General features: G+C 45.0%; 3 protein-coding genes across 3 annotated transcripts; 2 read left to right on the top strand and 1 right to left on the bottom strand.

Annotated features, from left to right (window-relative positions):
• Positions 1 to 17,965: 17,965 nt before the first annotated feature.
• On the top strand, positions 17,966 to 18,346 carry KCNE1 (potassium voltage-gated channel subfamily E regulatory subunit 1; the record flags this gene model as incomplete). The annotated part of the gene is made up of 1 exon (XM_084625043.1): positions 17,966 to 18,346. One exon carries the CDS (start codon positions 17,966 to 17,968, stop codon positions 18,344 to 18,346), a length of 381 nt encoding a protein of 126 aa, XP_084481169.1.
• A 1,740-nt stretch (positions 18,347 to 20,086) lies between these two features.
• LOC311519021 (uncharacterized protein) lies at positions 20,087 to 25,890 on the bottom strand (the record flags this gene model as incomplete). The annotated part of the gene is made up of 3 exons (XM_084625160.1): positions 20,087 to 20,360; positions 24,198 to 24,720; positions 25,308 to 25,890. 3 exons carry the CDS (start codon positions 25,888 to 25,890, stop codon positions 20,087 to 20,089), a joined length of 1,380 nt encoding a protein of 459 aa, XP_084481286.1.
• A 33,313-nt stretch (positions 25,891 to 59,203) lies between these two features.
• Positions 59,204 to 61,238, top strand: SMIM34 (small integral membrane protein 34). The gene is made up of 2 exons (XM_084617695.1): positions 59,204 to 59,404; positions 60,400 to 61,238. The coding sequence occupies exons 1-2, from the start codon at positions 59,389 to 59,391 to the stop codon at positions 60,837 to 60,839; spliced, it is 456 nt and encodes a 151-aa protein (XP_084473821.1). The 5' UTR covers positions 59,204 to 59,388; the 3' UTR covers positions 60,840 to 61,238.
• The last annotated feature ends 10,851 nt before the right edge of the window (positions 61,239 to 72,089 follow it).

Raw genomic sequence — 72,089 nt, forward strand, 5'->3', positions numbered from 1 at the left:
GAGAACCTGCTGATTCCATTATGAATGTAATAAATTATTTTTGCCCTTCTGTTGTGTAGTGGGTGATATCTGATCATCGCTTGTTCACTATGGAAACTGGAGTTCATTGCCCTTCCCACTCTGGGGTAGCATACTTGAGTTACAAATGGGATGTTAGATATAACCAAGGCGAGGTCTTTGTTTCACTATCATAACTTCTCTGGGGTTTAATGAGCCAAGACGTTGTATGACGATAGACCAAATACTCTAATTCTATATCTGTTATGTTTTGCAGCTTGCATCTGATGGCTCTACTGACTTTATTTAAATCAATGAACTGAGGGTTTTTTAAAAAATATTTCCATAATGAGCTCAAGTTTTTTGTTTTTTGCAAAGCTGTTTTTTCCATTTGTGTTAGCTAATGTTACTGGAAGCGCAGTTTTAAAATATGGAGCTCTACCCCACAAACCTAAAGTAGCTGTCAGTGTGTCAACTTTGATTTAAAAGGTCTTGTCTTTTAAGATCAGCTGGTTTATGATAGATCCACAGGGAGTGACTTTAAATCCTCCCAAGTAAATATATGAGGTATTGTTTTAGCCATGCTGAATTTAAGATACCTATACATATTTTTCTGCAAGTTTTCAAAGTTAGGCACTTAAATCTCTACTTAAGCACTTTTTAATTTTTTTCCTCCAGATGCCTGAGGGATTTAGAAGCTTGTCCCATTGCCTTTCAATGTTACTTCAGCTCCTGAGCCACATAAACACTTTTGAAAATGTTACCCTTAATAAGTTGCCCAAGTTTCAGAATTGAAGAGCACCCACAGTGCCTCCTGAAGTGGAAGATCAGCACTTCTGAAACTCAAATCACAAGTTAAAGTATCTATGTAGGTATTTAGATACCTTACTTCAAGCACCAAACTGAAAAATGTGGCTGTACTCTCAATATATTAAGATTGTAACAGGTGTGAGCAAACTATTTTGTTTTTCGGTATTAGTAGGGGAGGAGCTGTGTTAAAATCTATTTGTCAGTCTAGTTTCTTATATGGCTCCCATTGCTGTAGTACCTGAGCGACTGATATATATGAAAGTGTTTAACTTTCAAGAACCTCTGTGATCTGTGGAAATGTAATCTCCATTTTACAGATGGGAACTGAGGCAGAGTGATTCAGTGACATGAATAAGATCACTCAGGAAGTCTGTGTAAGAGCTAAGAACTAAACCCGCTTCTTCTCAGTCCCTGTTTGGAACCTAACCTCAAGACCACCAAGAAGGAGATTGTGTTGAATGGTTTCTTGGGAGGAATTACACACCTAAAATCTTCTGGATAGGTGTAAGGGGGAACAAATTAGTCTACACACATGTGAGTATTGTGCACATTTCAACAGAATGAATGTTGTTGAGGTGGTTGGATGCATGTGCCATTATGTGTCAGCTAGCACAAGGTCTGAGATAATTGTAGGCTTGAGGCATCTTCTGTGTGAGTGTAGGAAGTTGGATGGGATCTCTGTGGTGTATTATTAAGAGTACAGCTCTGGTCATCTCCTTAGAATAACAATGAGAATGTATGTGAGGTGATCTGAGAAGCAATCGTTTTTTCCCTAGATATTTTTTAATTTGTTTTTCTAATGCTCAGAAAGGCAAGGAGTTGATTGAACAAACAAATGCAAAGCACAGTGCAGCCTAGCCTGACCTTATATGCCATTGTACTGACACCCTGACCTGCAGCACTGAGAAATTTCTGCCTTGAGGACTCTACTGTGTATTAGATTTGTTAACATAAGCAAATATATATTCATGTTTCATTGGAAATGAACACCGTCATGCCAAAACAGAATGGGACAGGTTTCACATTCCACTCCGTACAATTTAAGCAGCTTCAGTGGCATAAAGCACCTGTCTAGTTGTGGGAATCGGCATCTGAGGAATACCCTGAGTGACATGGAGTGGCCTATAGGCTCCCAAGGTCACCAGCATAGGTGTTGGAGGTGCGTCAGGAGAAGAAGGGGGCTATATTTAGCAGTGGAATGTCCCTTTAGGGGCATTTGCAGTATACGCTGGAGCAGCACTGAGGCTGCTATTACTTAAGCTGAGGTCTGGGCTTAGAATATGGGAGGTGAGGTGGTATAAAACTGCATTTGCCTTCCCCATTCCGTTTTTGCACTGAGTGGAGTTTGGGACGAGTAGAGAAATTGGTCTAATTTTGGAAAGTGAAATTCTACAGTGTTTCACCGCCCACCCTTCAGGCAGTGTAACAAACGTATGTCCTTAGTCTGTTTCCATAGTCCTCTAATTCCTTAGTCTACTCTTTGAATTCTCCCATTCCCAGGAGACAGGGGCACTGCTGCAGAGAAAAGTGAGTTCCTCCTGGGATGAGAGGGAAGAAACAATATTTGCTCTAGGATGAAATTCTACATCCAAAACAGCATACTTGGAGGTGAGGACTCCCTCCTGCACGCTGCCTCAGGCAAAAATCCAAGCAGCTTTATCGGGATTTTACCTTGGTCAGGAGACAGGACTGGCTCTGTTACCATTACCAATTTAACCAAACGTCCTCTACATGTGTTGGTATGTGTTGTGTTTTAAAAAGGGCTCTCTTTAAGGAGCCAGTCTGTACTCCTTTGAGGGGGGGGGAAAGCATCATTTAAAATTTTAATTTTGTACGAGTAATTAGCCCCATTCAGTCCTTTCACCTCTGCTGAGCTGACCAGTTGCAGTTGTGGCTGCCAGTCACAACAGTAGTTATTGTGATATGGACACCTGTCTACTCAGAATGGAGCAAAGACCATTCAACTTGATTGCTATGCTCTTGTCCCAGTTGCAAAAAGACGAATTCCGAGGTCAGAATCAGGCAATCTACTGCTGCAAAAAGACTCAGCTCCTGTGTAGGAATGTGTCTGAGAACTTTATGGTGGTCTCAGAGTTCCACCGCAGTGTGATTTTTAGTTCAGTTATATTTATTCTTATTCCTTTATTAACTGGATTTTCAGTAGCACCGAAGGAAATGAATCAAGGATCCTCAGGTTCCAGGCCTTCACTCTACAAGCAGAGTAAAAAGACAGCCCAGGCCCCAAAGAGCTCGTATTGTAGAGCTGCTTGAAACTGTATTTCAAAGGTTCAGTATGGGGTTCTCCAGCGCATGCTCTGCAATACCCGATAACTGGAGTTTGCTTTCAAGAGATCTGCTGAATGAATTTTAATTTCTAGTTAGTAGCACAGTCTTCCCACCAGTTAAAGGATGAGTTGTCAGCAGTATAAACTGTAACATCAGTCACCTCTAAACCAAATTCTCTCTGTACCATCATTAAATGAATGATCACTGATTTGGATGACACATCTGGCTCTTCATAAAAATTGAACGCTCTATCATGCATGTCTCTATTGGCATCTAAAACGCACACTTATCTAGGGGAGAGGGAATTACAGTAACCCACATAATGGACAGTGGAAGCTACTACAAACAGATTGTACAATTTGTTCAGGTTTAAGCACATTTTAAATTAAACAGTCCATTCTAAGATGGAGATTCAATCTGTGAATCATTACAAAGGTTGAGGCAGATTCTCAGCTGGTGTAAATCAGCATGGTTTTCAATATAGTTACACCAATTTACACCAGCTGAGGATCTGGCCTGTGATAGTTAACTTGTTTCTGTAGTGAAGCAAGCTGTCCCTCCCCCCTGGCCTCCCCCTGTCCCCATCCCCTCCCTTCCTGCCCCTGCCCATAGTGTGGTAGAGGAGGATGTGGCTCAAGGACCTAGGATTATGGGGAAGGAATTTGATTGATGGGTGTCCTTGTTGTTATGAATCTGATGAGCATACATTAATGTTGGAATATTGGCAGGTCAATAAGTGTATTAATATCTCAGCAGTTATTTTCAGGATTCTGAGTGATTCTATTTTTGGTTCTATAATTTGAGACAAATTAAAGGATCTTGATTTTCAGAGGGCTGGTGTTAGGGTCCTTCAAAAAATCAGGCCTCTTTAAACTTCTATAGGCTGATCACTCAGAATCACCAGGCACTTCTGTATGTTTGCAGTGAAGTTGAATCTTATGACCCTGAGATTTTGCCAAGAAGAGGTTGTTGGAAACCTTAGTGAGAGCAGTTTCAACAGAGTGAAATGGGCAGAAGCCAGATTGGAGAGGAGCCAGGATGAAGTTGGAGAGAAGCTTGAGGCAATGTTGGTAAAACAGGTGTTACAATAAGTGTTAGGGTTGAAGGGAAGAAGAGAAAGGAACAAGCAATTCAAATGACTAGATAGGGATGGGCCCAAACCAATATTTGATCTCTCTCTAGCGGGGAGAATCAAAGACTGGGAATGTGAAATTTAGTGGTAGGGGGAGGATTAAAATTCTAATCCAAATTGTTCTAAATTTCAGTGTGATCAGATTTGATATGCATATTCATTAGAGAGAGAGAGAGAGAGAGTGTCCTCGTGCAAACACTATCCTTACCTGGGACTTTTGTTCTGGCCCATCTCTGATACGAGTGTATGTTCGGTGTTACTGAGTTGATGTTTCTGTGGGGATCTTAGCTTTTAAATGGCTTGAGATATATGTTTAAGTTATTAGCATTAATGTTTCATTAACACTAAGTTTTTGCATATGATTTACTTTTACTTTTAAATACATGAAAAGGGAATGAAATAACTTAGTTCAGTTTTCTTGTGCAAGTGCCTCAAGCAAAATACCAATGCGCCTGTTGCAGTGTGTGTGAGTGGTCAAATCCCACATCCTAAGAAATTTAATTCACACCAGTGATGTGGTTATTACAAGCCCTTCATTGGTGTGAACTACACTATGTTCCTTAGTGTGCAATGTAATCCTTTTAAATTCTAAGAATTCATTAAACCACCAAGATGGGAATGCCTGCATGTATCCTCCAACCTGTCTGGTGTTTGGATTCCCTCCGAGACCACCAATCTACCAGGCCTGCCCCAGGTAGATTGGAATAGTGATTTGTAGATTGTCACTGGCATGGGATCACGGTAAGATCTAATAGCTTGGGGTATCGTAGGATTTGACAGCTGTTGGAGTTACTGGATTTATATTTGTGGAGAAGGTGATAATCTAGGTCAATTTGGCAAGTAGGAGGGGGATTCAAGCTATGGTCACTGAGGTTGGCATTTAATATGAACCAGCAATTGACCACACTTTACAAAAGTACTCTTGATGTACGAATGCAGGACTGAGAAGGAGAGAAGTATATCTGGACTGTGTCCAGACAAGAAGGTTCAGGATCAAGCAGTCCACTTTCTCTGAGTGTGAGCTGAGGGACTAGCTTGGTAGAGATCGGTCCAGGAGCAAGGGAGTACAAAGGTGCCTTAGAACTACTTTTGTCTCACCCTCTTCCCCTTCCCTCCCCCCCACCCCACCCCGCCCCGCCCCGGCTTCCAGAGCCAAACTGAGAAATCCTGGGCTACAACTCAGGTTCTTGGCCACTGGGCCCTGCATTACATATGCATTATAAATAGAGGCAAGAGGTGTATCACTTCCAGCTGATTTTCCTAGGATTTTATAGTGATGATAATGGTTTAATATAGTATGATGCATGGGAGTTATTCCAAAGATAGCAATCTCATGAACTACATGATTCATTATTTCATTGCTAACAAAAGCCACTGGAGCAAGTCCTTCACTAACCTTTCTGATAAACACTGAAAATGCCCCAAACAATAAGTTGTTATTCCATACACCAGCTCAGTGCTGCTTGTAGGAGGGTGACAGCGAGGGCCAGTTTGACCTTGTTTGCAAGAAACCAGCAAGCAATTTTGAAAGAGGTGCAAAGCCTTGATTTTTGTGCAATGTTACTGACCAATCTCCTAAAACAGGCAGCATCTGACTGACCTGTTGGATCCCATTGCTCAGCATGTCACTACTGCAGGGTGTACTGAAGAAAATGAAAACACTGCTTGTTTACAGACCCAGTAGGGTATAGAGATTTTGAGCTAGATCCACAAAGGGAGTTAAGTGCCTAACTGCCAGGTCAGGTGCCTAAATCCAAAATGTAGAACCTCCCACTCAGTTGTTGCCTAACCTTGTAGGTGCCTTAAGTCCCTAGGTGCTTAAATTTCCACTGATAAAGTCCCCTGAGAACCTGCCAGTGAGTATGTACACAGCCACCTTAGCCTAGGTGCCCAGGCAGCGAGCTGATGCCTGAACCACAATGGAATTCTTCACACTAGGCATTCCCCTGCCTAACTCGCCTGGGGGAGCCTGGTCTGGTAGGCACACTCAGAAGCTCCCTATCAGATCAGACCCCGCAAAGGACAAAGGGGGAGGAGGAGGTGCGGGTGCTGCTGCACAGTACCCCTGCTGCAACAATTTTTAATTATTTATACACAGAGAAACCACTTCAGTCGGTGAGACTGCGAGAGGCATAGCCCGGAACAGTACATAAGCTAGGGCACAGGCCTCAGAACCAAGTTCAAATCCTTTCCCCACATCAGACAGAGCAGGAAATTGAACCAGGGTCTCCCACATCCTAGGTGAGTACCTTAACCACTGAGTTAAAGATTATAAGGGGTGCGGGGGGAGGGCTCCTCCTCTTCAGAGTTTAGCGACAAAGGGCTTAGGTGCAAAATTCCAGGAGAGGGTTCACAGCTGTGAATCCTGAGTGGAGACAGTTACCTCCCTCCGGCTCAGACTTAGGCCCCTATCTCTCTTTGAAAGGCTTATGCCTCGTCCTTCTCTTCAGTATTTCCTGTTGGCTAGCTTAGCCAACTCTCCACTCAGCATGTTTGAAACAGCATTTTCTTTAAACGGCACTAGGGAACGTTTAATACACACCAACAGGGTCTACACGGACAAATTCATGTGCACCATGCTTTAGAAATCACATCCCTGTTGTAGTGCTCATGGGCCCACCTGTAGACAAGGCTCAAGGTGTCTCACTCATCTCAATAATATTATTGCAAATATCAGAACACATTGGTCTTTCTACTGGAGAGGGCATGAGAAAAACAAGCCTTGACGATTTAGTGATTCCAACAGAGATACTGAGAAATACCTTCCTTTTAGCGCCCTTTTAGTACATTTAGGGCATACTTTGTGCTGTCTTTAATAGTTGTGTGGCATTTACCTAGTAAAGTGACAGGCACTTGATAAAAACCAAGGCCAGAAAGTCTGCCAGACAGTACAAGTGACAGGATTTAACTGGATGAAGTGGATTAACTGGAAAAATGCATCTTTCTATCACCAAAGATTGGCATGTGGTTTGTGAGTCCTGTCTCCAATACGTCACTTAGGAAAATGAGTTCCTCCACATCAACTGACACCTCAGAACTGACTAGTCATTTTTAAAGAATGGGTCTAGTCAGCTTAGGCAGCTGAAGACAGATCTCTAGCCATGAGATGCAAACAGTGATCACAAACTGTTTTCGTTCTTTTCTCTTTGTATCACAAATATTTTATCCAACAAGAAAGATACATAAATAGAATCCTATACTGCACTCAGATATTCAAGCTGTTCTACTTCTGGGTAACTCCACTACATTGGTTCCCAACCTTTCTTCTGGTGGCATCTACCTTATGACAGATGACTGCCTCCCACCATCTCAACTCCCACATGCCATGCCTTAGCACAATGCCTGGCCCTTTGCTCTCTCCTGTCACTATCTGCCTGGGTACACTCTTCTTTAATCCTTGTCATCTTTGTTCTTGAATCTTTTGTATTCTCTTTTGATCTCTTTTCTTGCAACTCTCCCTTTGGCATACAGTGGTTCTCAACCTTTCCAGACTACTGTACCCCTTTCAGGAGTTGGAAGCCCGATCCCCGCCTCCTGGAGCTGAAGCATGTAACTTAGCTTCTTGGAGCCCCCATTGGCACGGGGCCCCAGGCAATTGCTCTGCTTGCCATGCCGTAATGCCGGTCTGTACTTGCGACCCCCGCACAAAACCTGTCCCGCAACCCCCTGGAGGTCACAACACTCAGGTTGAGAAACACTGATCTATATGAGTTGATGTACCCCCCCACCCCCGGAAGACTTCTGCGTACCCCAGGGGTACATGTACCCCAGCTGAGAACCATTGCTCTAGCAGACTAATAATATAGAGTCAGATGCAGCTGATTACTAATCTAGGCTGTCACCTTCTGTACATGTTTACATAGCCCTTTGATTTTTTTTTGATGTCTGTGTACTGTTGTGAGTGAAGATTTACTGACTTGGTTACCAAATACCATACTTCTTCCTTAAGGAGCCAGTGTTCACCTTAACAGTCTTCAATGAGTTCTTCTGGATTCACTTAAACTTAGTTGATAGGATTCTGACTTTGAGGGGGTGGAACTAGAGCTGGGCGAATAACTGACTTTTTGGTTTGCTGGAAGTTCCAAAACAATTTTAAAAAATTGTTTTGAGTCAAATGAAATGTTTGTTTCCATTTCAAACTTTTAAAAGGTTTATTATTTATTTATTTATTTATTAAAATAAAAGTTAAGGAAATTTCAAAACAAGAGTAGTTTCTAATCGAAAAACCAAAACATTTTGAAAATGTTGAAACAAAACTTTTTTTTTCAGATTTTTTTTGGGGGGTTGGGTTTTTTGACTGAAACAATTAAGTGAAGTTGACATAAATATGCAAAATGTTTGGGTTGCCTTGAATCGTCATTTTTCACCCCAAAAAGGTTTGGTCAAAACATTTTACTCAGCTCTAGCTGTAAGGAACTCACCTTCACCCAGAAGAGAACTCAACACATGAGGGACATGATTCATTACCACATACTTCTGTAGCATTTTTAGTAGTCTTGCTTTGACTAAAGGCAGTGTTTTCTTGTAGTTACAGTAGGGAAGTGTGTGACCAATTCTCTTATATTTCGAGCTCTACCATTGACTCACTCTTTGCACTTGGCCAAGTCATTTACCCACTTCAGTCTCCATTCACATATTTGTATAATGGAGGTAATAATACATCCCATCCCTATCTTTCACATGGATGCTGCAAGATTTAACTAACTAGTGTTTGTAAAGTGCTTTACAGACCCTGAATGGGGAGCATTATATGAATGCTAAGTGGTGCATTAAAGCAATTATTGTTCTTTTCATTTTAACAACCTGCTTCATCTTCAGGCTACAACAGTCCGACAGGAGGTATATTTTAGTGTCTACTCCCACCCCATGGGGGAAAAATGTTCTCCACTCTTCTGGCAAGGATGTGTGAGAAGTATTTCAAGATGCTTACTTGTTAGTCTTCATTCCTTCGTTTTAAGTACTGGTCACGTTCCAGACTCTTCGGTAGTCCAATCGTGCTACAAGGACCACTCAGTTTTGAAGGAATATGTACAATGAATACAAACACAACTACATAAAGGAAGTAGAAGCTGGTAATTTTGTTCTTAATGCAATATTTTCTGTTTTGGAACCTATGCTACCTTTAGTCAGAATTCTTGGGGACAGGAAGTTATTATCAGCTGGCACATGCTGGGAGACTTACCAGATGTATCTGTTACGGGCATTTAGGGAGTATGAAGGGCACATTATGCCACATTTAATCATATTTTAAAAGTGAATTTAGGGCTCATGGAAGCTATCCAGTTGAGCTCGTCCCTTCATTTCACATAGGCACTGAAGCCTTTCAGGCATTAATGACTGCCAGCCAAAAGATCCCTCTGCTTATCCAGTGGAAATGGACACGCCTTAGTCCTGGATAGCAAACCTTTTTCACATAATGAACAGAAGTAAATAGTGTGTTCCACACCACAGTCTGCATGTGTCTGTTTGATTTAAGGAGCAATTGCTGGAAGTGGCTCCCTCTCCCTTTAACACTGAGAAGGATAATGCCAACGTCTACTCTAGGGGTCTCACAGGACTGAGATGTCTGTAAAAGTCATAGCATTTATGTAAGCCATTTTGCAGATGATTTTTATTTCCCAAAATGTTTCATTCAGTGTATCAATGCAGAGCTAAGCAATGACCTGTGACAGACTTTATAATGCAACTGAAGAATGAGCCATTTTCAGAGAGCGTCAGAATGATTGTTCTGAGCTTCTGTCCTCTCTCCCTACTTCAAACTCCAAAGAGGTGTGGGGCAGGAGGAATGGAGCAGGCTGTGAGGATTGCAGGATGAAGTATGTTGAAAGGAATTTTGATAGATGCACTAGTGTGTGCAGGACCTGTGGAGACAGTTGTGTGGTGTGTCTTCGGGGGTGGGTTGATGCCAGGAGAGCAGGCGTGTGGGTGACTGGGGGGGGATGTGCTGAAAATAGGATGAAAGGAAGGAGGCTGGGTCATTGTGTGGCTGCCCTAGGGGTGATTACCCAGGAGCAGGGGAACACTGGGTGCAGGCAAGGGAGCCAAGTGCTGAGTGTCCTTAGGGCCAGGTGCTGGGCGTTGTACCAGGTGCAAGTCACACTCCCCTTTCTTATTTTGTGAGAGAAGACAACTCACTTGCTGAAGATCTGCTGTCCCCTGGGATGCTATGTCTCTGAGCCACCTGCCCTCCGTGCCCAGCCAGCCCCCAGCTCTTGCACAGAGCTGCCCCCAGCCCCCCTGTCCCCCGTGCTCACAGTTTGAGGTTGGTTCCTGGTGCCCATATCGCAGGTTCCCGCCCACATACATACATAATCTGAGGCTGGTTCCCAACACCCAGACTTCAGGTTGCCTCCCACTCATGCTCATAGTGCGAGGATCTATCTTACAGCACCCAGATCACTGGCTCCCTGCCTCTTCCAGCTGCACAGCCAGGTGAGTTTGCATGTTTTCCTGTTTGCCTCTCAGCCTTTGTACAGATCAAGGGAAGAGCAAGCAGCTGGGCAGATGTGCTTGCTCAGGACTTTTTTTTGCAGGGCACCCATAGGAACTAGGAGCAAATTTTCCCCTGCTCTGACCCCAGTGAAGCTGGGGGCGAATCTGGCCCTAGATTTCTCCAGAACTCACTCGTTTCTGCTTCTCTTTTTCTCAGCAGTAGCTGGAATCCTGAGTCTTGACTGTATTTTGCTAAGACAGGCTGGCACTGCAAAATAAAGTTCAGTGCAAAGGGGCTGGAGTGAGAATGGGGGAAATAATGCTCACAGGAGCCACAGTTCACATAAGCCTCCCGCAAAGGAATTTGTGGAGATAAATAAAAAGGGAGAAGGTCTTTAACTTGATGTTGTTATTGTTTATTTGTATGGAGCCAAGGGTCAGCCTGGCACTTTGCAGTCCATGTGTTGAGCATCAGCCCAGCGTAGCTAGATCTGAAGCGACAAACACTGTGCACATGATTTTAGGCTGTCATATCATATGTGTGACGTGGGAGTTGAATTTCTATCTTGTAATCATATGAACATAACATTTTGTAAAGGAACAAGCCAACTAGCCCAGCCCTGCTGTATCTGTGTAGCTGAAGAAAACAATCTGATTCCACAGGAGTGGAAGCATAAAGCTACCTAAAGCTACATCTACACTACACACCACTTCTGGTGGTGTGTAGTTTACAGGTAGCTATGTAGTTTACATGAAAGGCACACCATGGTGTGCAGCGACATGAGTCAGTGGCAGGCTCTGGCAGAGGGAGGCAGTGGGGCAAGACGTCAACTGCTCCCCATTCTCAGAACCTTTCACTGCAGCTAGGAAAGGCTCTGGCAGGGGGAGGAAGGCAGCAAGGAAAGGCTCAGCCTTTTCCCCGCTGCCTATCCCCCTGTCAGAGCTTTTCCCCCCTGCTGGAGTCGTTCCCTGCAGCAGGAAGGGGATTCAGCAGTGGGGAGATGGCAGCCTTTCCCTGTGGTCCTCCCACAGCTAGAGCCTTTCCCTGTAAAGGGAAGAGGGTCCATCAATGGGCGGCAGAGCAGCTCTACATTGTTAAAAATAGCAGTGTAGACGGGAGGTGAGTAGAGAACATGTAGGGTATGTACCCCAGCTACATGCTCACACCCTTCCTGATGTCTTTACTCCACTGGCTTAATCCGTGTTTTACCGTCTACACTGCTGTTTATACCTCTGCTGAGGGCTGAATGTGTGTGTACACCGCACACTGCTGAAGGAACCCTGTCGTGTAGATGCGCCCTGTCTATCTTGGGTGTTTTTCTTGTGCCCATCACCATGATTTGTAAACACATATCTAACTACGCCCAGCATTTGTTCATAGTAAACTTTACCTGTTTCTGTTCTGTCCCTGGTGGGATCCTGACACTCAGATTCTTGCATACATTTCTAAAAGCCATACGAAAAAAATGGGGGCTCAGTTGTGGAACACTCCACTCTCTAGAAACCTGCTCACCCTAGCAATCTCTCTGAGTGAACGGCCGGGGAAGAGAACCACTTTCACTTTGATGTAATGGGTTACAATTATGTATAATGGATGAGGACAGTACTGTGGCAAGACATTTTATGGGAGTGATTATGGGCAAAGGGCTGTGCTAACATCTATGTGTTGGATTGGCACACAGGTTTTCAGCCCCCCGTGAAAAGATTACAACAGTGCTATATTTTCAGAAGACAAATACTTCTGTAGAGAGTTCAAGGGTAGGCTTCTATGGCTGACAGTCCTACGGCAGGAAAGATATTAGGGGCAGATCCTCAACTGGTGTAAATCATCCTCGCTCCATTGACTTGAAGGGAGTCACACCAATTTCCACCCAGTGGAGGATCGGGCATTTAACAGTCATCTGTGTCTACATTACACACACTATGAAAATCTGTCCCTTTCTAACCTCAGCATGCACGGGAAAGCAGAAGGAGCCTAAAAAAAGTGTTGGGCCCAATCCTGCCCACTTTATGGCCAATTTCAATAGCCCCCGGGACATCACAGGTGCAAGGTCATGTCCTTTTATGACCATTGTAATAGGCTCACTCTCCCTGAGTGACAACCGTAAAAGGGAGATGGGGCCACACAGAATTTTTCAGCATTTGTTCCTTGGAATGCATGCTTTCTGATCCGGCATGAGCCTGCCAGAATCACCAACCCAGATGAGACATTTAGACTATAAACTGCAAAGGAATACTGAGATGTTGAAATTAACCATTCAAGTTGTGTGGTATACGTTGTACTTGTGTGTATCTCACATCGCTGTAACTATGCTTTTAGGGATGAATTAGGGTTCGACTGTCTTTCATTTCTCAGCACAGCCACTTCATAGTCACACATGCTTATATTTGGTAATGAACTGACGGATAGAAATCAGAGACAATTTATTATGGTACTATTGTACTTGAACTTTCATTTGAAAGGCCTGGAACCAGGTGTGTTCATGGGCAGTCTTCAAGCCAGCGTTCAGCAGCCTCGTGTCATGGAGGTGGGAAACCTGAGACACACACAGACAATTCATCTGGCTCTCCATCAAGTTGCAGAGTGTGCTGAGCTTCGTGTGTTTGTGGGTAATGGCTTTTCATCCGGCTCGTCTAATGCCCACATTCTGCGATTGCACGGCTACAGGAGATTGTTCATGATCACTCCACTGAAAAGCAATATGCTTTTAAACAAAGGGATCCTGGTGGTTTGAAAGCTTTATTTACCAACTTTCTGGACTGCTACATGAACTGTTTAAGCACTAGTTTGAAAGGCAGAGAACCCCCTCTGATATTTTCCTTCCCATATATCTGTAATTTGCCACTTCCGGCTAATTTCTCTTTGGCAATAGGCCCCCATAGGATGAAGATACAAATCAAGAACAAAGTGGCCATTGGATGCTTATTTAGCAATTTTAGTTTTCTGGAGAATTTTTCTCCACCATTAATGTACCTCTCCCATCTCCTCCCATTCTTGCTTCACAGGTGACAGGGCTCTTGTCTAGGCCAGAGAGAATTAATTGGGTGATAATTGGGTAGCACATGCACATAAAGAGATTGTTGGAGGGCAGTAGGGAGGACTGAGCAGTGTGAATATAGTTCAGTGTACATTTGAATAAGGGAAAGGGGATACTGACTGTCTAAAGCCTTGTCCACAAGGGTGTTTTGTAGCAGTGTAAGTCACAGTGTGCACCAGTGCAGCACACTTACGCTAGGGGTTTGCACTGGTGCAGCTACATTGGTGTAAAACTCCTAGTGTAGAAAAGCCTTCAATTTAAATCATCCCCAACAATATCCGCAGACAAATAGAGAAAGAAAACACTGGGCCAAACCCTCAGCTGATGTAAGTCAGATGGAGCTACGCTGATTTATAGAAGCTGAGGCTCTGGTTCCTTCTGTTTTAAATAGTGCTACATTTACAAATAAATATTTTAAAACACACTGAAACTGATGGAACTCTGCCCTCAAACTCTCCTGCTTTTCTCACCGACAGAAGTGCTGTATGAGCTTCCTGCAGGCCTTCTCTATGACCCTTCCTGTCAGAATGACAGGTAGCAGGTGCTTGGGTGCTAATTTAGTTGTGTTTAAAGCAAATTGAAGTGAGGCTGAAATATCTGAAAGGCACTGGAGATGTAGTTGATTGCACACATGAGGAAATCAAGTCAACAAAGTGGCAGCTAGGGATATTTTTGTACCTACATCAAGCAGCAACTGAGGGAATGAAACTTAGCTCTTGGTTCAAAGAGAGAGTTCAGAGAGAATCCCTCATTTCCTTACACAGTAAGGGCAGGATTTGGAGAAAAAGTGGACAAGACGCCCATATTGGGAATAAACAGAGCATGAAAAAATAGAAGTTCAATTTCAGCCTTGGTGCAACTCCATTGTAGTCACTAGAGTTATTGCCACATACAAGGGTTGATTCTTGTGTGAGGACCACCAAGGAATTGAAACTATAGGTCTAATTCATCACTGCATGACTCCAGTTTTACACTGGTGCAACTTGACTGGTTTCAGTGGAGTTACACAAGTGCTAAACAGGAGTAATGCAGTCATGAATTAGGCCTTGTATTCTTATGTCTCAATGTAATATCACCCTCTGACCCTTCTGAAGGGTCTTTCTATCTGAATCCAAAATCCCACTGGCACTTTAGAAGCAATAATAAATTACTTAAACACCAATAATAAATGACTTAAAGGTTTCCTAAAGTCCTCATTTATCTCTTACCCACCCAGAATGGAAGTAGTCCATCGAATTTATCTTTGACAATTATACTTGCACAGCTATCTTTGAACCACCCATTATGCCCATCCATTGTAGATCAGTGGAGGAGTAGGTGTACACAATGTCCAAATGTAATGTGCAGTAGTTCACACACACCTCCATTTGCAATTTTTAAAAATTCACACACATGTTCTACATATCTATCACTGTGTTTACTTTGAAAGTTCAGTTATCTTGGAAGCATTTTCATGTGTAGGAGGATAGTTACCTGGGGGCTCCCAACCCATTTAAGTTAACGGATCAGTCCTTAAAGGTTGCTCATGTATGTTAATATTTTACATTAGCAAATAGATAAATAGCTCTCCAGAGTGAATGGTCAGCTGGGAGATTCAAAGAAATTATTTCTTGTTTTGTTTTTTAATTATGTTGATTGTGTGGCACTTTCCATTTTACAGTATTCATAATGCTGATGCACTTCCCACCCAGTTTGTAGAAATAATTATCTCCAAGAAAGGCTTCAATTTCCTTTTTTCTTTTCTTTTTTGCTTTTAAAGAATCTGTCCACAGCTATGAAATGTGAATGTATTTTAGCCTGCTGAGCTCAAGTTACCAAGACATAATTTTCTGTAAGTAAATTTGACCTGTCAGAATCCTTTGTCTAAAGCAATAATTTGGATCTGGGTATTATTTTGTAAGGGAGATTTTTCCATCTTGTGGGCAGATAATTTGGACCCTCGTCAAACAAATGTTAAACTCAGCTTCTATGTGTTGTAAAAGATAATCCAAGGGCCCCTATGCTGTAGAAAGATACTGTTGCTACATGAAATTTGATGGTAAGCGTTTAGTGTTTCAGTTCACATCTCGACTGAGCCATACTTTCAAATTTCAGGAGCAACCTGAACCACCCAGCAACCCAAACGGCCAATTTTTGTCTGATTTTACTTTGAAATCATCACATTTCTTGTGGTTTGTTCGAAACCATTAATCTTTCCTAGAAAATGTGAGGTGCAGGAGTCCCTGGGGCTGCTTTCTCCAAAATGTTTACAAATTTGAGCTGAGTGTCAAGTTCCCAATGAATCCAAACCCAGGGGAAATGTTGCATAGTTTGGGGTTTCAGAGCAAAAGGTTCACACAATTCTAGTGCTGAAACCAACCTACTGTTCTTGTATTAGTGTTTCGTTTCATTCACTTTCATAGCATTATATTTCAGGTAAATAAATGCTGTTTTTTTAAAGGTCAAAGAATCATAGGATCCATTTCTTTTTTTCATTTCCAGGGCATCATAGCATCTCTGTTTACAGATGTCATATAGAGAGCTGGGTAAATTATAGCTTTTTCTGTTTGCTGGCAATTAAAAAAATGGTTTTGGTCAATTTGAAAAGAAATGTTTTGAAATTTTTCATGAATCAAAAAGTTGAAATAATCATTTTGAATCAAACAACCTGTTTTCATTTGGTTTCAAATGTTTCATTTCAGTGTTGACCATTTTTTGTTTTGGATTGTTTCCTTTTTAAGTTAAAGTAAAATGCGGGGGCGGAGGGTAGAAGTCATTTCAAATAAAAACATCATAACTTTTGTTGGGGTTTTTTTGGATCAAAAAATAAAAAAATGGGTTTTCTTTTCAGGCAAAAGAATTTGACAAAATTGACATGAATTTGCAAAGGTTTTGATGTCACTGAATCTGCAGTTTTCACCAAAAAAAAACCCCAACCTTTCACGCAACAACTATGCCCAGCATTAGTCATACACTATCTAGAAACAGAAAATTTAAACCAGTCTCACAAGATAGCACATATTTGAGTGCCATTACTCCTAAACTGAGTGTTTGGAGTGAAAATCACTGCTGTACAAAGGGCCAGCACAAGATCTATGCATCACTCAAGTTCTACTTAAGCCCTCAAAATAAAGCTCAAGTAGCATGTAAGACCTGCATAAACCTTGTGCTGGCCTTCTGCCCAGGAGCAAATTTACCCTTGATGTAAGTGAATAAAATACAGTACATGGCTAAAAAAAATCTCATTTAAATCAGAAGAGCCTGTGTAAATGAACCACTCTGTTTTCACATAATTAAAACTGTATAAAGAACTGACAGCTCCTATCTTGTTACAAGATTACTGTCAGTGAAGTCACCTTGAACTACAATACCTACTATTCAAAAAGTCTAAGGGCATAATACGATCGGGAATGTTAGTTTTAATTTATTACAAAAGCTAAACTATGCATTGTACTAAGATTAAAGTGACATGTCAGTTACATTGTCTGGTTAGGGAGACTTGGGTATTGCAATCCTGGTACATTGTTCTTATCCACTGAAAGGATTTACTGCACAGGATGTCTGGTGTTGAAACTCTAAAGGGGGAAATGATCATTAAGCTTCTTGTGTAAAACTCTCAATCAAAATAGAATTGATTACCAAAAATCTTTGATTCCGGGTGCCAAAGTGATTTGATTGCACTTTATATGGCAGTATACCTGATTTGCAGGGATGTCACCAGAGGTCAGCTTAACCATCCAGCAAAATTCACAGCTGCATGGTGACTTTCTTTGAGAAGGGCTCTGTGAATCAGTTACAGGAGGGTGGTTGGTTTTTGTTTTATTGGAGGTAGGGTGGGTGAAGGGAAGCACTTTTCATCACCAAACCCTAGGAGCTCCTGCTCTGGAGGCTGCTGCCTTTTTCTTCCATCACCTGCTGTTTCCACAGTGGGGGAACAGACAGAGAGCACAGTATGAATTTATTTGGGGTGTTTGTACTTACATAATAAACATTACTATAAATTTACACATGAAGGGACAGGTCCTCAGCTGATGGAAATTGAAATTAAATGCATCTTCACTGAATTTAATAGATTTATGCCAATTTACACCAGCCGATGATATGGTCCGAAATATTTTGTTTCTAAGTTCAGCATTCTCCCATGAAATAGTTTTCTTCTCTAAGAAAGAAAGGCAGACAGGATATTTATCAGTTGTACAGAATTATTGCCACATTGGGTTTTAAAAGTGTACCTGGTTTTTATGCTTTTCTAGAAATCACCACTTCAGAAAGGAAAGAGTGACGGAAGAAGATGGCAACGGTGTCTAATGATACGGCACTGAATTCACTCCTCTCCAAATTATTACAAGAATATGTAGACCAGACAAATAACTCTGCATCTTCTCAGGCTGGAAAACCCAGTGACAATCTGGAAATCATCTATGTGCTTTTGTTGCTTGGTTTCTTTGGCTTTTTCACATTTGGAACAATGCTTAGCAACATCCGCTCCAAAAAGCTTGAGCACTCAAACGACCCATTCAATGTGTACATTGAAACAGATATTTGGCATAAGTTGGATGAGGCAAATTTTCACGCAAGAATTGTGGGAAATTATAAATCGTACTGTGTGTTTGAGAACCAGCTTGCTGTGGAGCAACCTATTAATGAGATTCCTCAGGTGAAGTCTTCATAGAGAAATGGGAGAAAAGGTGGTCTGTTAACTTTACAGGTATAGAGCCAGTTCTTCACCTGGTATAAATGGAAGTTGCTGGTGGCCCATCCGGTGCAAAATAATTTTGCAAGTAGAACACAAAATCTCTTTTTGCATAGCATCTACCATGATGTGGGAGCACTGCATTTCATACACTCCTTGTTCCATGAAATTGGACAATTGTGCTGCAAAGCTTTCAACCTTGAATATCAGGTTGCAGTAATCTCTAAGATCAAGAACAGTAGGAGCCAGATCCTCAGCTCGTGTAAATCAGCATAACTGCATAGTCCTCACCAATGAGGCTAGCTTAAAAAGTGTTTTATACTTAGAGACTGCATCCCATATTCTTACAATGATCAAAATTTAGAACCTGCTGGTAGCATTTGTAGTAATCTGCGTGACTAAAACAGGAATTCATCTAGCACACACTAGAAATGTTAACAATCAAGTAGCATCTAGGCAATTCACTCTTTCAAAATATGGAAAAAGCTGATCAATAGAGCTGGTTGAAATTTGTCATTCAAAAAATGTTTGAAGGAAAAACAATCTTGTTACTAAATGAGAAATTTTGTGGAAGATTTTTGTTGCTTTCCATGTTTTTGATGAAAATCTGAGAAAAAAATTGGTTTCCAGTTTTGCATGTAAAAAACCCAGAAAACTGTTCAGTGAAAAATGTAAATACAATTTTCTGACTGACTCTACAGATCAGCCCCGCTCTGTATTTTCTCCCTCCTCATGAAGAAAGATTATGCACTAGGGATGAAATTCACCCAACTGCACAAGGTGAACACAATGTCTGTGCATCACTTATGTTCTGCTTACATGCTATTTGGATGGGATTTAAGTGGTGCTTAGATCTTGTGCTGCCAGTGCACAGGGTGAATTTCATGCTATGTGATGAGTTTGTTTAGCAAACCTCTGATATTTAGCCCCGATTCAGCAATGCACTTACAAACGTGCTTAACTTCAAGCTTGTGAGTTAGAATGCTCCAAAATGACAGTTTCACATTCAGTAAATGTCTTTTATTACACAGTGGCCAAAGCGCAGCCCAGGTGATGGCAAGACAATTTTTCTACCTATCTGGTGCCATTTGTTTGGTTCTGAGTCAAGCGGAAAGCATCAGCTGAACTCAGCAACTTGGGGAAGGAGAAAACCTAAAATAAACAGCAGCATTACTTGTCTCTGCAAAAACAGGGGCACATGCCTTCCTCAGGCAACACATGCTCAAAAACAGGGATCTCGGCACCTCACCTCTGTGCCTGGTCTCAAAGGAGCATGGCCTGAGCAAAAATGCCCTTTCAGCTGCACATCACATGTACAGTTTCTGGTTCAAAATTTCTTATAATTAACGTGAGGTGGGAAGACGCTCCTCTCTGAGTCGGGGTAACTCATGTGAAGAGCCACTTCAGCTGCAGAGACAAGTAGGCAGAGGGCTGGAAAGATAAGTGCAGCACCACAGGATGTGCCAGGCCACATATTTGCAAGACATAGTGCTGTAATTCACTGATTGTTCTCTTTCTAAGCTTAGGTGCTCCTGAAAGCACGACACTGTCATGAGAAATCATCATGCTATTAAAAGTATGGCTTGTGCTATTAATGTTTGTGTTTATTGTGCTACCAACAATAGCTGAAAATAATTGGTGGAGACTGTCAAAGCAGTTTAGGGGATTTAGACAAGTACCTTCCATTAATCTGAGTGGAAGGTCTATGTTTTATGTGCCCTAGGCTGCTTTGAGAATCTCAGTCATTGTTATTATCTGATTCACTTTTTCTAGAACAAAGCAACGTATCCAAACACCCTCCGACTCTGGGGAGAAGAGCCTTCCTGGCCTGGAACTTTTCTTCTCAGTGCTATTTATGCTGTTTGTTTGTTTTTTTACATTTCCCTCAACTTGAACAAATGAAAACACGCTAAACAGTTTTGCTTTCTCGTTCTCCTGCAGTAGGCCTGTGCTGTACAGTTTAGAGTGAAGCGTTGCCGGGAAATGGTTAAACCTGAACAAAAACGAGTTTGATTCAACTAAAACAGTTTAACAAACACTATCAATGTTCGCTTTTTTTTGAAAGTCTGGTAAACAAACAACTCCCCCCACCTAAGTTTTGGCCCTAAACTACATGACAGTGTCCTTGTTAAAAAGAATGTACGTTACTTGCAGTATAATTATTAGTGGTGAAGGTGACTGACTTTTTTAGTTATTAAATAACTTCTATGTTGTTTTAAACCTATAATTTTTTTTATTTATAAAAGGGGGGAATACAATTTTATAGTCATTATTTCCTCTATAGAGGAGCTATTAATTGGCTTTTCAATGGTGGTGTAAAAGTGTACCATAGACTTTGAATGTTAACTTTTAGTCTTATAATTTTTTTCCAGTTTGTTTTGTGAAAATCATTTTCCTTTTTACAAAATCAATAAAACATATAATTACAAAAATGTGGTGTAGCCTCAGATGTCATTCCTCATAAGGTCATAGGACTGGAAGGGACCTCGAGAGGTCATCTAGTCCACTCCCCTGCACTCATGGCAGCACTAAGTATTATCTAGACCATCCCTAACAGGTGTTTGTCCAACCTGCTCTTAAAAATCCCCAGTGATGGAGATTCCACCAGCTCCCTGGGCAATTTATTCCAGGGCTTAACCATCCTGACAGATAGGAAGTTTTTCCTAATGTCCAACCTAAACCGCCCTTGCTGCAATTTAAGCCCATTGCTTCTTGTCCTATCCTCAGAGGTTAAGGAGAATAATTGTTCTCCCTCCTCCTTGTAACAACCTTTTATGTACTTGAAAACGGTTATCATGTGTCCCCCCCCCCCCCGTCTGCTCTTCTCCAGACTAAACAAACCCAATTTTTTTCAATCTTCCCTCATAGGTCATGTTTTCTAGACCTTTAATCATTTTTGTTGCTCTCCTCTGGACTCTCTCCAATTTTTCCACATCTTTCCTGACACGTGGCACCCAGAACTGGACACAATACTCCAGTTCAGGCCTAATCAGTGTGCATTAGAGCAGAAGAATTACTTCTCGTGTCCTGCTTACAACACTCCTGCTAATACATCCCAGATGTTTGCTTAAGAGTTACATAAAAGTCTATGTTTCTGTTTGAATAACTATTTACCGACCTTTTGCTTTCAGTTTTCAAGCATACTCAGCAGTGTCACAGCTAAGCACCTTTATGTCTTCATTATAAGTATAATTATAGGCTGTATAATGTAGAGGAGAAATAATGATGTTATAGGCCAGATCGCTGGCTGGTGTAAATTGGCACCCATTGAATTACCCCAGGGTGAGGATCTGGCCCAACATTATATGGAGGAAAATACCCAATTGGTTCATCTTTTAGATGCACATCAAACACAGTTTTAACCATGTTTGTAAAAAACATCCAATTAATTAAGGATTCACCCCAAGGCAGAGCCCTCCATACCATAGGAACTCTGTTACCAAAATAGTGCTCAGGCATGCAGGAGTGAAATCAGGAAGGCCAAATCACACTTGGTGTATGTCTACACTACGAAATTAGGTCGAATTTATAGAAGTCGGTTTTTTTGAAATCGGTTTTATATATTCGAGTGTGTGTGTCCCCACAGAAAATGCTCTAAGTGCATTAAGTGCATTAACTCGGCGGAGCGCTTCCACAGTACCGAGGCAAGCGTCGACTTCTGGAGCGTTGCACTGTGGGTAGCTATCCCACAGTTCCCGCAGTCTCCGCTGCCCATTGGAATTCTGGGTTGATATCCCAATGCCTGATGGGGCTAAAACATTGTCGCGGGTGGTTCTGGGTACATATCGTCAGGACCCCGTTCCCACCCTCCCTCCCCCCGTGAAAGCAAGGGCAGACAATCATTTCGCGCCTTTTTTGTCTGCTGCCAGCCAAAGATGTAAAGGATCGATGGAGTGGGTCAGAACAAGACATAGACCAGATTTGTTTTGGACTCATTTTCCTCCTCCCCTGTCTAGATCACACTGCAGTCAGTCACAGAGAAGGCGCAGCGAGGTTAATCTAGCCATGTATCAATCAGAGGCCAGGCTAACCTCCTTGTTCCAATAACAACGATAACTTTGGTGCACCATTTCTTATTGGAACCCTCCGTGCAGTCCTGCCTGAAATACTCCTTGATGTACAGGCACACCCTTTGTTGATTTTAGCTCCCTGAAGCCAACCCTGTAAGCCGTGTCGTCAGTCGCCCCTCCCTCCGTCAGAGCAACGGCAGACAATCGTTCCGCGCCTTCTTTCTGTGCGGACGCCATACCAAGGCAAGCATGGAGGCCGCTGAGCTCATTTTGGCAATTAGGAGCACATCAACCACCACACGCATTATCCAGCAGTATATGCAGCACCAGAACATGGCAACGCGATACCGGGCGAGGAGGCGACGTCAGCGCGGTCCCGTGAGTGATCAGGACATGGACACAGATTTCTCTGAAAGCATGGGCCCTGCCAATGCATGCATCATGGTGCTAATGGGGCAGGTTCATGCTGTGGAACGCCGATTCTGGGCTCGGGAAACAAGCACAGACTGGTGGGACCGCATAGTGTTGCAGGTCTGGGACGATTCCCAGTGGCTGCGAAACTTTCGCATGCGTAAGGGCACTTTCATGGAACTTTGTGACTTGCTTTCCCCTGCCCTGAAGCGCATGAATATGAGGATGAGAGCAGCCCTCACAGTTGAGAAGCGAGTGGCGATAGCCCTGTGGAAGCTTGCAACGCCAGACAGCTACCGGTCAGTTGGGAATCAATTTGGAGTGGGCAAATCTACTGTGGGGGCTGCTGTGATGCAAGTAGCTCACGCAATCAAAGATCTGCTGATATCAAGGGTAGTGACCCTGGGAAATGTGCAGGTCATAGTGGATGGCTTTGCTGCAATGGGATTCCCTAACTGTGGTGGGGCTATAGACGGAACCCATATCCCTATCTTGGCACCAGAGCACCAAGCCGGCGAGTACATAAACCACAAGGGGTACTTTTCGATAGTGCTGCAAGCTCTGGTGGATCACAAGGGACGTTTCACCAACATCAACGTGGGATGGCCGGGAAAGGTGCATGACGCTCGCATCTTCAGGAACTCTGGTCTGTTTCAAAAGCTGCAGGAAGGGACTTTCTTCCCAGACCAGAAAATAACTGTTGGGGATGTTGAAATGCCTATATGTATCCTTGGGGACCCAGCCTACCCCTTAATGCCATGGCTCATGAAGCCGTACACAGGCAGCCTGGACAGTGGTCAGGAGCTGTTCAACTACAGGCTAAGCAAGTGCAGAATGGTGGTAGAATGTGCATTTGGACGTTTAAAGGCGCGCTGGCGCAGTTTACTGACTCGCTTAGACCTCAGCGAAACCAATATTCTCACTGTTATTACTGCTTGCTGTGTGCTCCACAATATCTGTGAGAGTAAGGGGGAGACGTTTATGGCGGGGTGGGAGATTGAGGCAAATCGCCTGGCTGCTGGTTACGCGCAGCCAGACACCAGGGCGGTTAGAAGAGCTCAGGAGGGCGCGGTACGCATCAGAGAAGCTTTGAAAACCAGTTTCATGACTGGCCAGGCTACAGTGTGAAAGTTCTGTTTGTTTCTCCTTGATGAAACCCCCCGCCCCTTGGTTCACTCTACTTCCCTGTAAGCTAACCACCCTCCCCTCCTCCCTTTAATCACCGCTTGCAGAGGCAATAAAGTCATTGCTGCTTCACAGTCATGCATTCGTTATTCATTCATCACACAAATAGGGAGATGACTACCAAGGTATCCCAGGAGGGGTGGTGGAGGAGGGAAGGAAAATGCCACACAGCACTTTAAGCACAGCACTTTAAAAGTTTACAACTTTAAAATTTATTGAATGACAGCCTTCTTTTTTTTGGGCAATCCTCTGTTGTGGAGTGGCTGGTTGGCCGGAGGCCCCCCCACCGCGTTCTTGGGCGTCTGGGTGTGGAGGCTATGGAACTTGGGGAGGAGGGCGGTTGGTTACAGAGGGGCAGCAGTGGCAGTCTGTGCTCCAGCTGCCTTTGCTGCAGCTCAACCATACACTGGAGCATTCTGGTTTGGTCCTGCAGCAGCCTCAGCATTGAATCCTGCCTCCTCTCATCACGCTGCCGCCACATTTGAGCTTCAGCCCTGTCTTCAGCCCGCCACTTACTCTCTTCAGCCCGCCACTTACTCTCTTCAGCCCTCCACCTCTCCTCCCGGTCATTTTGTGCTTTCCTGCACTCTGACATTATTTGCCTCCACGCATTCGTCTGTGCTCTGTCAGTGTGGGAGGACAGCATTAGCTCGGAGAACATTTCATCTCGAGTGCGTTTTTTTTTCTTTCTAAGCTTCACTAGCCTCTGGGAAGGAGAAGATCCTGTGATCATTGAAACACATGCAGCTGGTGGAGAAAAAAAAGGGACAGCGGTATTTAAAAAGACACATTTTATAAAACAGTCGCTACACTCTTTCAGGGTAAACCTTGCTGTTAACATTACATACATAGCACATGTGCTTTCGTTACAAGGTCGCATTTTGCCTCCTACCACCGCGTGACTACCCCCTCAACCTTCCCCCCTCCCTGTGGCTAACAGCGGGGAACATTTCTGTTCAGCCACAGGCAAACAGCCCAGCAGGAATGGGCTATACTGAGTGTCCCTGAAGAAAAGCACCCTATTTCAACCAGGTGACCATGAATTATATCTCACTCTCCTGAGGATAACACAGAGAGAGAAAGAACGGATTTTGGTTGAATGCCAGCAAACATACACTGCAATGCTTTGTTCTACAGTGATTCCCGAGTATGTGTTACTGGCCTGGAGTGATAAAAGTGTCCTACCATGAAGGACGAAATAAGGCTGCCCTCCCCAGAAACCTTTTGCAAAGGCTTTAGGACTACATCTAGGAGAACCGCAAATGCCAGGGCAAAGTAATCCTTTCACATGCTTGCTTTTAAACCATGTATAGCATTTTAAAAGGTACACTCACCAGAGGTCCCTTCTCCGCCTGCTGGGTCCAGGAGGCAGCCTTGGGTGGGTTCGGGGGGTACTGGCTCCAGGTCTAGGGTGAGAAACAGTTCCTGGCTGTCGGGAAAACCGGTTTCTCCGCTTGCTTGCTGTGAGCTATCTACAACCTCCTCCTCCTCCTCATCTTCTTCGTCCCCAAAACCTGCTTCCGTATTGCCTCCATCTCCATTGAAGGAGTCAAACAACACGGCTGGGGTAGTGGTGGCTGAACCCCCTAAAATGGCATGCAGCTCATCATAGAAGCGGCATGTTTGGGGCTCTGACCCAGAGCGGCTGTTCGCCTCTCTGGTTTTCTGGTAGGCTTGCCTCAGCTCCTTCAGTTTCACGCGGCACTGCTTCGGGTCCCTGTTATGGCCTCTGTCCTTCATGCCCTGGGAGATTTTCACAAAGGTTTTGGCATTTCGAAAACTGGAACGGAGTTCTGATAGCACGGATTCCTCTCCCCAAACAGCGATCAGATCCCGTACCTCCCGTTCGGTCCATGCTGGAGCTCTTTTGCGATTCTGGGACTCCATCATGGTCACCTCTGCTGATGAGCTCTGCATGGCCACCTGCAGCTTGCCACGCTGGCCAAACAGGAAATGAGATTCAAAAGTTCACGGTTCTTTTCCTGTCTACCTGGCCAGTGCATCTGAGTTGAGAGTGCTGTCCAGAGCGGTCAGAATGGAGCACTCTGGGATAGCTCCCGGAGGCCAATACCATCGAATTGTGTCCACAGTACCCCAAATTCGAGCTGGGAACGTCGATTTAAGCGCTAATCCACTTGTCAGGGGTGGAGTAAGGAAATCGATTTTAAGAGCCCTTTAAGTCGAAATAAAGGGCTTCACTGTGTGGACGGGTGCAGGTTTAAATCGATTTAACGTTGCTAAATTCGACCTAAAGTCCTAGTGTAGACCAGGGCTTGGAGTTGCAGCTAGCAAGGGATGTTAAGAGTAACAAGAAGGGCTTCTTCAGGTATGTTAGCAACAAGAAGAAGGTCAAGGAAAGTACGGGCCCCTTACTGAATGAGGGAGGCAACAGTGACAGAGGATGTGGAAAAAGCTAATGTACTCAATGCTTTTTTTGCCTCTGTCTCCATGCACAAGGTCAGCTCCCAGACTACTGCACTGGGCAGCACAGCATGGGGAGCAGGTAACCAGCCCTCTGTGGAGAAAGAAGTGGTTCGGGACTATTTAGAAAATCTGGACGAGCACAAGTCCATGGGGACTAATCTAATTGCCTTCTTTGACGAGATAACTGGCTCTGTGGATGAGGGGAAAGCAGTGGATGTGTTATTCCTTGACTTTAGCAAAGCTTTTGATATGGTCTCCCACAGTATTCTTGCCCGCAAGTTAAAGAAGCATGGGCTGGATGAATGGACTATAAGGTGGATAGAAACCTGGCTAGATCATCGGGCTCAACGGGTAGTAATCAATGGCTCCATGTCTAGTTGGCACCCAGTATCAAGCAGAGTGCCTCAAGTGTCGGTCCTGGGACCGGTTTTGTTCAATATCTTCATTAACAATCTGGAAGATTGCACCCTCAGCAAGTTTGCAGATGAAGCTAAACTGGGAGGAGTGGTAGATACGCTGGAGGGTAGGGACAGGATACAGAGGGAGCTAGACAAATTAGAGGACTGAACCAAAAGAAATCTGATGAGGTTCAACAAGGACAAGTGCAGAGTCCTGCACTTAGGACGGAAGAATCCCATGCACCGCTACAGACTAGGGACCGAATGGCTAGGCAGCAGTTCTGCAGAAAAGAACCTACGGGTGACAGTAGACGAGAAGCTGGATATGAGTCAACAGTGTGCCCTTGTTGCCAAGAAGGCCAATGGCATTTTGGGATGTATAAGTAGGGGCATAGCGAGCAGATCGAGGGACGTGATCGTTCCCCTCTATTTGACACGGGTGAGGCCTCATCTGGAGTACTGTGTCCAGTTTTGGGCCCCACACTTCAAGAAGGATGTAGAAAAATTGGAAAGAGTCCAGCAAAGGGCAACAAAAATGATTAGGGGACTGGAGACCATGACTTATGAGGAGAGGCTGAGGGAACTGGGATTGTTTAGTCTGCAGAAGAGAAGAATGAGGGGGGATTTGACAGCTGCTTTCAACTACCTGGAAGGGGTTCCAAAGAGGATGGATCTAGACTATTCTCAGTGGTAGAAGAGGACAGGACAAGGAGTAATGGTCTCAAGTTGCAGTGGGGGAGGTCTAGGTTGGATATTAGGAAACATTTTTTCACTAGGCGGGTGGTGAAGCACTGGAATGCGTTACCTAGGGAGGTGGTGGAATCTCCTTCCTTAGAGATTTTTAAGGTCAGGCTTGACAAAGCCCTGGCTGGGATGATTTAGTTGGGGATTGGTCCTGCTTTGAGCAGGGGGTTGGACTAGATGACCTCCTGAGGTCCCTTCCAACCCTGAGATTCTATGAGTCTAGTACGATGGGTTTGTCTACACTTACAGCGCTGCAGCGGTGCAACTACACCTCCGTAGTGATCTGTGATGTCGCTACCTATGCAGACAGGAGAGCTTTTCCCATTGACATAGGTGCCTCACCTCCCTGAGAGGCGGTATCTATGTCGATGGGAGAAGCCCTCCCGTCTACACAGCGCTGTCTACACGGGGGCTATGTTGGTATAACTATGTCGCTCGGGATTTTCCAGACCTTGAGCGACAAGGTCACAGCGACACACATTCCCAGTGTAGCCCAAGCCTATGGGGGGAGATGCAGGCAGAGTGAGCATGGGGGCGGGCGTGGAGGTGGATGGAGCAGGCTTGCCTCTGCATTCCCTGTAATCTCTGGAAGGGGGTTCCAAATGTGATGGTATGGAGAAGCAGCAAGGGAGATCAGGCTAGATACCACCAGATCATAATTTAGCTTAAAAACTGGGGTGAACTCTTTGTGAGTACATGAAACATAACACATATTGAGAGCTAACACCTATGAGTGCATTTCAAAGCATCGTGTAGGTCTTGTAAACTTAACTCCAACTTCCTCTATCGTTAATCACTGACTAATTCAGGGTGCATGATGCTAGAGTCTTAATTGCTCATAAATATTTAACAGAAGCAAGAGTGTTAATTGAGCGAGTAACACTTATGGATGTGCAATTAGCTGTTGGTCATATTTACAGACAAAAGACCGGCAACAACAACAAAAAAATTGTCATAAATCTCATTAACTAGCACTCACATTTCCTGGCATCCTGCCATGTAGGTGACTACTGGTAAGCTGAAAAAGAGGCTACAGTCATTAGATACATTATTTGTTGTATATTATTTAATCAACACTTTTTAACTCATTAGAATGGGAATTGATGTCCTCAGGGACAGGCTGGATAGACTAGTCAGGAGGGGGATAAACTAATAACAGAATAAGAGGGTAAAACAGAGGGAAGATCTGCGTACTCATTTAGCACAGAATCAAGATGTTGAGAACAAAATTAATCAAGGAACCAAAGAACATGAAAAGAAGAAATTCTTGAATTATCTATACACCAATGCTAGGAGCCTGACTAACAAACAAGAGGAGCTGGAATTGGTAATTTATGAGCATAAATTCAGTCTAGCTGGTATTACTGAAACTGGTGGAATGACTCTCACAGCTGGAATGTTAAAACCAATGGTTATAACCTATTTAGGAAGGACAGTGGGCAAAAGGGGAGGCTGAAAGGCACTCTATGTAAAAAAACAGCATTACCTGTTTGCGAGTCACTGACAACTCAGAAGAAAATAATCTTGAATGTTTATGGATCAGCATCCTAACAGATAAAGCATAAGATAGGGTATTATTTGGTGTCTGCTACAGACCATCAAACCATGCTAGGGAACAGGGTCTCCTTACATACCTATCTGTAAGGAAAGAAAGCTCCATAATCATGGGGGAGCGTCAATTTGAGTGGCATATGTTGGAGACCTCTTGCTGCCAGTAATAAGAAATTCTTAATATAGATGACAATTTACTAACTCAAAAACTGTTGCAACCAACACAGGGGACTTCTATATTAGATCTGATCTTAATAGGTGGAGAGGAACTGTTCACAGAACTAAAAATTAATGATAGCCTACTTATACGTGATCATGACTTGATCACATTTTTAATGTGCAAACAGAATAAAGTTCAAAGCAGTTATATATACCTGGTGCTTTAAAAGGTCCAGTTTCATAAAAATATAAACAATTATGAGCCAAATTAGCTGAGAGGAAATATTTAATCAGAAAAATGTGAATGATAACTGGGAACTGTTTAAGAACACTTTACGAAGTGCCCAAAATGTCACAAACAAGGAAGAAGGCCTTATTAGCTAAAAAAACTGACCTAGTTTAGATGGGAGTGAAAGCAGCAATGAAAAATAAAACTATATCTGTAACAAATGCAAGAAGGGGGAAGCTGATAATAGTGACTATAAATCACAAGCTAGGAATTGTAGTAAATTGATGGCTTTTTGCTGATTTATTTGTGTGTCACACTAACTATATCTTTTTTTAAAACAGAGGTGGGCAAACTTTTTGGCCTGAGGGCCACATCTGGGTATGGAAATTGCATGGCGGGCCATGAATGCTCACGAAATTGGGGGCTGGGGTGCAGGAGGGGGTGAGGGCTCCAGCTGGGGGTGCAGGCTCTAGGATGGGGGCAGAAATGAGGCGTTGAGGGTGCGGGAGGGGGCTCTGGGCTGGGGCAGGGGGTTGGGATGCAGGAGGGGGAGAGGGGTCCGGATGGAGGTGCAGGCTCTGGGATGGGGCCAAGGATGATGGGTTTGGGGTGCAGGAGGGCTGCGGGCTAGGGGTGGAGCAGAGGGTTTCAGAGTATGGGAGGGAGCTCTGGGCTGAGGCAGGGGGTTGGGGTGTGGAAGGGGGTACAGGCTCTGGGCTGTGGTTGCGGGTTCCAGGCTGGGGCCAGAAATGAGGGGGTCAGGTTGCGGGAAAAGGCTCCAGGCTGGGGTAGGGAGTTGTGGGGGGTGAGGGCTCTGGTTGGGGGTGCAGGCTCTGGGGTGGGGCTGGGGATGAGGGGTTTGGGGTGCAGGAGGATGCTCCAGGCTGGGACCGAGGGGTTCAGAGGGCAGGAGGGGGATCAGGGCTGGGGCAGGGGGTTGGGGCATGGGAGAAGGTCAAGCAGCTCCCTGAAGCAGTGGCATGTCCCCCCCTCAGGCTCCTATGCAGAGGCATGGACAGGCAGCTCTGCGTGCTGCCCCATCCACAGGCACTGCCCCCGCAGCTCCCATTGGCCACAGTTCCTGGCCAATGGGAGTTGCAGAGCTGGTGTTTGGGCCCAGGGCAGCATGCGAGCTCCCTGGCTGCCCCTACACATAGGAGGCAGAGTGGGGACACGTAGCTGCTTCTGGGAGCCATGCGGACCCATGACATGCGCAGAGCAGGGCAAGCCCCCGACCCCAACCCCTGGCAGGAGCTCGAGGGCCAAATTAAAAGGTCTGACAGACTGGATGCAGCCCGCGGGCTGTAGTTTGCTCACCCCTGTTTTAAAATGAGGTTACAAGTTTGGTTGATAAAGATAATAGTGTTGATGCAATTTAATTAGATTTTTGTAAGGTGTGTGCCTTGATACCATACAATATTTTTGATTAATAAAAGTAGAACAATATAAAATTAACTGAACACACAAACTGGCTAACTGATAGGTCTCAAAATGTAATTGTAAATGGGAAATCATCATAGAGTAGATGTGTTTCTAATGGGCTCCCACAGGTATCTGTTGTTGGCCCTACATTATTTAACATTTTTATTAATGACCTGGTAGAAAACATAAAATCATCACTGATATAGTCTGCAGATGACACAAAAATTGGAGCAGTGGTAAATCTGGATCACTTGGTAAACTGGGCACAAGCAAACAATACACATTTTAATATGGCTAAGTGTAAATGTTCAGTGACTTTGAAAAAGATTTTGGGGTCCTGGTGGATAATCAACTGAACATGAGCTCCCAGTGTGACACAGTGCCCTAACAGGCTAATGCAATAAACAGGGGAATCTCAAGTAGGAGTAGAGAGATTATTTTACCTTGGTATTTGGCACTGGTGTGATCACTGCTGAAATCCTGTGTCCTGCTCTCATTTCCACAATTCAAGAAGGATGTAGAAAAATTGTAGAGGATTCAGAGAAGAGCCACGAGAACGATTAAAGGATTAGAAAACATGTCATATAGTGATAGACGCAAGGAGCGCAGTCTATTTAGTTTAAGAAAGAGCAAGATAAGGGGTGATGATTATAGTCTATAAGTACGTACGGGGGGGAACAAATATTTAATAATGGGCTCTTCAATCTAGCAGAGAAAGGTATAACTCGATCCAATGACTGGAAGTTGAAGCTAGACCAATTCAGAGTAAGTTGTAAAGTTTTAACAGTGGAAGTAATTAACCATTGGAACAAATTGTCAAGGGTTGTGGTGGATTCCTCACCACTGACCATTTCAAAATAAAGATTGGATATTTTTCTAAAGTAAACATTCTAGGAATTATTTGGTGAAGTCCTGCAGTTTGTTTTACACAGGATGCTAAACTAGATGATCACAATGGTCCCTTCTGCCCTTGGAATATATGAATTGATGAAAAAAATATGTAGCTCTGGAGGCAGAAGTTATGCATGTGGCCTGGGTTCATGCACTGATGTGAGGTGGTTGCTTTCTTTTCTTTCTCCCCCCTACTGTGGCTCACACCTTCTTGTCAACTGTTTGAAATGGGCCATCCTGATTATCACTACAAAAGTTTTTTTTCTCCTGCTGATAATAGCCCACCTTAATCGATTGGTCTCGTTAGAGTTGGTATGGCAACCCCCATTTTTTCATGTTCTCTATCTATCTATCTATCTATCTATCTATCTATCTATCTATCTATCTATCTATCTTCCTACTGTATTTTCCACTGCATGCATCTGATGAAGTGGGCTTTCGCCCACGAAAGCTTATGCCCAAATAAATTTGTTAGTCTCTAAGGACTCCTCGTTAGTGCCACAAGGACTCCTCGTTCTTTCTGCTGATACAAACTAACACCGCTACCACTCTGAAACCTTTCTTTTCTCTGCTTCTCAAAAACTGAGGTGTTTTGTGCCTTGCATGTGTCAAATACAGAATATTAATGTTGGATGGTGGTAACCCCTGTGTGGCTGATTACTTCTCTGTGACTTACTGTGTGTTAGCTCGGCAACCGTCTGTGGCTATCGTCTGATGATTTATAAGCTACATAATAGGTATGTTGTTTTTTTAAATCACTAGTACCATTTACATGTATATTATGGTAGCACCTAAAAGCGCCAGACACGATCAGAGTCCTATTGCGCTAGGTCCTCTGCATCCATATAGCAAGAGTCCCTGTTCTAAGGACTTTACATTCTAGGCTGACAGGCAGAGGGTAGGAAAAAAGAAGTAGTATTATCCCTCTTGTATGGGAAACTGAGGAACAGGGCACTCATGGGTGAGATTCTGTGTTGTGCCTCTACGAGGTACAGTACAGAAATCACAGCCCACGGGGAAGGGAAGCTAAAGTGGTTTTAAATCATCTTAATGCCAACCCAGCCCTGGGCTGTTGAGGCCTCCAGCATACCTTGGACTGCCCTGACAAGCTCTCGAAATCACAGGAGCCTCCCCAGGATGCTCTATAGACCTCGCTGCTGACCACAATCGCTGTTGCACCTGCATCCTTTTGCCTCCAACACATCCCTCCCACCCCCAGCACCGGGTAGCCATTCAGCCGGCTTTCAGCCAGACAGTCCTGTTTTTGTAAGGTTGGTTCTTGTGTCTGGTACTGATAGAAATCAGCACGACTTTGTCCGGTATCATCGTGGATGCACGGAGAACTCTATTTTGCACCGTGCACTGCTCCGCCCCTGCCGGTGTGACCTTGCATGCACCATGTGTGCCAGATCATGCCAGTGGGGGAGGGCTTTGGTTTCATGCATCTGAGGGGATAACCTGTACTCTGGGGATGCATCAGTGGCCACCCTACCCAGCACACCTCCTACACTGGGGCAAAGGGGTCACAGAGACAGCCTTTATGGCTATCTTCCACTGTGACTGCACCCAGGGTCACATTAACACATAGGCAAACTAGGCGTGTGTCCAGGGCACAAGTTCGTGGGGTGGGGCCAATTTTTTTTTAACCAATGCAGATTTGCACGTGAACTGAAAGAACTTCACTCACTTGAGTGAGTGGTCTTGCAACCTGGTGCACTGGGTCACAGTGCGACTCAGGTTTGGCCCAGAGGCAGCCCTCTGTCATCAGCAGGTCCAAATTTGAGTGAGTGGCATTGTGACATAGCACAGGGAGTCGCAATACTACTCAGATTTAGCACAGCCACCCCTCCATCATGGGAAGCAGCACTCCAAGGAGCAGCCAGTCCCAGCAAATCCACAGCCTGGCCAGCCCAGCCACAGTGAATGTGCTATATGACTCTTTATTGTCATGTATAATCATATTAGAAGGTGGAGGCCAAGAGTGTATATATTAGCCTACAGCTCAGAAATGGATTAATACAGCCCTGCCTGCAACAGGGGAATCCTCACCCAGCCGGATATTGGGGGCCAGGGCTTCTATGACCCCTTTCAACTGTGCCACCCCTTTAATCTGACAAAAAAGCCAGAGTGGGGTGAAGATCTCACCCTAAGTGACGTACCCAAAGTCACAAAGAAAGCCAGACCTTCTCACCCCCAGCCCAGTGTCTTAGGCATAAGACCCTCCTTCCCGTCTTGGAGATGTGGATTTTCTCCAGCCCAGATTCTCCATTTCTAGCACACACAAAGCTCCCACTGAAGTCAATGGGCCTGGGATTGTACACAATGAACTTCTTGGTGCTAAAGACAAGCAAGATTAAACTCTTTAATATTAACTACTCTCTCCATGAAATATTTCACACACCAGGACAACTGAAGTGTGAAAGACCAGGGTGGCTCCCTCCTTTCCAGCACGTTAGAACTCGCTGCAGAGTTATCAAAATGATCTCTATTTGGAGTTGCTTGGATCAAACTAGCTATTCAGGGAAAACACGCACAAAGGATAGCAAAAAACAAACTGATATAAATATGAACTTTGAGCAATCAAAGGTAAGCAGAACATTCTTTACTGTTGATAACCAGCATAGCAATTATCTTGTACAATATTTCTAACGCATCCTGTTTGGTTTCTATGTGTTATTATCACTATACTAAAATCACTCCCTGATCTCCTTACCTAGCAGAAGCCATCAGCTCTGTTTATATTACTCTAGTGAAAATTGGGTCAGCCGAGCAAGACACTGGGGAATTGTATTGCTGACCCCAACGGTTCAAAAATCAGGAGTCAGGCCGCAAAATACCATGAGATTTAAAAAAAGTAATACAGGATTATGTTTATTTGCCCTCTTGTTTTGGAATCTTTAAAGTTCACAAATTTCAGGCTTTTTCCTACAACCATGAGGGCTCAAAACTTTTTTTTTAAATGAAGATGCCAATCTCATGTAATCACCTGGCTCAAGGAGCTGGGGCTTTAACACAAACAGCTAATAGCAAGCCTGTCTGACACCATTACCCAAGAGACCAGCACAAATTTGATGGCTTAAGTAGAGGTGGTGGTCATTAAAGGTCAAGCTGAATTTTCCTGGGAATCCTGGAGAAACTTTAAAGTGGTTTCTTTAGACAGCAGTTGTTTGCAGAAGGTGGTTCTGAGTACTAGGTTAACTGTAACTCAAAGCCAACCAACTGTACATAACAAGAAGTACAATATCTTGCCGGCATCATGCTAAAGTTACTCAAGGGAAATAATTTTCTCTGCTGGTTCCATGCCACATTTTGCAAGGACATTTGTTTCTAAAAATATGTTTAGGTGTGTTTATGGCTATCCTTCAGGTTGAATGAGAAGGGAAGAAACAAGGAAATATAGACTCAAAAATTCATACCTTCCAAGACCAGAAGGAACTCTTGTGACCATCTAATCTGACCTCCAACAGAACACAAGCCAGAGAACACCACTTAATAATTTCTGCATGAAGCCCATAGCCCTGAGTTGAGCTAGACAGTATGTTTTAGAGAGACATCCAGTCTTGACTAAAACCCTGGCAGAGGAATAACCAGAGCAGCTGCAGCGGGATGTACAGGGACAGATGCAAAGGGTATGTCTACACTGCACTTAAAAACCTGCAGGTGGCCTGTGCCAGCTGACTCATGGGGCTCGGGCTAAGGGGCTATTTATGTTGCAGTATAGATGTTTGGGCCTGGGCTGGCTCTCAGGCTCTAGGACCCTGGGAGGTGGGAGCGTTCCAGAGTTCAGGCTGTAGCCTGAGCCCAAACATCTATTCCACAATTAAGCAGCCCCTTTCCTGAGCCCCACGAGCCCAAGTCAGCTGGCACGGGCCACCTGAAGGTTTTTAATTGCAGTGTAGACATACCCATAGAGGTCCCAGGAGGCTCAAATGTAGGTATCATTGTTAAGGCTGCAGGTTTGTCATGGCTTGAAAAAAGTCACAAATAATATTTGTCCATTTGTCCATAACTTTTTCTGGGTCCATGACTCACCCCACAGCAGCAGCTCCAGTGGCAATTGTGTCCCATGGGGCTAGGCCCAGCACTTGCAACTTGGCATGCGGGGTCACAGCATTGCTCAGGTTTGGCCCACTCAGCCCTCCGTCAGGATGGGGACAGCGAGGGAGCAGCTGGGCCAGACTTCAGTGAGTAGCATTGTGACCTAGAGCAGTGGTTCTCAAAGCCAGTCCACCGCTTGTTCAGGGAAAGCCCCTGGCGCGCCGGACCGGTTTGTTTACCTGCCGCCTCCGCAGGTTTGGCTGATCGCGGCTCCCACTGGCCGCGGTTCGCTGCTCCAGGCCAATGGGGGCTGCGCGAAGCGGCACGGGCCAAGGGACGTGCTGGCCGCCCTTCCCGCAGCCCCCATTGGCCTGCAGCAGTGAACCTCGGCCAGTGGGAGCCGCGATTGGCCAAACCTGCGGAGGCGGCAGGTAAACAAACTGGCCTGGCCTGCCAGGGGCTTTCCCTGCACAAGCGGCGCACCGGCTTTGAGAACCACTGACCTAGAGCACCGGGTTGCAGTGCTGCTCAGGTTTGGCCCTCTGTCATGATGAATGGAGGGTCAGGTGGGCCAAATGTGAGCAGTGCTATAACCACACCTGCCAGGTTGCAATGCACAGAGTTGGTGACTGGGCCTAGCCTCACAGGATGCAGGAGTTGTCGGACCCCTCCTTTTCCCCAACCTGCCTCTCCTCCACACTGGGCTAGGGTTGTGGTCCCCAGACGAGAGGGTGCTGCTGTACTTGGTGCTGCTCTGGGTGGCGGCCCACAGTAAAAACCTGTTGTGGCACCCATCTTTCTGTCCGTCCACCACTGGATGTAAGAGATGAAGAACCCACCACTCTCTCCACAAAGCCAACACATTAGACTATAGCCACATCTCACTGGAAAAACTGGCTCCTCTGATTGTGAATTTGTCAAAGTCTCCCGTGTGGTGGAGTGAGGGGAAATGTTGGTGTGCACTTCCTGAGAAATCCTGTGTCAATATGCAGAGTTACTTTTACATTGTGTAGCACAAAGGCCGTGACATCAGCAAGTGCCTAACTGCAACATTATCAGACTCAGCCATCCCCACAGCACAGGGTTCTGGATCGGATTTTCAGCTGGCATCAATCAGCATGACTCCATTGAAGTGGTTACTCTGATTTACATTGGCTGAGAACCTGGCCCATTTTTTCTGGATACAGAAATTCTCTTTCTGTTTTTCCTTTATGTCCATTTTAAAGTGGCAGTATAATGTCAAAACATTCCACATAAGGCGTGTAATGTGACTGAGAGATCATTTAGCTACATTTCTTGTATACCTCAGATGAGACGCAGTCCTGTAGTCTGTACTCAGACACTTTGAAATCAATGGGAGTAAGGGCTTTACATCTGGGTCTATGTTTTGCCCCCTTATATTTCTATGTATCATTTATATATAAGTTTTTCATATTACAAAATGGATCTGGAATGCAAATAAAATTCACACAAATAACATGGCAAAAAACAATATTCATCTCCAATAAATCTTTTGAGCTAAATTCTCCTCTCTGTTTCCTGTGCAATTCCACTGAAGTCAGTGGAGTTGCATAGGGGTGACAGGTGAATTGGGCCTTCCTTTGGTTCAGGAAGATGAGAAGACTCTAAATACATCTGTCATTTATGACCACTGATGCAATATAATTTATACATCTTAATAAGATGCTTCAGCACCAGTTGGCCATTAGCCCTGAGACTGCCCAGCACACAGCCACAGAAGTCTGCCCACATACTTATAGAGCTCACTCCACGACTGAGGCCTTAAATGCAACATTAATTGCCTGGATTATCTATATTTCTCCCGAAAGAGGTACAAAGAGAGATCTTTTTAATGTCAAAAATACAGCAATCCTTTCCTAAATCCAAATCCTAACCTCAAATGATCATAGCTGATGATGTCTCTAGAGCAGCTGGTATAATTTGAGTGAAAACTGGCAGTAGAGATGCACTCCATTCTGTACTTCTCAACATTTCTTGTGCTGCTACTGCACCATGTAGGCAACAGAAAAAGGATCCTTCTCTTAAGGAATTGCTTATTCCAAAATGAACATCAAACAGCCCCTGAGTCTCTTCTCCAGAATTCTTTACCTGCAGATGTCTCTTTATTCCCTCGTTAGCATTCAGCATCAGAACTCACCAAAATACAAGAATTTATATGCCTGTCAAAATTACAAATGGAGCCCAGCATATGGCATCAGAAACCTGGTTTGTGTCTGGCAATGAGCAGAGAGAGGATCTCACCACTTGTAACCTCCTTGGCAGTATCGGAATAGGAAGGCTTTTGTACACTTTACAACAGGGAAAGCAGATAGACACTGTACTCTAATGTACTGCCTGATCAACCTAGCTAAACAAATATCTTGATCTCTACCTTTATAGAAATCAAATGCCGAGATGCAGTGCTGTGAAAGAACAGATGCTAATTTTTATTGCATTCTTATATTTATATAACGCCTTTCATTCCAAAGGCACAATACCTGTACTCAAACGTTTTGTCTTCTTTACACGTGTATTTGTGTGTGCAATTCAAGGAGCTGGTACAAACTTGAAGTCCACACCCAGCTACCTGAAAAAGCCCTTCTCCCTTTTATACTCCAGGGGTGAAATCCAGGCCCTGTTGCAGTCAGTGGCAATGCTCTCTATGACAGCCAGGGTTTAGGCGGATTTTACCCTAGGAACTGTACTATTCAGGATCAGTGGTGGAGTTTTCTCAGTTGTGGGCCTAACTCTACAGATTTTTAGTATCATTTCTAGTTCACCACAGCCCTGCTTTGCTGGCCTTCAAAGCATAATTTAAGGCATATGCATCTGATTAAGATTTGGCTCCTGGCAGTGTAACAGCCCACAGCTATCAGCCTTGGTAGCTCTGTTGCTCACTCTTGTTAGCATGGCGTTATTTATCTGTTTTAAATGTTTGGGATCCCAGCACATGGCTGCCAAAGCGAGTGATGCACTAAAAGTTAATACAATCCTAGGGGAAATTATAGTGACAATTGCCTGGTAAATTGCCTCACAGGCCGCCATTGCAGCACCACTCTCCCAGTTCCTTCCCAATGCTCACCCTCCACAAAGAGGAATCCAGGAGGGAAGTTATGTTGTCACCACCCCATCCTGTAGCACCTGCCCTTTCTTCCTTCAAATCTTCCCACCTGCCCGTTCCCTCTTTCTCAAGTAAATAGGATGAGGACATTGGCACTGATTTGTTCTTTCCTTTTCCAGAGCTGTCTCTTCTTGGCTCACTCGTGTAATTAAACAGCTGGCATAAATAAAAACGGGAGAGAAATAAGATAGCGAAAGCACACCACGATTTATTATTGGCATGAGCTGGGAGACACCTTGTGGGTTGAGTTAAAAATCTTGTGCAAATGGAGGTGTGAATGAGTCCCACATTTGAGATAGCTGTAAGAGATGGTTAGGAGGCCACGGCTAAAACAAAGCCTAACAGAATCTGCTCAGAAACTAGCACCAGGTGGGTGGAAGTTTCCACTGGGTTTTGTGTACGGGTGTAGGAAGGGGGCAGAGAACACACAGAAAACTGAAAAAGACTGAGGGGAAGAGCTATCTTGAATGAGCATCTGAAAGCCCAGTGGTCGATTCTGGAGAGGTTTTTGCGTTGTGGGTGTAGGCTACAAGTAGGCTCTTAGTGCTGAAAGCAACAGAAGCTGTTTCCTGTTATTTATACATTCTTTGTAAATAAGCAAACCTGCCTCAAAGACATACCTGACGATCACCAGTTTCTACTCCCAGCTGGAATATCCACGGGGCCCCAAACTTTGATCAGCTGTTCACGATGAAAAGGGGCAACATTATGTACATTTGTGGGGTTGGGCAATTGCGTGTTAATCGGTTTTGGTTTAGCAAGGGATTTAAGCACAGGCCTAGCTTAAAGCACATGAGTAGTCCCAGCTGTAAAATGAGAATAATGTTCCTGACCTCCTTTGTGAAGCATGTTGAGATGTACTGATGAAAGTGTTATGTGGGAGAGAGATATTTATTATTTATTAATAAGGTCAACGGAACTCCTTACATGCATACAATTAAGCACGTGCTTAAGTACCTTGCTGAATCACAGCCTAGCCCACCGTTCAGGCAGAATTTCTTGTTTGATACCTTCTTCTCCCATTTTAGAACATCAGACTGACTCATCTACAGCTCCTCATTTTCACCAGAGCTGTCTGGACATTGTTTTCATGTTAGAGGTGTCCTGTATTACATCTGGATTTATATGAATCCAGAACAGCAGCAGAAGAGTCCATCATAACCAATGCTGTTACAAGGCTACCAAACAAAGAATGCTGGTAACTTAACAGGCCATAGGCATTTAATCAAAGATCTCTGTTCGTTCCTAATGAATGTATTCACAAGTCTCTGAAACATAGACCACTGGGGCCTCCCCACACTGGGGGGCAGAAGCTAAAGGGGAGGACACATGACCCCCGAGCATGCTCCAACACGTCTGTTAGTCTATAAGGTGCCACAGGACTCTTTGCCATTCTCTAGTATGAGTATCATCTAGTGGTCACATGTTGCATTAAAGGATAGTGCTGTTGATGTCATGATCAAGAGTTGTTAAGTAGGTAGCCTATTGTGGAAACAGGATATGAAGCACAGAATGGTATTGCTGTCATGCAGACACCATTATAAAGCTTTGCTACTTAAATTATATGAGTAACAATTGTAGGATAGGAGCCAAAAATGTGCACATTTGCCCACGACAAATGATGCAAGCCTCTTTGTTTCCCCAAGTTACAATTAAAGAGCTATATCCAGTCCTCTAATGTCAATGGAAGAGTCAGATGAGAATCAAAGGCGGGATATGGCCCACAGATAACAATTTTTTAGATGGCTGTGATAACTGCTATGTGAAGAGATCTTCATGTAAAATGAATCTGGAAATAGCCAGGTCATGACATTTTGAAGACTGCGGGCAATATTTTCCACTGACTTATTTCTTTTCAAATAATTGTTTCAAGATGACAGCTTTGACCAACTCTTGTTGTGGTCAGCGCCTCTCAGTATCCATACAGCATTAGAACATGGGATCATGTTGTAAAGGAATAGTATAAGAATGATGGGAAAACTGCAAAATGCTTGGACGTTTGATGCAGCTGACCATTCAGATGTTTGGGTGATTAGCTGCCTCTATTCAATCTGTCCTGTTGGAACAGAGCTCTCCCAAAGCAGGCCTCCTCACACGGTTTTAATCTTTCCCCCTCCCTTCTCCGCCTACTCCCTTGTCTATTTTCACCGTGTTCTATGTTTGTCTAAGGGCTTGCCTAAATGCAGAGTTGCACCAGTTTAACTGTACTTTATTGAAAACTGTTAAATTTGTAAGGTGGCACTTCAAATGTGTTTCCTCGTCCTGCTTGCAGGCTAGGGGCTCTCTAGGGAAGCGAGTGATCTGGGCCTTGCAGACGTCAGTCTACAGCCAGCCAGTGTAAAGTGGGGTGAGTTGTGCCTCTGTTTTAGGGAGCAGTCTGCTTTCTTTCTTGCTCTGTTTTTTGTGTTCTTGTGGGGTATCGTGCTGGATTCTAAGACATAAAGTGGTGTCATAACATGAGTGTCCTACAAGAGTGTTTTATGTTATCTAATTTGTCTGTTCATATGCCAGGACCATAAACTAGAGCTCTGATTTTAAATCAGCTTAGTTAAACTGGTGCAAAAGGCTGTGTAGACCCTCTTATTTGGGTTTTCACCAGGCTTATTTCAGTTTAGCTTGAACTAATAAGGAACGGGTTTAAAGCAAACTAAAATAAGCCATTTTAAAACTGAAAGAAGAGTGTCCACACAGGGGTTTGCACCAGTTCAACTAAACTAGTTTAATTAAACTGGTGCAAACTTATGTAAACAACCATTAATTTACCTGTAAGTTCTTCAGGGCAGGGACCATGGTTCTTTATTAAATCTCTGTGAAGTCCCATGCAAATTGGTGCTGCTATATAAGGGTCAGATTCTGACCTCTGTACAACGAGCAGTACCTTGCTTTTCAAGCAGGTTCCAGTGGGACTACTCACAGAGCGAGGTGCTACTCACCATGAGTAAAACTGGAAGGTTTTGGCCCCAAATCTTTCATAATAGTAATAAAGATACCCACTGCTTCCTGTTTTGATGAAATCAGAAATATTCTACAGGAAGTCTTTTAATTGTATTTGAATATTTGTAGTTTCTAGCCTGGATGAAAAAATAGAGGCATACACACATTAAAAATAATCCATTTAAAAATATTTATTGAACTTGTAGCCCCTTCTGTTCCATTTGTTTCAAGGACAATCCACTTAGGTCACTAGTTCAAATCCACCCACAGTCAGTAGTGACCAAAAGTTGTTTGGTGTGTTGTAGGCTCTGCCAGCTCCGAAGGGAGAGAACTCCATTTTTTATCTTCTCCACGGGTTTTCCTTTGTGTCCCTCTTCTGTCTCAGGCCACCTCCTCTCTCTCTTTCCCGTCCATTTGGCTGACTGGCTCTTTCCCTTTAAATTGCTTCTCTGCCTTTGTTTCTTTCTCATTCCAGCCTATGTATTTCTGCTCCTTGTGCTGCTTTCCTGAGTCAGAGGCACAGTATGTGAGAAGGCACAGGCCGACACTGTGAGGGCTCCAGGGGAAAAATAGTGGGTGCCTAGCGCACACCAGCCACAGCTGTTTGGCAGCTCAGGGAGGGCTTGGGGGAGGGCAGAGAGCAATGAGTAGTGGGCTGGTGGGGCCTTGGGGAGGGGGCAGAGTGGGGGCAGGGAGAGGGGTCGTGAGAGCGGAGCCTTGGGAAGGGGGGGATGAGGGCAGGGCCTTAGGGGAGGGAAGAATGGGGATGGAGCCTCGGGGCAGAGCACAGGTGGCGCACCCTTGGGGAAAAGTTAAAGTCAGTGCCTATGTGGGAAAGGAGCCTGAGCAGAGGAATAGAGACATACCTAATATGTCAAACCACCCCTGAACCCTACCTCCACTGTTCAACTCCACAGCAGACTGGAATCCCCCTGAACATACCAACAACGAGAAAAAGTCAAGGTAAGAAAACTGCCCCTTCCTTCCACTTCAGCCATAGATAAATCCAACTCTCTATGTTGTTAATCTGATTCATGGTCCAGCATCAGACTCTGGATGGATAGGGGGATGGGGCTTTTGGATGAGCATTCTAACCATCCTCTTCCTCAATCAATTATCATCATCTGTCAGTCATCATGATCATCACATGCTGAGGAAACTAAGAATCATCCAAAGACTGATGAGCTCATAAATAACAATTATTCTGAATTGCTTGAAGTATAATTATGGGCAGAAAATTGACTTTGCAAAGGTGGCACCTTCTTACTCAGCAAATCTGTTCCCTGTGAGAATTCAGGGTTCCATCTGCTGACAAAAAATGTTTTTACTGCTTCTTACACTTGTTAGATCTTCAGAGCCAACGCAGCTATGACAGAGTGAGCTGGATTCTATTCTGGTTCATGCATTATCAACAGACTTCTTAACTATGTTCCAATGGAAGCTTCTTTTTAGTAGTGCTGATGCTTGAAACAAAATGGACCCCGTTTTGACTTTTACATCTCAATTTATCTCTAAAGAGCTGGCCTGAAGAAAAATGTCTTTTCATTAGTAAGTTGATTTAGCTGGGTATGATGTCACTGAGAAATAATACGCATGTAGCTCCATGGTGGCATTTCTACGGCGTCAGTTTTCAGATTATAATCACAAAGCTGGTGTGCAGGAAAAAAGTGTGGGTACAAATTTTGCAAGCACAAATGATATCTGCAAAAAGGGAGCCCAGACTTCTGCAAACATAGGTCAAAATATCGAACAATGTGGTGACAAACACAGCCCAAAAGATTCCCACCCAAAACAATAGCTTTATATTTTCCCTGCAATCACACCTTCAGGCAGAGGTGTGACTGAAGAGATGAGCCTTATACCAGCCTATACATGGTATACATTTGAATGGTGGTAAATATACATGCCCTCTTTAGTCACTTCTGGAGATGCGTTTTAGCTGAACCACTTCCACTGTTTATATCCATAGCTGGATCAGCATCTCTTTTGGCCAAACAGCATGGAGTATCATTAACAGTGACTCCACATCCTGCCTTTGCCTTAATGGAAGCCAACCCATTGGAGATGGGATGGGAAAATGTGGACTTAAGAATAACCTGTATTAAAGAAAAGAAGAGCAGGTGTCTATGTTTAGCTGCCCGAGACTTCTATCACTAGACTAAATCAATCAGTCATAATGGAATTGAGCTTTATCTAATTACACTCTTTGTATAATGTGAGCAGGTGGCAAATTCCATGGTAAGTAAAGGGTGTGGAGCTGCCCTGCGGTGGCTCACAAGCATGAGTACCAACCTTAGGGCAGGAAACAGGGCACAAACCCCAAATTGGTTGTGAGTTCTATACTTAGATTTCACCAACCAATTATCAAGTATGGACTCCTCACACACTATAACAGCCTTACTATGGAGTCACAGACAGTATCCTTTGGTACTCTGACCTAACTTCCTCCCATGTAAACTTGCCTTTGTGATAGATGGTCCCTTACGCCAAAAATCACAACAATATTCAGGTTACTGCCAATCCTAAAGAAACAGTCACTTACCTCAGGCCAGTTGCACTTTAGATCTTACACCAAAGACAACATTTGTAGCCAATCCTATAATAAACTAACTAACGCTTTATTAACTAAGAAAAAGAAATGTGAGTTATTTACAAGGTTAAAGCAGGTAAACATACATTCACAAATGAGTTCCAGTCTTAAGTTTTAAAAGGGAATAGAAGCTTCTATAATAAACAAATTCTATGTGTCCTTTAGGGCTAATCCAGGCCAAGCACTGGGGATCTTCTGCCTTATGTTTAGTAATCTTTGGCCCTCAGAGTCCAAGCATCATTAAAGATACTTTCTTCTTGTAAGGAGTTTTTATCCCCTTCCCCCCAGCGTTCAAGCTGATGGGATGAGTTCAGGCAAGATCATGAGTCTCCTCTTCATGGAAGTGGGAAGGAATGCATTTAACAAAGACTTTGTTCTTTGATGTATCACAATGGCTCATTTGGTTTCAGTGGGCCTTCTTGGTAGGCAGGGCCTAACCCCTTCTGTCACAAGCCAGCATTTTACATTAATGTTTCTTTCCAGTTTGATGGCTTACACAATTACAGAGGATTACAATGCAAACATTTAATATCACTTTATAACCTGAGGTAAAGATGTTATCAGTAAGATTAATACTTGCAACATCCTACAAGCATTTCATAAATTCTAAACTCTAACCACATTTTTATAACTCTTTAATGCCTATTTTAACAATACTAACACACAGGTGAGCCAGACTGGTCTCCAGCTATGTATTTGTCAGTCTTCACGTGAGTCCTACGGGCATTTGCATGAGCTAGCAACTGGTCTGCCAGTGTCACAAAGGACTCTTGTAATTCACTCCACATGTTTGCGGTGTAAGTATTTGTATTTTACTTATGGGTATGGACAGTTACATGAAGAAACCGGATAGTCCTGTTAGAATAACCAGTAATGTGAAATCAGTAAAGTTAAAAATGAAAGTTGTCATAAAAGAGAGAGGCTTCTTGGAATCTCACACATACAGTCCTGGATTCAAACCAGCCCTTCACCTCACATCTCCACTTGAACTAAGACAGAGGACTAGGACCAGCCGAGTGGCATGGTACTGTAATAGTATAATGAGATGGGCTGTAGAACACTTTGGCTCAGAACTCTGTTTCCCCAAGCCACTGAAAACCAGAGGTGTCGTGCTGATGACACATTTGACCTGTGTATTGGACTTCCCCAGTGGCACAACACCTGCTATCTGATCCTCCGTAGCAGAGAGTGGGTACAGCATGGAATTATTAATACCTTCCATCCACTATAGCACAGAAATTAATGCACAGAAACAAAGCTACTATGTTACAGATAAAAGCATTAATGTGAGAGTCGATGACTCTGAAAATCCTTTGGCACACGAAATTCTGGGTGCCTTTCCAGGCCCATCAACAGCACATTGAAAGGTCCATAATTTTCTAATTTCAGTAAAAGGAATTTTAAAACAATTAGCCTGCGTTCTTCCTAATGTCCCCACACACACTTTGCAGGCTTCCCCTGGCCCTGCTACATAGCAATGCTGTAAGGACGCATTCCGTTCACTTTGAAAGATTGCATCGATCCTAGCTGTAAAGAACAGCTCAGTTCACAGGGATCTTGTTTATTGTTGTAAGGCTGATAACACTCCCAAAGCTCTTAATTAGTGTAGAAATCTGACTAAAAGTTCTAGAAGATTTAGGACACTGTTTAGAAGATCAGACTTTTCACTCTACATGTGGGCCAAAGCCTTGGCTGGTGTAAATAGCTGTATGTCCATTGAGGTCAATGAAACTATGACAATTTACACCCGCTGAGCATGTGGCCCATATATTTTTTATTGAAAAGCAGTAAATATTTCACTGCTAGCCCTGCTGATAATTATGGCTTGGTCTGGGCTGCAAAACCATGCTCTCTTTTTATGTATATAGATGATATTTTTGGATATACTTCCACGACTCTCCTCCTGGAGAAATCCTGCATTTTCTCCCTCTTCTGCCCTGCACCCCAACACTGTCCCCTGACTCAGCTTCTTCATGAGTTGTTATTATGGATACTTCTATTCTGTCCCAGGCCATTTTCATGCTTCAGCAGACGCATAGTGACGAAGGGCATGAAGCGAAGGAAATTACTGGCATTACATTTAAGATTTTTTCATGCTTTCAAACTCACACCTACTTTTGTTCACAAGAAATACCAGCACTGGAGCACAATCTCTAGTGCCAGATCCAGATTGCAAAATCCAGTGCAATCTGCAGATGACTTCAGAATGGGTTGTCCCTTCACATACAATTCAGGAAAAGAAAACAACGAGGAATCCGGTGGCACCTTAAAGACTAACAGATTTATTCAGGCATAAGCTTTTGGGGTAAAAAATCCACTTCTTAAGAAGTGGATTTTTTATCCACGAAAGCTTATGCCTGAATAATTTTGTTAGTCTTTAAAGTGCCACCAGACACCTCGTTGTTTTTGTGGATACAGACTAACACAGCTAGCCTTCTGAAACTAGGAAAGGAAAGAAATCCAGATGGGGACCTTAGAGAGGAATGCTGTTACTTTACTTACTCTGGTTGGATTTTGTGTTTTATGGTGGCAGTGACTTTAGATCACCATTATCAGCAACAAATAGTATGGGACTGAGCCTCACAGCAAGATTTAATAATATGTCTGACCATCATCTCCTAGCAATGGCTGCTGCTTCTTAAAGGCACAAACACCATGATGCAATGATTATGATAGCACTGGCTTCTAATAGCCTCTGTCTGACTTACTTCCTGCTCTCTTTTTGAATAGGTAGAAAGTTATTGATGCCCTTTCTTATTTTGGGGTAATTCTCAATCTCAAAAACAACGACCCCTCACACACACACATATTGCCCCCAAAATCTTTCCCTCATTCCTGGCAAAAGACGGTACATAATTCTTGCATAACCTTTGACTTTTGAAGCTCTTCACTTTGTTGATTTGCTTGTGTCATATTAAGTTGGGCTTTGTCTAGACTAAATCACAAGCCTTAATAGGCTTGAAAAGAATGCAGTTTAGATCCAGTAGAAAGTGCCATGTCTCAGTCCTTGTGTTGTCCTGTTGTGTTTCATTTAGTTTTATTGGCTTTTAGAAGATGAACACATAAGCTGCCCAGCATGCTATCCCAGCTTTAAATGTACAGAATCTATCACGATCAAAGTGCGGGCTGACTGAGCATTAGGGTAGTGAGAATAAAGAGCATTGCTGTTGCTAGCTAGACAGCATCATACTCAGTGAGGAATCTGGGGTTGAGGCCCCAACAATAACGAGCATTAGAAGTAAGAATAAGCCAACTGGTGCTATCTGGAACCTTTGTCCCTTCTCTAGCCTGCCCTGATGAGTTTGGAAAAAGATCAAATAAGGAGAACTTTCCCATACACCTCAACTTGGCCGTGCTCCTCCTTCCCAGATTGCTCCTCAACATACTGTCAATTTCTTCCCAATCCACCATCCTTAGAGCCGTCTAGCTCACCCCCACCCCCAATCTCTAACAGGCTAACAATTCCAGGAGACCATCACCTACCCATACAAGCTGCACCTCCAGCATACCACTGCAAAATGTTTAGGATGCCTCATTCTTACTTCTCATTCCTGAAGGCCAAATGACACAATCCACACTGCAGGCTGCTGGAGTAAGCAGACCAGATTCTAATCCAAATGATACATGGGGCAGATTTAACTTAATTGTACAGTTGGTTGAAAAACAGGACATCATTTGGGGGAAATTGTTCCTGATTATTTTCTCCTTTGTCTTAAATTGAAGTCTGAAATTTTGAATTTTGACATTTTTGCCAGCTCCCTAGCTAATCAAAAACAAGATGAAATGTTTTTTTAAAATTGTCCCTGACATTTTTTTATTTGAAATTTCAATGAAAAATTTCATATAAATTGTGATTTACAAAAATTGTTGTCGAGATGGACTCAGTTGCCTTCAACAGAGCTACACTAAATTTTCAGGTTTCAGAGTAGCAGCCGTGTTAGTCTGTATTCTCAAAAAGAAAAGGAGTACTTGTGGCACCTCAGAGAAGTGAGCTGTAGCTCACGAAAGCTTATGCTCAAATAAATTTGTTAGTCTCTAAGGTGCCACAAGTACTCCTTTTCTTTTTACTAAATTTTCACTGGGCTAACCAAGATCAGAATAATCTGTCCTAGCCAGTATAACTCCCATGGCAGCGCCCGATCTAAATTAAATAATGTTGTAAACTGTTTGTGAGTTACAAGTTGGTCATAGAATGGGTGTAGATAATAAAGTAGTTTAACTTGCACTGATTTGGTATTGAGAAGGCATGCAAATTGAATGAAACACCCACAGCCAGGCGGCAGAATGGGGTGTAGCAAGCAGTAACAGGAGGGTGCAAAATAAAGTTTGGTAGGGTAGGGTTGCTTCATCTTACATACTCTTTCCTGTTCCAGTTGTACTCTTTCCCCATTCTTTTGCCTCAGGGTAAAGGCAAGGCTTACTTTGAACAAGAAATGGTAAATTTCTTGTTGAATAAAGAGTGCAAAATCGGACAAATACATTTCTGAACATGGGTATTTTCTATCCTGCTTTGTGAATGTCTGTTGACTATTTTTAAAAGCAACTCATCTGGAATCTACAGAGCAGCCGCAGAAAACAAAACCCCAGGCATAATCTGTTTTCATATATGCTCTGTCCAGCAACAAATATCCATAGAGAATTAGGAATTAGTTTGTTTTCCTACAATTAAGCCACAGACCTTATGATCGATATATTTACTTAGCCACCTTAACTGAAGATATATATGGCAACAAGTGTGTACCTTCCATGTTGTACAAACCTAAAATTCTGATAATATTATGTTACCACATTTCCTTGGATGACTGTGTCACATGTAGCATGCCTGTGGTTATTTGCTAGAGGAAAGAAGCAGAAGCCACTCCTCTCTCTACTTATGTTCTTAAAATATTTAAATGCAGGTGTCAGCTTGGAGCTAGCTTAATTTAATATCCAAAAGAGAAGCTGCTCAAAGGACATACCCAAGTCTGCAATGTAAGTAGCCAACTAAAATGTGTATACATTTGATTACCATTGTTACGAGGCTTTTGTATCTGGATTTTTACATTACACAGTGATATATGGCCACAATTTTCAGCAGTAACTGACTTTGAATGCCTCACTCTTTGGGTACCCAACTTCAAAACATCTAAAAGGGTATGATTTTCACAATATGCTGAGCACCTACCTGCTTGATAAAAATCATCCACCTTCAAAATGTCTCAAGTTGAGCATCCAAAAATTGAGGCACCCAAAATCACTAGTCATTTTTGACAAAATAGGCTATATATATATAATTTGTATGTGTTTAGTGTGTTCATATACTTGTGTGTGTATTTCTCTCTATAGCTCTGTGTGTGTGTGCATACATTTCTATGTATGTTTATGTGTATAGGCATACGTTGCTTGCACTTGCTAGGATCATCTAGGTATATCTCATCAAATACATTTCCTGCCATTGCAAGAGCCTCAGGCCTAGGTCCTTCCTGTTCCCTGCCTGTGGCACGCAATTGTTTAGCATCCTGAGGGCTGCAATACTTTGGTCTAATCCAGTTTACTGGGCTCAATACAAGGGTAGCTGCATGAGGTTTAGTGGCCCGTGATATTCAGGAGGACAGACTAGGTGATCTACTGTGCCCTTCTGGCCTTAAACTCTATAATTCTGTGTGTGTGTATGTGTAATGCACACACACCTTGTCAAATAATATAAATTTCCAATTCATGCAGGGGGATTTTGTACACACAGTTTCAGTTGCTACAAGTACTGTCCAAAAACTAAATTTTTAATTTCTCCTTGAGACGAGCCAATTTGAACCCGAGGTCAATGAAGGGCTGGTCCTGCACCAATGAAGTTCATGGGCATTTTGCCATTGGTGTCAATAAGCACAAGATCAAGCCCAAAACGCCTGTTCCCTCTTCCTTTATTGTATGTGTCGCAGGTGCTGTTCTTGTCAGTTGCTTTACATCTTCTGCGAGAAAGTCCTGAAGAGGCTGCTGAATACAAGTCAGAGTGTGTTGTATGTTTAACCTGTTATTAATTACGTGTTCATTACAGTAACGGCTGGTGCTCCATCTGCTCTTGTGATGTCAGCAGACTCAAATGCTCGTTGTTGTTTTCTGCAGGCACGATCGCACACTGTCGTTTTTTTCTGTTATATTTTGTTACGTATCACTACTATTAAGATTGTCAAGGCAGTTTCAGGTAAAATACAGCATTCAAAATATGCCCAGAGTTTTTCACTGTTCTATGGGCCAGCGAGTCCTACATTGTTCAGACATCTCCACTGTGTCTCTACTATACCAGTGTTTTAATTTCTGGAAAGTGGAACACAACTGATTTTTTAGTGAGTGGTCCCGGTGACATTGCACATATAAAAAGAATGTTATTGAAACAATAGATCCCCAGCCCTGCTCAGATGATGGCGAGAGGCTGTGATACTGGCTTAAGTGGTCCCCAATGTTTGGGAGAATCTGTGCATGGTGTAATGCTGGCATATGCACTGCCCATGGAGCTGGCTGGGTGAGCTAAGGGAAGCAGGCTGCACTATCTCAAAGGATAGTATAGGATGCAAGGTCTTTCTGAGTGCCTGGCGGCTGCAGCAAAGGATTGGAACTCCTCAGGCATAGTATAGAGCAGGCCTGCACATCTCGTAAAGCAGTGAAGCAGTGAGGGCCATATTACTCCAAAGAAAACAGCGGAGGGCCAAAGCCCCCCAGCCCCGCGGAAACACCCCCCTCCCCCCCCGCAGCACTGCCCAGCCTCACAGAAATACACCCTCCTTCCCCACCACCCAGGGCCGGTGCAACTTCCACCTTGCCCACCCCCCGCCCGGAGTGTAGCAGCGGCAGTTCCCCCCCGCCCCGAGGAACCCCCCCATGCAGCTCCCTGCCCCCCATCCCCATTGGCCCGGGGAGCTGTGCAGCAGCTCCCCACCACAGCTCACCTCTGTTTCGCCTCCTCCCCAAGCATGCTGCAGCTGCTCCACTTCTCCTGCCTCCCAGGCTTGCGGCACCAATCAGCTGTTTGGTGCCGCAAATCTGGGAGGGAGAGAAGCAAAGTGGGACGGCGTGCTCAGGGGAGGAGGCAGAGCAGAGGTGAGCTGGGGCAGGGAGCAGTTCCCCTTGCCCCACCTTGCCCCACCCCACCGCTTGCCTACTCACCCCCCCGTGGGCTGCACAGTGAGCCCACCTACTCACTCCCCGCAGGCCGCACAGTGAGCCCACATGGGCCACATGCGGCCCATGGACCATACGTTGTGCAGGCCTGGTACAGAGAGACAGGAGGGTATTAGTTTCCTAATATAAGATGAAAAAGCCTAAATCATCTTGTTTACTTTTGGAAAATCTTCCTTAGTCTGATAACTTTTTGCTACTTTCCAGGCCACATGAGTTGATTCCCTACTAAATTACTCATCTCTGAAAACCAGGGACCATAAGGACACCTTTCATGTGTGGATAGTGTCATGAACACAGATCTCTGCCACAACTGAGCTCAGGTAACGTTATCAGATTTTGAGGATGGGGGTCGTGTTCTGTGGCCAGTTTAATTGAATTTGTTGTTGTAATTTCTGGCACTATATATATAATGACAAAGTTCCTGCACTACCTTGGTGGGTCTTGCGCTTATTGGCGGATTTGCTCACCTTGGAGCTTCATGGCAGCACTCAGCTTGGCCATTTTTCTGAATTCACAGTGCAGGTTGACTCCTCCTGTGTCTGACCAGGAGTTGGGAGGATTTGGGGGGAACCCGGGCCTGCCCTCTACTCCGGGTTCCAGCCCAGGGCCCTGTGGAATACAGCTGTCTAGGAGTGCCTCCTGGAACAGCTGTGCGACAGCTACAACTCCCTGGGCTACTTCCCCATGGCCTCCTCCCAACACCTTCTTTATTCTCACCATAGGACCTTCCTCCTGGTGTCTGATAATGCTTGTACACCTCAGTCCTCCAACAGTTCACATTCTCACTCTCAGCTCCTAGTGTCTCTTGCTCTCAACTCCTCTCACACACACCACAAACTGAAGTGAGCTCCTTTTCTGAAAACCCAGGTGCCCTGATTAGCCTTTCTAATTGATTCTAGCAGCTTCTTGATTGGCTGCAGGTGTTCTAATCAGCCTGTCTTACTTGTCTCCAGAAGGTTCCTGATTGTTCTGGAACCTTCCCTGTTACCTTACCCAGGGAAGAGGGACCTACTGAGCCTGGGGCTAAGATATCTGCCTTCTATTACTCTCCTATAGCCATCTGGCCTGACCCTGTCGCATATCCTACCCCACCCGCTCAACACTACGGGGTTGGGCAACTTGGGACGTCAGGCAGTGTACTCGTGACAAGCCATCTGCATTGCCATGGTGGCTTCCAGCCCAGTGTTGTATGGTGAATTGGAAAGGTTGTAGGGACAGGAACCATCTGGTCACCCTTACGTTCTTCTCTTTATTTTGCTGCATCCACTGGAGAAGTGTATGGTCAGTCACAAGGGTAAACTGTCATCCCAGAAGGTAATAACATAGTGTTTCCATGGCTCATTTCACAGCTAGGCACTCTCTTTCAACCACAGCATACTTCTGCTCTCTCAGGAGGAGTTTTCTGCAGAGGTAGAGGATTGGGTGCTCTTCATCTCCGACCATCTGCGATAGGATCCCAGTCCTACTTCAGATGCATCTGTTTGTAAAATGAATTCTTTGTTGAAGTCTGGGGCTATAAGCATCGGGTTACTGCAGAGGGCTGTCTGTAGATCCATGAATGCTTTCTCTGTGGCATCTGTCCACTTCACCATGCCTGGACCGCGGGCTTTTATCAGGTTTGTCAGGGGACTCGCTCTTATAGCAAAATGGGGAATAAATCGTCGGTAGTACCCCACCACACCCAGGAATGCCCGGACTTGCTTTTACCAATTCAGCCGGGGCCAATTTTAGATAGCCTCTAGTTTGTTTAGTTGGGGCTTGATCACGCCCCTTCCTACAATGTGGCCAAGGTATTTAGCCTCGGCTAGCCCTATAGCACACTTGGCTGGGTTGGCTGTGAGGCCAGCCTGTCTTAGCGTGTCCAGAACCACTTCCACCTTTCCTAAGTGGGTTTCCCAGTCAGGGTGTGAATAATCACATCATCCAGGTATGCCACTGCATAACTGGTATGGGGCCGTAGGAGCTTGTCCATAAGACGCTGGAAGGTGGCAGGTGCCCCATGCAGTCCAAAAGGAAGAACAGTATATTGAAACAGACCCTCTGGTGTAGAGAATGCCATCTTTTCTTTCGCATTTTTGGCAAGGGGAATCTGCCAGTATCCCTTTGTTAAATCAAGGGTGGTCAAAAATCGGGCATTGCCCAGGCGGTCAACTAACTCATCGATACGGGGTATGGGGTATGCATCGAATTTGGATATCTCATTCAGCCGGCGAAAGTCATTACAAAACCTAGTGGTGCCATCGGGTTTGGGCACCAACACAATCGGGCTTGACCACTGACTGTGGGACTCTTCGATGACTCCCAGCTCCAACATCCTTTTTACCTCTGCCTTGATCTCCTCCCCTTTTGCTGCTGGCACCCGTTAGGGCCTTAAAGTTACCTTTGCCCCAGGGTCTGTGATAATGTGGTGATATCACAGAGGGACCTAGACAAATTGGAGGATTGGGCCAAAAGAAATCTGATGAGGTTCAACAAGGACAAATGTAGAGTCCTGCACTTAGGATGGAAGAATCCAATGCACCGCTACAGACTAGGGACCGAATGGCTGGGCAGCAGTTCTGCAGAAAAGGACCTAGGTGTTACAGTGCACGAGAAGCTGGATATGAGTCAACAGTGTGTCCTTGTTGCCAAAAAGGCCAATGGCATTTTGGGATGTATAAGTAGGGGTATTGCCAGCAGATCGAGGGATGTGATAGTTCCCCTCTATTCGACACTGGTGAGCCCTCATCTAGAGTACTGTGTCCAGTTTTGGGCCCCACACTTCAAGAAGGATGTGGAAAAATTGGAAAGCGTCCAGCGGAGGGCAACAAAAATGATTAGGGGACTGGAACACATGAGTTATGAGGAGAGGCTGAGGGAACTGGGGATGTTTAGTCTACAGAAGAGAAGAATGAGGGGGGATTTGATAGCTGCTTTCAACTACCTGAAAGGGGGTTCCAAAGAGGATGGTTCTAGACTGTTCTCAGTGATAGCACATGACAGAACAAGGAGTAATGGTCTCAAGTTGCAGTGGGGGAGATTTAGGTTGGATATTAGGAAAAAATTTGTCATTAGGAGGGTGGTGAAACACTGGAATGAGTTACCTAGGGAGGTGGTGGAATCTCCTTCCTTAGAAGTTTTTAAGGTCAGGCTTGACAAAGCCCTGGCTGGGATGATTTAATTGGGGATTGGTCCTGCTTTGAGTGGGGGTTGGACTAGATGACCTCCCGAGGTCCCTTCCAACCCTGATATTCTATGATTCTATGATTTTATGCTTTGGTGGTCTGGCCTGGTTTGGTTGAAAACGCGTCCTGGTATCGGTTGATCCTCTCAGTTACCTTCGTCTTCTGGTTTGGTGTCAGATCAGTGGATATCCTGATCTGTTCCTGCATATTATTTCCCTGGATCGGGGTCTCTTGGGCCACTACACACGCCTCTCATTGGTGCCAAGGCTTTAAGAGGTTAATGTGATAAATTTGTTCTTGTTTCCGGCATCCTGGCTGCTGCACCTTGTAGGTTACTTCCCCCACGGGTTCAACCACCTCATAGGGCCCCTGCCATTGGGCCAAAAGCTTGCTTTCTTTTTCCGTGGGTTTCTGCCCGATCCCCTGGTTGAAACTGTCGGACTTTTGCCTGGCGGTTGTAATGGGTTCGCTGAGCCTCCTGTGCCTTTTCCAAATGTTCCCGTACAATAGGGGTGACCCGGGCTATCTGTTCTCGCATCTGCAACACATGGTCAATTATATTTCTCCCCTCATTGGGTTCCTCTTCCCAGATATCTTTTGCAATATCTAGTATGCCACAGGGGTGGCGTCCGTTTAGTAATTCAAAGGGGGAAAACCCAGTTGAGGCCTGAGGTACCTCCCGGATTGCAAACATAAGGTAGTATAGTAGGGTGTCCCAATCCTTCCCATCTCAACTTACCACTTTCCTTATCATTGCCTTGAGGGTTCGGTTAAAACTTTCTACCAGCCCATCGGTCTGCGGATGATAGATTGAAGTTCTCAGGGTATGTATATGGAGCAGCGAACACAGGTCCTTCATTAGCTTCAACATAAATGGGGTACCTTGGTCTGTTAATATCTCCTTTGGTAGCCCCACTCGGGCAAAGATCCCCACCAACTCTTTAGCTATCGTTTTAGAGGCTGTGTTCCGCAAGGGGACGGCTTCTGGGTAGCTAGTAGCATAATCCAGAATGACAAGTATATATTGGTGGCCCCGGGCTGTCTTCTCCGGGGTCCCACTAGATCCATGGCTATTTGCTCAAAGGGGACCTCTATGATGGGAAGGGGTACTAAAGGTGCCCTCAAGTGGGGATGGGGACTGCGCAGCTGACACTCTGGGCAGGACGCACAGTACCTCCGCACTTCTTCATGTACTCCGGGCCAGAAGAATCATCTCAGAACCCATTCCAGGGTCTTCTCTACCCTGAAATTCCCCCAAAAAAGATGACTATGGGCCAGACTTAATACAGCATTCTGGTGTTTTTGAGGTACTAGGATCTCATGCACCTTCTGCCCCTGTACTGAAGCAACCTGGTATAAGAGATTCTTCTTCATTATGAAGTAGGGTCCTGGTCCCTGGGTTTTCCCTTCCACGGGGACCCCATCTATTTTGGTCACCTCCTTCCTAATGTTGTCGTACCTTGGATCTTCAGCCTGGTCCTGTCCAAAATTTCCTCTCCTGGGGCTAATCTGCCCGAGATCTAGGGGGCCAGTCTCTTTTGCCTCTACTGGGTCAGAGGCGTTAGGGTGTGGGTCAGATTCAGGTGCTTCTCCCTCCTGGGTGGCCTCCTTTTCAGCTGCTTGGGTCCGCCTACCTATGAGAGCAACCCTCTGGCTTTGGGCCAGTATTTGGGTTCCCAAGGCCTTAGCTGCCCTTCTTTCCCTTTTCATCTTTCTACGCTGTCTGGGAGTGGAAAACAAATCTGGGGATATTTCAGAGAAGGTTGGGGGTTGACAGTCTACTGTGGATGCCTCACTACTTTCAGGGTTTCCCCCTTTCTCCAGTTCCCCTACCGGGAGTAAGTCTCCAAACCCTGGGAAGTCCCTCCCTATGAGCACTGGGTATGGGAGTTTAGGGACTACACCTGCTGCTACCTCAGTAGTGTTCCCCTGAATCTTGATTTTTACTGGGATGGTGGGGTAATAATCAACTGTCCCATGGACGCATGTTATCCCCGTACGCTTAGCCCACAGCAGCTGACTACGCTTCACGAGCTTCCCCGAGACCAGTGTGATAGCACTCCCCGAATCAACCAGTGCTGTGGTCTCTATCCCATTTAGCTTCACTGGTCTAGTGTACATATGTGGGGTTAGTGAGACCCCCCCCATGGGTCTGCCCAGTTCCCCAGGTTACACTGCATAGGCTCCTCGGCATTGGAACTCTGTGCAGCTATGTGTCCCCACTCCCCACAGGCATAACATCTATATGGAGCCCTAGGTGTTCCCTGGTCTCTGGGTTTGGGTAGTCTAACATCACGGTCCTCTTCTCCCTCAGTGCTCCAACTCTTTGTGGCTTCTGGTGGGCCTTCAGCCCCTCTCTCTTTCCACCTGGGTTCTCCTGGTGGCCCAGTCACCCAAGCTCTAGGGCTTGGTGCTGCTAGTTTAACCCAGGATGCTTCTTCCTTAACTGGTCGGGTCAGCTCCCTCGCCGTCCTTCGCCTTTCTACCAGCGCGTCAACCTCGTCATAGGTGGAGGGTTCGTTCTGGCTTGCCCAGGCGTGAAGGTCTGGCGGTAGTCCTCTCATGTACCGGTTTATGACCAGAACCTCTAATATCTCCTCCAGACTCCGGGACTCAGTTCGTAACCACTTTCATGAGAGACGGATGAGGTCATATAATTGGGACCGCGAGGTTTTGTTTTCCTGGTACCTCCACTCATGATATCACTGGGCCCACACTGCGGTCATTACCCCAGATCTGGCCAGGATCTCTGCTTTCAGCTGGGGATAATCTGCCGTAGCCTCTTCAGGCAAATCACAGTAGGCCTTCTGGGCCTCCCCACACAGGAATGGAGCGAGGATGCCAGACCACTGTTGTCGGGGCCAAGCCTCCTGCAGGGCTGTCCTCTCAAAGGCCAGGAGGTATGCCTCTACATCATCCTTCCACGTCATTTTCTGCAGCCAATTGCTGTCCCGAATGATCTGCGTCCCATCGTGGCCGCGGTTCAGCTCTGTAAGGGCCTTTACCTGGTTTACCAGTTGCCGCAACATAGCCTGGTCTTGAGCAGCCTGGTCCATCAGCAGGTGATTAGTCTCTTGCTGCAGCCGCACTGCCTCCTGTTGGGTGGCTGCCTGGATACAAGTAGCCTCTTGCTGGGCAGCCGTGGCTTGTATCAGTGCCTGCACTACCTCCTCCACTGTGGTGAAAAAAATAAAAATAGACCCTCTTTTTTTTTTTTTTCCCTTCCAAACACCCTCCTTCTTCTGCCGCGCTGTGGACACCAGATCCCACTTCCGACACCAGTTGTGACAAAGTTCCTGTGCTACCTTGGTGGGTCTTGCGCTTATTCGCAGGTTTGCTCACCTTGAAGCTTCACGGCAGCCCTCAGCTTGGCTGTTTTTCTGAATTCACAGTCCAGGTCAATTCCTCCTGTGTCTGACCAGGAGTTGGGAGGATTTGGGAGGAACCCGGGCCCGCCCTCTACTCCGGGTTCCAGCCCAGGACCCTGTGGAATGCAGCTGTCTAGAGTGCCTCCTGGAACAGCTGTGTGACAGCTACAACTCCCTGGGCTACTTCCCCAGGGCCTCCTCCCAACACCTTCTTTATTCTCACCATAGGACCTTCCTCCTGGTGTCTGATAATGCTTGTACACCTCAATCCTCCAACAGTCCGTGTTCTCACTCTCAGGTCCTACTGCCTCTTGCTCCCAACTCCTCGCACGCACACCACAAACTGAAGTGAGCTCCTTTTTAAAACCCAGGTGCCCTGATTAGCCTGCCTTAATTGATTCTAGCAGCTTCTTGATTGGCTGCAGGTGTTCTAATCAGCCTGTCTTAATTGTCTCCAGAAGGTTCCTGATTGTTCTGGAACCTTCCCTGTTACCTTACCCAGAGAAAAGGGACCTACTGAACCTGGGGCTAAGATATCTGCCTTCTATTACTCTCCTATAGCCATCTGGCTCGACCCTGTCACTATATATATGTATGTATGTGTGTATCTATATATCTATCTATATAGATATAGATAGATATCTGTATTTTGTAAGGATGTATTTGTACCAATCTAAATTGATCTACCATTGATATTTGTCCCAAATGCCCACTGAGGTTGTGATTTATTATAATCCACCTGCTACATTTTCGGTACCTGTCCTTGTGCTTGTAAATCTGTGCTTGCTATTATGAATGTGTCTGGTGTGAAGTGGAAAAGTCACACACTGGACTCGGGTCAGAGGGGCTATTTGAATGTTAATAGCATTCCAAATGGCCCAGTCACAACCATGAAGGCAAGGTAAACACAGCCATTAAAAGATAATAGTCCCAAAGAGGGAGGGAGAAGGTTAACCAGTGATCGTTAACCTGAGTCATTCAGGATGTTCCGGCAACTTCATGTGCCCAGTCGCAGTTAGCATTTCAGTTGATCAGGCTTCCTAATACTCACCAGGAAAGGGGCTGGAGAGGAAATGGCATACTGTCTTCAGTCAGGAGTAATCGTCTTCACAGGGTGAGGAGATGCTATAAAACAGCTCTCCAGGGAGAGAGGGTCCAGGCAAGCTGGCTGGAAGGGAAGAGGAAGGTTCTAACTGGAGATGCAGCCTGCCCTGAGGTTGGGTCCTGAGCATGATCTCTTCCCCGGGTAACCCATATTTAATACTGCTGAATGGCTTGCATGACTTTGCTGTGATTAAAGGGCAGTGCTGGTTTGAAGGAGCTTTCTCTATTGCCCACCTCAGATGTTTGATATTTAACTTATTTTTATTTTGGTTCTTGATCTCCTGTACTTCTTTAAAATAAGTGTTACTTTGGTTTCATATGATATGAATTGGCTCTGACTGTTTTCTAGTGGGGGAATCAATAGAAGGGGCCGGATCCTCAGCTGGCATAAATCAGCATGTCTCCATCTAAGTCAGTGTTGCTACACAGATTTGTGCAGTACCAGCTGAGGATCTGGACTGTAATATCCTCAGAGAATCAAGGACAAAGGAAAGAAGTGAGTTACTGGTCATATAGGGGAGAGAAATGGTGGCTTCTATTTATGAAGGATGTCAGAGAGGCTTCTGTGCGTACAGTGTGGGCACTAACTGGACAAAAAAACTTGTAGCTAACTTGGTACCATCACAGCTGTCAATGGTACATCCACTCATTGAACAAAGGTAGAATACAGCTTTTGTTTGCCTCTCACTTAGTGTTATTATTAATAATCATTTATTATTTTTAGTACAGTAATACCTACCAACCCCCATCACAGATCAGGGCCCCATTGTGCTAGATATTGTACATGCATGTTGCACACTGGTGTAATGCCACTAATTGCAATAGAGTTGATTCTGATTCAAGCACTGTGAAAAGAGAATCCCCTCCATGGAGTTTTCTGTTTGCTTTACCAGTGTAATAGCCAATACGTTCACCCCTTGATTTTTGCATGAACCCCTTGCTGACTTTATGGGAAGTTCTGTGCATGGAAGAACGGTAGATTGTGGTCAGTACATACCAACTGTGGTTATTACTTGTTTTGACTTGGGGCGGGGAAAGTATTCTAAAATGTGTTCATATCAGTGTCAGTTCAGAGCTGTCCTTGAGGAAGCCGAAAGCATGAAATAGGCTCCTTACAGTTGCTTTCTTCATTTCCAGAGTGGAATCATAAAATGGATTTCAATCATTCAGAAACAAACTCTGTTCTGCAGAATTTTCTCGAGATGTACGTGGAAGAGAGGAAAAACGTTAGGCTCAATAATTTCACCAGCCCGGCCTTGAAGGAGCAAGAGGAGATAACGGCCTCTTTTTACATCCTTATCATCGTTGGATTTTTTGGCTTCCTCCTTTTCTCCCTGATGATCAGCAATATTGTTTCCAACAAGCCTGAAAACTACATTGACTATCTCTATTCTGGGAAGTTTAACAGCCAGGGAATTGAAAGAGGACTTCAGAGAAAAGAAAGCAAAGACACGTCGGTAACAATTAGCGACGAAGTGATGGTGGACCCCAGCAACACTAGGGAACGGCAAAAAACTGACAGTAATAACAATGAGCCTGAGACACCAAGCCAAGAAGCAGCTCTGAGAAACGTATGAAAAAGCATTGATGGGCCTTCTTTAAAGAAGGAACAGGAATCGAAAGATGATTTTATTGTTCACAAAAGTGAGATACTGGTATCACTGTCTAATGTCAGGACATAGCACAGCTCTGTATGGTGCAAGCTTCCCACATGCAGCTGTGAAAGCACCTCCTCAATCCTGAAGTGCAACATAATGCCCTTGTGATGCCAGTGCTGGGCCTGTGCAGAAGTGACTGGAAATCAAGTCCAAACTTGTGTGACTCTTTTATATTCTCTTTTCTAATGTGTTTTTATAATGCGTCTCTCAAAAGAATGAAATGCCTCCCTCCTTATGCTCCTGTCTTGTCACTGCATGCGCTAGTGGTTTTTCTAGCCGTGTTGGCATTATTATTATTGTTCGTTATTTATTTATTTGGTTAGCACCAGCCACCTCTTCATGGCTGTATACTATACAAAAATAAAGACCGCCAATAGTCTCTGGCAAATGGTGCTGTGGTCTAAGGCAGGACTGCTATGGATCCACAGGGTCTTGTCTGTGCCTCCACCTGTAACCAGTGTCTTGGGAGTGAGCCCTTTAATGTGCCAGGCCCAGGGACCTGCACATTTCCACTAGGGCAGGCCTATCATCTCCAAGGCTCTGAGACTAGTCCTTAAGCAACAGCGATCCCTGACTCTCCCTCGGTGACTCCCTGCAACAAATCCAGACAAACCAGACTCCTGTGGGAGGCTTGTACTGTACCCCTTCAGGGCGCAATGCTCTCAGGGAGTATTTGCAGTGACACCAGGGAGCCTTCTCAAAATAAGGTAGCAGGTTATTAGTCACCTGGCATACAGCATCTGAAAGTCCTTAGGTGAGCAAAGAGACGCAGAGATTAAGCCATAGTCCATTCTGGCCAAGCCAGTGCCATGAGCCAGACAAGCTGTAATAGAATCCATCTCCAACTGCCTCACCCTACCTCTTTTTCCTTAGGCTTTGTCTACACTGGCACTTCGTCAGCAAAACTTTTGTCATTCAGGGGTGTTAAAAAAAACCACCCCCAAATGACAAAAGTTTTACCAACAAAAAGTGCCAATATGAACAGCGCTTTGTTGGCAGGAGTGTTCTCCAAACTGGTCTGGGGACGGAATTTGGCATAATTCCTCCCATCCCCCAGGAAGCTCCTTTGTATGTAGAAATAGGAGGGGCTACTGGTGCTGGAACTGTGGCCCCACCTTCTACTCTTCCTCTTTCCCCGGAGGCCCCACGTCCTGGCCAGGCTGGAAACCAGAGCTAGGCCATGGTCAGAGCTGCCCAGGGAGCAGCCCCTGGCCCATGTCCCCACCCCCTGGACTGTGCTGCCCAGGGCAGGTGGAGGGTCCGGGGCTTTCCACAGCAGCCCAGGCTCCCTGGGTGGCTCTTACCATGGCCTGGTTCCAGCTTCAACTTCTGGCCTGGCCAGGGGTCAGGAGGCCTTGGGGGAAGAGGATGAGTGGGGGAGCTCCACGGCGAGAGGGAGCTAAGGCCCACCTCAGCCCCCTCCCCCACACACACCAGGAAGAGGCTGGTGCCACTAGCAGGGACAACATTTTGCAGTGTAGGAGCTGATCACCTTATCAGCACTGCTGCTGCCGCTGTGCACCTGCCCTAGGCTACTACGTCCTTATTAAAAAGTGGACAGGCATGGCCTGCCCATATTTAAAAGTGGGGGGGGGACATGGCCCCCCCGGTTCTGGCGCTCCTGTCGAAAGCCCATTCAAATCAATGGGATTCACTTTGTTGACTTCAGTGGCCTGTGGATGAGGTTAATAGTTATGGCTAGGGGGTGGTGTGGCGAAGCAGAAGAGCTGTTATCAGGCACTGTGGCACTTCCCACAACAATTCCAGTGGAATTTCATTTGAGAATTCCCTCTGCATTTAATACTAGCCCAGCCAGCGGAAGCTGACAGGAATCCTCCACTCCTGCTTCCTTGTGGCAAGCAGGAAGTAGGGTACAAACACAGATGGGGTTCCAGTGGCAGCAGAATGCATGACGGCTTTAGATGCACTCACGTCTAATATTAACACGTTCTGACATTTGCCCTGGAAAGGAGGGTAGCTTAGCAAGCAGTAACTAGGTTGGATAGATGCCCCAAGAACCACAGCCTTCATGATGTTGGAGGGCAAATGCCCATGGCCACCTCTGCTGGGCCACAAAGCCCTGGCCTCCTCCACTAAGGGATAGTCCCTCTGAAATGCCACACACTTCAACTGCAGTGGGGTTTGCCGAGCCAGCCTATCCCTCCTGGACATTTTTCAGTGAGAGAGGGGGAGGATCACAGCCTTAAATGCCTCCGAAATACCTACTATACATATTGTTGCCCCTTTGGCCCGAGAAGCTAGCCAGTATTTATGGCCTTGCAGGGCTGTTTCAGTTAGGAGAAGAAATGGATGATATTTCTTTGGTGCAAGCCTGTTTTTTAAAAAAGAGTGTACGCCAAGGCCTGTTTCCATGAACATGCAGAAACTAACAAAAGCAGGCAGTTTCCTTGCTCACAATTTCCAGGTTTGCCCCCTTCCATCAGTGCAGTCCCTCTATCTCTCTGCACCCATGGCCACACTCAAAACTGCTTCTTTCACTGTCCAATAGCCTTGTCAAGGAATTTTTGCCTCTAGTGCACATACAGTTTGACAGCCAATCCCGTAGCCTACCCCTTGTGTTTGCAATAGGGGATCCCACCATCCATATAACTTAGCTTCTGATCAGGCCGGGGGTGCCATTTCAGATTTGGGGGGGAGGGGACAATTTTAACCATGATTCCAGGGGCTACTTAGGTACCTGAAAACGCGAGCATTTTTTTCAGATAATAATTTAGAAATTGGCTGACTGGAACACACTTTATATAATTCCTATATAAAGAAAGAAAATTAAATATTAGATGCACTCAGGTCTAATATTAACATGTTCTGACATCTTGTGTCAAATCACTTAATGGACACTTGTTAGGGTTAAAATTTTAATGTATATTCTTACTTTGTTGCTAATTCTTGAGTATAACAATTGAAACAATTGTAGAAAAATCTAGATTACTTTCTATCACCTTTTTGCAGTTCACCAAGCTTGGAATAGATCATTTAACTTTGAAAATATCCTACTAGGGCAAGGCCCTATGAGTTTATACTGCACCTACCCGGGGGGGGGGGGTCTAGCAGTGTTGCCCTATTACAGATAATTAAGGCTACATTTCAGTCGCAGCTATTTTTAGTAAACGTCATGCACAGGTCATGAGCCATAAACAAAAATTCACAGGCCCGTGATCTGTCCAGGACTTTTACTAAAAAAATCCACCCTGACTAAAACTTGGAGGGGGGGGGCCGCGATTGCTCTGTGGGGGGGGGCAGTCTGGGGGCACTGCGGGTGCTGGGAGAGGGGGAGCCTGGTTGTGGTGTGCAGCCCAGGATCCTGGCTGGTACTGGGGAAGAGAGTGGGGGGGTTGGCGAGGCTGGCAGGGGCTTCCTACCTGGCTCCGCATCCCTGCAGCTCTTAGGCAGCAGAGGCAGGGGCCAAGGCAGGGGCTTTGCAACTCCTGCCAGAAGCACCGGCTGCCGCAGCTCCCATTGGCCAGGAACCGGGAGCTGTGGGGGCGGGGCCTGCGGGCGCGGGCAGCACGCCCCCTGCCACTAGGAGCTGCAGGGGGTCCATGGCAGTGGGAGCCAGGGAGCCTCCCACCCCAAGGTAAGTGCCCCTCCACCGCACTCCCCAACCCCCTGCCCCTAGCCCCCTCCCACACACCCAAACTGCTGCTGCTGGCCCAGGGGCTGCCCGGCTCAGGCAGCCCCTGAGCCAGCACTGGCCACTGCAGAAGTCACGGAGGTCATGGAAAGTCACGGAATTTGTGACCTCCCTGACAGACTCTCAGCCTTACAAATAATAGACTAGAAACTGACTTTAAACCAGAGTGAAACTAACAGTTTCAGGTCACTTTCACTTCTGTTTAAAGGCTAGTTACTTTCCAGAAGTCTCTTAAACACAACACTACAGTGATTGCAGTTTTCACAGGAGACTATTTAAAACCGAACACCAAGAACATTCCACATTTTAAAGTTGAGAAAAAAAATTGAGACTTCTGAGGTATATCAGGGCCACTGCAGGCAGGAGCTCTTGGCAGCTCTTCCTCTTGACAGAAATTTGGAGCATCACGTCTTCTAGTCCTTAATCAAGTAAAACTTCTATTGCCATCAGCGCCTCCACTCACAGATATTAACATCACAGTGAACATGTCATAACATGTGCTCAGTAACTATACACTTCATACTTAAATATCTCAGCCATCTAATTGTAAGGGGACTGTTGCCCCCTTACTAACATTCAGTGGGGGTGTTTTGGTTGGCTAGCTCCCAGTACTAAAAGGGGAAGGGTCGATGGGGAATCAGGACCCTGAGACTGACAGTCTCCAGGAGCAATGGGGAGAGGCCAATGCTCCAGCTCAGCCTGAATGACGGGGCGGGCAGGCTAATCAGGGAGTCAGGAGGCCTGGATGGGTCCCGTCCTCCATGTGAGCTGGAATTGCCTGGGGCAGACAGAGTGGGGCCGAGCTAAGGAGACAGCAGGGGCCCAAGCTGAACTGGGGAGTGGAGCCGTGCCAGATCCAGAGGGGCTAACTTTGGATGTAGTCTTAGGACCCAAATAAATCCTATACAAGGATTTAAGGAGCTAAAAAAATCCCCGGTGAGGAAATTCAAAGGGTTGCAGACCATGATGGAAGTCAGCTACCTAGATATGGAATTGGGCCAGCCAAAGGAATTGGTAAAACAGGACATTTACAACAGTTTTCTTCCCCAGGCCTCCTTCTCAGGCCTTGGCTGTGCTGTAGGGATGCTGTGGGTTGGACACTTGCTGTGGTGGTGGCCACACACCTCCGGGCTTTGGGTGGTGGGACCCTTCTTCCCAACATCAGCCCCCCGTCAGGTTAAGATCCCCCTCCCAGTCTGGCCTGCAAGGACCCTTGGCTGGGGGTGCCTTTCTGTGCTGGGCCTTTGCCCAGGGTCCCCCCTTGGCTGGCCCCAGTTGCTCACCACAGCTGGCTCTGTGGCTACAGCTCTGCTCCCAGCACAGGATCTGCTCTCCCTGGGCTGCTTCTGTGACTCTGCTCCCAATTCTGACCTGCTTCCTGGGCTTCTTTTATGGCATGGGCCGTTTGAGTGAGCCTGAATCTCAGTGTGTCTGTCCCCAGAAACGGACAATGTAGCTGTGAAAGCTGAGGCTCAAGGAGTTGTGACAGTGATGAATTCCCCATGAAAACAGACTGGGCAAAGTCTATTCCAGCTCAAAAGAAACAATGGATACTCTTCAGAAGTCCATTAAAAATGGCCCCTCTCATTTGGATGAAAGGAGATCAGGCAGGAAAAGGAACGCTCCAAGGAGGTGCATGGATTTCAAGGCTAGAAGGGACCATTGAGAGCTTCTCATCTGACCTGCTGTATAACACAGGCCATAGAACTTCCCCCAAATAATTCTAGGGCAGAGCTTTTAGAAAATGTATACCTTATTTCCAGTCTGAAATTTGGTTGGGGAGGGGTAACACTGATTTGTGTTGGCGATGTCAAATGTCCTGACAGAAAGACAATATGTAAATAATTAATGCACTGTTACATTATTTATTTTCTTTCTATCTGGGATAGGTCATTCAGGGTGTCATCATTTTAAACTCCATCAGGACCATAGTCAGAGCTGAAATGGGTGGTGCTGTTATGCTGAAAGGTATAGATGGTTGCCACTAAGTCTTTGATTGTCTATAGAGAATCAGAGGCCTGGTGAAAGCTGATAAGTGTGCTAAGCACCTTTCTTTCAGGCTAACTAGAAGGAGAAATTAAGCCCCTTTATGCAGTGAGATAGCTGAAAACAATGGAAGCCACCACCCAAGGCAGTGAGTCACATAGCAAGGCCTGATCAGGAAAGCCATTTAAGGGAGGCGGGGGGGGGGCTCCTCCCCCCACCCCAAGTTTTGTACAGGAGGTGTGTACCCAGGTGGAGCTCTTAACTGCACCACAGCATTTGTGTGGAATGTGAGTTCTGCAGAGGAGAGGTGCCCCCGGGGCAGGGAGTCAGTATTTTATTTACAAACAGAGGCAGGGTGATTAAGATAAGAAAGGGCTTGTAATTAAATTTAGAATCTGTAAGTTGTTACATGAGCCTGTAAAACAGGAGTCCCTCTGCAGGGTGTGGGAGGTGTTTGAAGAGAGAATGCAGGGGACTCAGAAGAAATACAGTCAAGCCCTCTGAGCCAAGGTTACATTCACAAAAGTGGTAGATTTGAGGGGCATAGGTGAAAAGAAGGGGCCAAAACCAAGGGAAGGGCTAGCAGTGGTATAGAGAGGTTCCCACTGTACCTGTAGTATTTATGTGGCCCCATCACCATAGTATCTGAGCGCCTCAGAATGTCTAACCTATTTCTCCTCACAGCCTCTCTGTGAGGTAGAGTAGGGCTGTTATCCCCATTGTACAGATGGGACACTGAGGCACAGAGAAACTAAAGGCCAGTTTTTCAAAGGTATTTAGACACCTAGTGGGATTTTCAAAAGCACCAAGGAGGTTAGGTGCTTTGTAAACCCCACTAGATGCCTAAAAACTTTTGAAACTTTGTCCCTAAGGCACTGCCATGTGGTCATACAAGAAGTCCATGTGGGGCAATAGAACCCAACTCTCTAAGGGCTAGCTCCCTATCCACTGAATCATAGAATATCAGGGTTGGAAGGGCCCTCAGGAGGTCATCTAGTCCAACCCTCTGCTCAAGGCAGGACCAATCCCCAATTTTTGCCCAAGATCCCTAAATGGCCCCCTCAAGGATTGAACTCACAACCCTGGGTTTAGTAGGCCAATGCTCAAACCACTGAGCTATCCCTCCCCCCACCAACCTAACTCTCTGCAGCATGCTGCAAAAAAAGAGAACCTGATACAGCTGAAACTCTAAGAATTTGAGGCATAAATGCAGCTGATACTCATATGACACTTTCTGATTCCTTCCTTTTCTCAAACTCAGAAGAAAATATGACAAAACAAAATGGTTTTCAGTTAAAATTGCACAGCAGCCATTGCTCTACAGCCCAACCTGGGGCAGAACCTGCCACACCTTGAGGGGGGAGGGGGTTAAGTGATCTCCTCTCATCAGGCTTTCTTTCTTTCTTTCTTTCTTTCTTTCTGTTTCTCGTCTCTGTGCTGCTTTTCATGCTGTCTACCATGACATCCTTCCCAGTTGCCTGGGACCATTTGTTGGAGTCTCAGAGAACTGGCTGCCTTGGTTTTCATCCCATCTATCAGAGTCCGCAGCTTATCTCTGTTAACAAGTTCAAAGATGACCAAAGATTTTCTGGGCTCTTCTCTTTTCTGGAAAACCTTTTGGTTCATAATGGGTCAGGTTACTCATTGCCAATCTTGCCAATCCAGCCTGGGAATTTTGTAGTTGGGTTTCCAAAAATGGCCAGACACTACGTAGCTTCTGCTCCAGCAAAGATTTTATCTCCGACTGCAGGTCATCTTCTCTCAGTCCTTTCTGGGAAACCAGCAGATATAGTTTAATTCTTTTTTGAGACATTGCCAGCTCTTGTTTTAGGTCTTGTTTTAATTTATTTTGTAAAGTCTTCAACTCTTGCTTTAAGTCCTTTTGGTTACCTTTGATTTCTGTGAGCACCTCCGTTATTTGTTCCATTTTGGTTCAACAGGAATACCACCTCCCAATTACTTTCCTTGGAAACATTATCCTGCTTTTGAAACCAGTGTTGCCCATTTGGCCTGAGTGGTTAGCAAATATTCATGGCCTTGCAGGATTGTTTCTAATAGGAGGAGACATGGATGATACAAGTAAGGAATAGAGCTGGTTGGAACTAAGAATTCCCATTCCACAGGAAATTCTGAAATTTCCCCAAAGTAAGTAAATGAGAGGGGCTTTGAGTCACAGACTTTAAATCCAGATCTGAACTTCTCCAATATTCAAAAACATTCACATCTTGGGCTTTGGCCTGGGCCCATTTCCACTAAGGACTTCGTTAAACTTGCCCTCAGGAGGTGAAATTCATCCCTGTGTAGAGGACAAACTTAAGTGGGGCATAGGCCTTGTAGGAACTTCACGCCATATGAACATATAGACAGAAAGATAGGTTTGATAGCTATTATGGTATATTTGTGGATATTTACATCTATGTGTTATGAGAAATCTTCATTTCCATCTCTTTGTTTGTTCTATGTAGCGTCTTTGATTTTTATTATTTTTTTTGGTATGTTAATTCACATCTGCTTATTCATTTTCATAGACAAACTGTGGAGAAGGTTCTGATATCTTTTCCTAGGCTGAGCAGTTCCTGACTCCACACACAGTAAATGGAACTACCTGCAAGAGCGGCGGAAGCTTCCTAAAAGTGGGGGGGCCACCGGTGCCTGAACCATGGCCCTGCCCCCTGTGTCATCCCTTCCCCTTCAGTCCCTGCCCCCACACCACTCCATCCCTCAGGACCCTGCCTTTGCACTTCCCCTTCCCCTGAGGCCCAGCCCCATCCCACCTCTTCCCACCATCTTTGTACTTTCTATGTTGAAGATGAACACTGGACCATTTGAGATAAGTGCAGGAGCTTTATCTTCTCTTCACCTGGGCCATATTTTTCAAACTTGAGAGCTTAACTCCCTTTAGGCATTTAAAGAAGCAGCCTGCCCTTCATAGGTACTAAGTAGACTGCAAAGAGTTACAAAGGGATTGCACTAAACAGGGTGACTGGGCAACAAAATGGCAGATTGAAATTCCGTGTTGATAAATGCACATTGGAAAACAGAATCCCAACTATGCATACAAAATGATGGGGTCAAAAATTGCTAAAGAAAGAGATCTTGGAGTCATTGTGGATAGATCTCTGAAAACATCCACTCAATGTGCAGCTGCAGCCAAAAAAGTGAACAGAATGTTGGGACTCATTAGGAAAGGAATAGATAATAAGACAGAAAATACCATAATGACACTATATAAATCAATGGTACGCCCACATCTTAAATATTGCATGCAGCTGTAGACATCCCATCTCAAAAAAGATATATTAGAATTGGGAAAAGTACAGGGAAGGGCAACAAAAATAATGAAAGGTATGGAATGGCTTCCATATGAGGAGAAATTAAAGACATTGGGACTGTTCTGCTTGGAAAAGGGATGACTAAGAGGGGATATGATAAAGGGCTATAAAATCGTGAATGGTGTGGAGAAAGTGAATAAGGAAGTGTTATTTATTCCTTCTCATAACACAAGAATTAGGGGTCACCCAATGGAATTAATAGACAGCAGGTTTAAAACAAACAAAAGGAAATACTTCTTCACACAGTGCACAGTCAACCTGTGGAAATTGTTGCCAGAGGACGTTGTGAAGGCCAAAACTGTAACAGGATTGAAAAAAAAATATGTAAGTTCATGGAGGATAGGCCCATCAATGGCTATTAGCCAGGACGGTCTTGGATAGAACATCATGCTCTGAGTGTCCCTAGCCTCTGTTTGCCAGAAGCTGGGAATGGGCAACAGGGTATGGATCACTGATGATTGTCTGTTCTGTTCATTCCCTCTGGGGTACCTGGCATTGGCTGCTGTCGGAAGACAGGATACTGGGCTAGATGGATATATTCGTCTGACCCAGTATGGCTGTTCTTATGTTCTGAGTACTTGCTGTTTCATTGGTCTCAACTCATTAGGTGGGAACTGCAGTTGCTTAGCACCTCTGGAAATCAGGCCACTTATTTAGGTGTTTAACTTTGGACACCTTCATTTGAACATTTTCAGTGGATCTTAGACAAATGTTAAGACTGTTATTTATTATTTGTTTTACAGTGTCACCTAGAGACCCTAGCTGAGATCAGGGCCTCTTTGTGGAAGGCAGGTTTCAGAGTAACAGCCGTGTTAGTCTGTATTCGCAAAAAGAAAAGGAGTACTTGTGGCACCTTGGAGACTAACCAATTTATTTGAGCATAAGCTTTCGTGAGCTACAGCTCACTTCATCGGATGCATCTGTAGCTCACGGAAGCTTATGCTCAAATAAATTGGTTAGTCTCTAAGGTGCCACAAGTACTCATTTTCTTTTTGTGGAAGGCAGCGTACAAACACAAAGTGATGGACAGCCCCTGCCTCCAGGAGCTTACAATCTAAGTAGACAAAAGGTGGAAGGGGTGTAGCCTATAGGACTAACCTGCTTGCTTGTATATATATATATATCTTTTCTTATAGTTTAAGTATTTGGTTTATTGTAATAGGTTTATAGATTTATATTAAAGTAAGTTTGGCTGTAATGCAAGAGACCTACAGGCCATATTCTGTATGTTAACCTAAGGCAAAGTTAGCATATCTATATTAAGACCTTTTACTCAGAAAGCAAAGTTGATCTATATCTTGTTACCTAAATAGATAAGTACCCACTTATCTAGCCTTTTATCTAGACCAATAGACAACAGAGAATGGCATGGGTTTTTTTTCTCCAATTTGTACCCACAGACTTAACAGGTACACCACAAGGAAACATATGTGCATAGGTACATGTCATCAATACGCATGTAAGCAGTGTCAGGATGAGCTCCACCCTGACATCTGGTGGTGAGGTGTGGCAAGTTGTGGAAAAGAACTTCAGGGGGCGATCTCATTTGCATAGACACACCCACCCCGCCTAGAATGAGGCCATAGCTGCCCAAATGGTCACTTTGGCTGCTGTGGGATCCCCAGTGTCTCTGTTATTGGGGCAGGAAGAATAAATTGTTATTACCCTGATTATGGGAACTGTGCTTGGAACTATACTTGGCCTTTTGTTATGATGGAGGGACTCACCATCAACTAAGTAGCACTCACTAGGCAAGGGTCATGGGTTCCAAAACTCTGTGAATGGAGAGAGGCTGGGGACAAGTATTAATACTTGGTGGCATGGGCCCCTTGGTGAGGGCCTTACATGCTAATTGCACTTCCTCCTCTCTCCACTATGGAATATCAGAGCTAATTTTGATTCTATTAGGAGTCTAGTTACAGGCTGCTGAACTCACTTTGGGCTAATGGTGCACCAGCACTGAGGCTCCCCTACTACAAGCTGAATTCACCAAAGAGCTGAACTAACCAAGAGCTGAAATCACTGAGTGTTGTGTTAAGTAGTGGGGGAGCCTGAAGATATATTGTGGAGCAGTTTGCGGGAGGGCTGGAGTGCCTTGTGGACAGTCTGGTGGAGCAGTTTGTAGGATGGTGGGAGCTGCTGGTGGGACGTGGAGCAGTTTGTGGACTGGCTGGTGGAGCAGTTCGTGGGATGGTGGAA

Source organism: Lepidochelys olivacea (assembly GCF_965140295.1).
Source record: "Lepidochelys olivacea isolate rLepOli2 genome assembly, chromosome: 1".
NCBI lineage: Eukaryota > Metazoa > Chordata > Testudines > Cheloniidae > Lepidochelys > Lepidochelys olivacea.